The 58,825-nt window shown below is 39.2% G+C and overlaps 2 protein-coding genes and 1 pseudogene across 3 annotated transcripts; 2 read left to right on the top strand and 1 right to left on the bottom strand.

The window, feature by feature from the left end:
• The first annotated feature begins 5,174 nt into the window (after window positions 1-5,174).
• Window positions 5,175-5,517, top strand: LOC101324451 (large ribosomal subunit protein P1 pseudogene; annotated as a pseudogene).
• An 11,374-nt stretch (window positions 5,518-16,891) lies between these two features.
• Window positions 16,892-25,316, top strand: MCTS1 (MCTS1 re-initiation and release factor). 2 transcript variants are annotated; one of them, XM_004326199.3, is made up of 6 exons: window positions 16,892-17,224; window positions 18,419-18,571; window positions 19,103-19,200; window positions 22,193-22,326; window positions 24,276-24,343; window positions 25,107-25,316. In XM_004326199.3, the coding sequence occupies exons 1-6, from the start codon at window positions 17,214-17,216 to the stop codon at window positions 25,186-25,188; spliced, it is 546 nt and encodes a 181-aa protein (XP_004326247.1). In that variant the 5' UTR covers window positions 16,892-17,213; the 3' UTR covers window positions 25,189-25,316. The 2 variants fall into 2 exon arrangements, with proteins under 2 accessions (XP_004326247.1, XP_033705459.1); XM_033849568.2 differs by lacking the exon at window positions 16,892-17,224 and adding an exon at window positions 17,820-17,848.
• A 5,453-nt stretch (window positions 25,317-30,769) lies between these two features.
• C1GALT1C1 (C1GALT1 specific chaperone 1) lies at window positions 30,770-39,860 on the bottom strand. The gene is made up of 2 exons (XM_033849506.2): window positions 39,715-39,860; window positions 30,770-37,631 (listed from the first exon to the last, which is right to left on the bottom strand). The coding sequence occupies exon 2, from the start codon at window positions 37,624-37,626 to the stop codon at window positions 36,670-36,672; it is 957 nt and encodes a 318-aa protein (XP_033705397.1). The 5' UTR covers window positions 37,627-37,631; window positions 39,715-39,860; the 3' UTR covers window positions 30,770-36,669.
• Between the last annotated feature and the right edge of the window lie 18,965 nt (window positions 39,861-58,825).

Below are 58,825 nucleotides of genomic sequence, written 5' to 3'. Positions count from 1 at the left end.
AAAATCTACAACATAAAAGAGAAGAACGGGGCTTCCCTGGTGGCGCAGTGGTTGAGAGTCTGCCTGCCGATGCAGGGGACACGGGTTCGTGCCCCAGTCCGGGAGGATCCCACATGCTGCGGAGCGGCTGGGCCCGTGAGCCATGGCCGCTGAGTCTGCACGTCCGGAGCCTGTGCTCCACGACGGGAGAGGCCACAATGGTGAGAGGCCCGCGTACCGCAGGGAAAAAAAAAAAAAAAGAGAAGAACGAGGGTTGCAATTCAACCAACCAAAGATCAAAAATATTCTAAAAAGTTCCAAAAAGCAAAAGTGAATTTACAGAGCTGGCAACTATATACATAGCATTTACATTGTATTTACAATTATTTACAAAGCATTGACATGTATTAGGTATTATCAGTAATCTAGAGATGATTTCAAATATATGGGAGTTTTTATAATAACTATAAATAGAGTATAACCTTTAAAAAATGTGACTCACTATATTGTACAACTGTAACATATAATATTGTACAACCACCATACTTCAATTTGAGAAAAAGTATACAGGAGTTCATTTATTTTGTTTTGCTTTCTGTTTATTTGTTTTTTTATATTCCACATATGATTAAAATCATACAGTATTTGTATTTCTCGGTCTGACTTATTTCACTTAGCATAATACCCTCAGGGTCCATCCACGTTATTGCAAATGGCAAGATTTCATCTTTTTATGGCTGAATAGTACTCCATTGTAACAAAATAAATGAACATACCAAACCAAACAAAAACATAGGTACAGAGAATAAAGTAGTGGTTACCAGAGGAATGTGGGGAGGATGAAATGGGTGAAGGGGATCAACTGTAAGGTTATGGATGGAAACTGAATTTTTGGTGGTGAGCACGTTGTAGGGTATACAGAAGTAGAAATATAATGTTACACACATGAAACATATAATATAAACCAATATTACCTCAATAAAAATAAATAAATACACCTGAAAATAAAAAAATATAATAATAAACTATATGGGAGGATGTACATAGGTTATTTGCAAGTACTATGCCTTTTTTTTTTTTTTTTCGGTACGCGGGCCTCTCACTGCTGTGGCCTCTCCCGCTGCGGAGCACAGGCTCTGGACACGCAGGCTCAGCGGCCATGGCTCACGGGCCCAGCCGCTCCGCGGCATGTGGGATCCTCCCGGATCGGGACACGAACCCGTGTCCCCTGCATCGGCAGGCGGACTCTCAACCACTGCACCACCAGGGAAGCCTTACTACGCCATTTTATATGAGACTTGAGCATCTGAGGATTTTGGCATCCATGGGGGATCCTGGAACCAATCCTCAGTGGAGACCGAGGGACTACTGTAAATAGAACAATTGTCCCTGAGTGGGGAAAGGGAAGGAGTGAAGTAATACAAGGAACAAAACTCCAATTTTCAGATTCTAATTTTCTGACATATTCAGAACACATTGTAGGTATATTCAGAACCTTTGTGAATTACTCAAGTAGGTATTACAGCAAAATGAAAGAAATGAATCCAAAAAAGAGGACGATGTGGAATATAAGAAATAGTGGTAAGCAAAGAAACAGTAAAACTTTGAGTTGTCCAAATGCTAGCAAAAAACAAACAAACAAAAAACCCCACTATTTGAATCAGACAAAAATAGAATTCAGAGCCAAAAATATTAAAAGAGACAAAAGGGTATTTAATATTGTTAAAAGGTACACTCCGGGCTTCCCTGGTGGCACAGTGGTTGAGGCAATGGGAGAGGCCACAACAGTGAGGGGCCTGCGTACCGCAAAAAAAAAAAAAGGTACACTCCACTAAGAACGTGTGACAATCATGTACCTTTATGCACCTAACAACATGAATTAGTGACAAAGACTGTTAGGATACTAACAGAATACAAATTTACAAATAACCAATCATAGGTGGAGGATCCCCTTTCTTGCTCTCCCTTTCCTCCTTTCCCTCTTCCCTCCTTATCCCCTTTCCTGCTTTCTCCCCTACTTTCCCCCCCAAATATATACTTAGCACCTAATATGTGCCAGGCATTGTATTGGGTACTTTGGGCATAGTAGCAAGCAAAACAGCCTTGGTGCCTGCCACATGAAGCTTTCAGTCTAGTCAGGGAGATAGACATTATTCAAATATTCATTCAAATACATGTAAAATTACAGCCGTGATGAGTGCTCTGTAGGAGAGGTACACAGAGGTGTGAGAGGTCAGGGAAGGTTCCCTGAGCAAGTGAAACCTCCCCAGAGATTTGAAGTTAACTGAGTGAAGAGGAAGAAAAAGTATTTCAAGCAGAGGGAAAAGTCTGTGCAAAGGCCCTGTGGTAGGAGGAAGCCCAGTGCATACAAGGGACAAAAGAGTTGGTTCGGCTGTAGACAATCAGCAAGTGGGGAATTTTATAAGATGAGACTAAAGGAGTAAATATTCAGGGTCTCAGAGGCTATGTTAATTGTGTCCTTATTCTAAGCACAATAAGAATCATTGAAAAGATTAAAAGTGAAAAAGACAATTCTGACTGTAAAAGGTATTGACTGGATAAAAGTCAAAGCAAGGAGCTCAATTAGAAGGCTCTAAGTGGGAATTCTCTGGCAGCCCAGTGGTTAGAACTCCAGGCTCTCAATGCCAAGGGCCGGGGTTCAATCCCTCGTTGGGGAAATAAGAACCCACAAGCCACATGGCGTGGCAAGAAGGCTCTAACTATATGTCAGAAGATATCTTAGAGGTGGTGCAAGCGGTCAACATTGAGAGAGAAGAAGAGAGTTTCAAGAGATTTAACAGGCAAAATTGATAGGACTTCAGGGTGGGTTGCACATGAAGATGACAGAGAGGACATAGCAAAGGTGACTCCTGGTTTCTGGCTTTGCAAAAGGCAAGTGATGGACGATGGTGCCATTCTTGGAGATGGGGAACACTGCAAGAAGACCAGGTTATTGGTTTTGGTTTATAGGGGGAGGGGGAAGAAAAGACTTTGGTTTTGAATATGTTGAATTGGAGGTGTTTTGAGACATGTAAGAGGAGGTGTGTAGTGGGCATAAAAATCTTTGTAGTTCAGAGAAAAACTGGGGACTTCAATTTGTGAGATATATGAACAGAGGGTAATTGAAGCCCCAGATATGGATGTGATTACTTAAAGAGAGATTGTAAAGTGAGAAGAAGGGTTGTAACTGAGTTAAATGTTAAGATTCAGTGGTTGAGTAAAGGAAGGTAAGGAGGTAGAGGGTAGAGAGGTATAAGGAAAGCCAGGAGAGTGATGTGTCAGATAAACCAAAGGAAGGGAGTATTTCAAAAAGAGGCAATGGTTCCCTGAAAGAAGAGCTACTGACAGGTCAAATAAATGAGGATGAAAACATGTCAATTACATTTAGCAACACGAAGGTCATTTTTGACCGTTCTAATTATTCTTTTTTTTTAATTAATTATTTTTGGCTGCATTGGGTCTTCGGGCTTCCTCTAGTTGCGGCGAGTGGGGGCTACTCTTCGTTGCGGTGCGCAGGCTTCTTGTTGTGGTGGCTCCTCTTGTTGAGGAGCACAGGCTCTACGCATGTGGGCTCAGTAGTTGTGGCACACGGGCTTGTGGGTTTTAGAGTGCAGGTTCAGTAGTTGTGGTGCACGGGCTTAGTTGCTCTGCGGCATGTGGGATCTTCCTGGACCAGGGCTCGAACCCACGTCCCCTGCATTGGTAGGCGGATTCTTAACCACTGTGCCACCAGGGAAGTCCCCATTCTAGTTATTCTTTTCTAGTTATTCTTAACACACAATCCCAAAATTTAGTGGCGTAAAACAAAAATGTAATAATAATTATTATTATATCTGATAATTATTTGTGTCAAGAATTTAGACAAGGCACATCAAGCTCATTTTGGCTTCATGATGTCTGGGGCCTCAGCTGGGATGACTTGAATAGCTGAGAACTGGAATATTTGGGGGCGGGCTAGACATCTTTTTCTCCAGACAGCCTCTCTGCGTGGCTAGCTTGGGTCTTCTCACAGAAGGATGGACTCAGGGTAGGCAGACACATTACATGGTGCTTCAAGAGTCCAAGAGTAAGTGTTCCAAGAGGCCTAGGTGGAAGCTGCAAGGCTTCTTTTGTCCTAGCCTTATACATTCCAGAATATCACTTCTGCTGCATTCTTTTGGTTAAAGAAGTCACTAAGACAAGTCCAGATTCAAGGAGAGAAGAATTAGACTCCAGAGAGAGAGGTGCTGAAGAATCAAGAGAGAAACAGGATAATTGATAAGGCAAGGTTTCTGAGAAAATGGAAAAGAATGGAATACCAAGGGCAGGTGGAGAAATGGGTCTCTGAAGGAGGGGTAGTTCTTCTATTGTTAGAAGAATGAGAAAAGTTAAATGGAACGGGATGAAGGTAGACAGTTGTAAGTTGTTTGTTTGGTACCAGGCAGATGAAGGCAATCCCATCTTCCTTTCCATTTTTATGTATAAAGTAGGATGTGATGGTTAGGGGAGGGGTGGCAAAAATTTGAGAAAAGTGGAGAAGGTTTGAAATAGTTCAGAATAACTTAATAAGAGATAAGATTGGGGTTGCTGGCCAGACTTTCAGGCATATTTGAAGTAAAATACTTCTCTAAGAAATCATCAGATCATGTGAATAAGTAAGGATATACAGAAGATCATAACACTACTCAACAAGGTTGAATATATATATGTATATATATATATATACATATATATATAATATATATGAGATTACCCTGTCCAAACATAGATTGTGTTTTCTTTGCAAATACCCATAGAACATTTTCCAAAATGACTCATTTATTAGTCTGCAAAAATGCAGAAATCATAGGAGTAACAGTCTCTGATCACAGTGCAATAACATTACAAATTAGCAACAGAAAGAGCCCCCAAAATCAACACACTTAGAATTTTTTTCTGGTTAAAATCCCTTAGATAACAGCTTTCTTGAGATAGAATTTATATGCTATAAAATTCACCCCTTTAAAGCATACAGTTCAATGATTTTAGTATATTCACAGAGTTGTGCAACCATTTCCACATTCTAATTTTAGAACATTGTCATCACCCCATAAAGAAATCCTGTCCCTTTCCTCAGCTGCCACTTAGGTGTCTAAGGCCGCGTTGGGGTGAGGCCCTCACATCATCGGGCGACTAGAACCACGCCAGGCAGCCCCTGCCTAGCACTCCCCCGCACCATGGCCTCCGTCTTAGAGCTTGCCTGCATCTACTCCATCCTCATCCTGAACGACAATGAGGTGATGGTCATGGAGGATAAAATCAATGCCCTCATTAAAGCAACTGGTGTAAATGTTGAACCTTTCTGGTCAGGCTTGTTTGCAAAGGCTTTGGCCAGTGTCAACATTGGGAGCCTCATCTGCAATGTGGGGGCTGGTGGACCTGCCCCAGCAGCTGGTGGACCTGCACCAGCAGGAAGTCCTGCCCCCTCCACCACTGCTGCCCCAGCTGAGGAAAGTAGAAGTAAAGAAAGAAGAATGTGAAGAGTCTGATGATGACATGGGCTTTGGTCTTTTTGACTAAACCTCTTTAGTAACACGTTCAATAAAGAGCAGAGCTCTTTGCTGACCAAAAAAAAAAAAAAAGAAATCTTGTATTCATTAGCTGACACATCCTATTCCCACCTTTCCCCATACCCTGGCAACCACTAATCTGCTTTCTGTCTCTATGTATTTGCCTATTCTGGACGTTTCATATAAATGGAACTATACAATGTGTGGTCTTTTGTGACTGGCTTCTTTTACTTAGCCTAATATTCTCAAGGCTCATCCATGTAGTAGCATGCATCAGAACTTCATTCCTTTTTATGGCTGAATCATATTCCATTGTATGGGTAAGCCATATTTATTTATTTCACCAGTTGAAGGACATTTCTGTTGTTTCTGCTTTCTGGCTATTATGAATAATGCTGCTATGAACATTCATGTACAAGTTTTTGTGTGGGCATATGTTTTCATTTCTTGGGTAGATACCTAGGAGTGGAATTGCTGGACCATTTGGTAACTCCATATTTAACATTATATGGAACTGTCAAACTGTTTTCCAAAGAGTTTGTACTGTTTTATCTTCCCACAGCAATGTGTGAGGGTTCCAGTGTCTCCACATCCTTGCCAACACACGATATTATTTGTCTTTTTAATTATAGCCATCCTGATAGGGTATTTTTAAAACATTTAACAAACTCTTTTAGGATAGTTTTACATTTACCGAAAATATATAAGAATATTACAGAGAGCTCCTATATACCCTGTACCCAGTTTTTCCTATTGTTAGTATTACTATGGTACATTTATCACAACTAATGAACCAATATCGATACACTATTCATAACTAATGTCCATCTTTTCTTCAGATTTCCTTAGTTTTTACCTAAATGCCCCTTTTTTTCTCCTCCAGGATCCCATCCAGGAGACCACATCATCTTTAGTCATATCTCTTTAGGCTCCTCTTGGCTGTGACCATTTCTTAGACCTCCCTTGTTTTTGACTACCTTGACAGTTCTAAGGAGTCCGGTCAGATATTTTGTAGAATATCCTTCAATTTGAGTTTGTCTGATGCATTTTCCATAGTTATACATCATACCAAGGGTACATGCTATCAACATGATTTATCATTGATGAGGTGAACCTTGACTGCCTGGCTGAGACAGTGTTTGGCTTGTTTCTCTACTGCAACACTACTCTCTTTCTCTCTTTCCAAACTCCACTGTTTATAAGGAAGTCATTATGCACATCCTACACTTAAGGAGTGGGCAGTTATGCTCCACTGGCTTGAGAAAGTATCTACATAAATTATTTGGAATTCTTCTGTACAAGAGATTTGTGTACTCTCCTTTAATTTATTTATTCAATCATTTATTAATATCAGTATGGATTTGTTGATATTTATTTTATATTTTGAATTATAATCCAATGATAATTTTGTTGCTCATATTGTTTCAAATTTGGCCATTGGAAGCTCTTTCAGTTGGCTCCTATATCCCTTTGACATACCTCTATAATTGCAGGCAGTTTATGTTTTTATGTTTGTTCAGTTTTTTATAATTAAAAAAATTTTTATGGTGCTCCCGACTCATTTTATATTTTCCATGCTCCAGTCCTAGAGTCAGCCATTTCTCCATGGAGCCCGGATTCCTTCTATAGGAGAATGGAGGAAAATTTGGTGCTATCTACTAAATGAAATATCCACTTAACCCTCAACTCTGCAATTCTGTTAGGTATGTAGCTTAAAGAAATAATGGCATTTGTTTTGAAAGAGGTATGTGCAAGCAATTTTTTGTGTGTAAGCATTTAAAATGCAGTATTATATGTATTGATAATTCACTTAAATATTTATTGCATGCTTATTATGAGTTCAGCCTATTCTAGGCCTTGGGGATATAGCAGGGAGTCAGATAAAGTCCCTACCTTCTTCTTTTATTTTATTTTTTTTAATAAAATTATTTATTTATTTATTATTTATTTTTGGCTGTGTTGGGTCTTCATTGCTGTATGTGGGCTTTCTCTAGGTGTGGCGAGTGGGGGCTACTCTTTGTTGTGGTGTGTGAGCTTCTCATTGCGGTGGCTTCTCTTGTTGCGGAGCATGGGCTCTAGGCACACGGGCTTCAGTACTTGTGGCTCGCAGGCTCTAGAGCACAGGCTCAGTAGTTATGGTGCACAGGCTTAATTGCTCCGTGGCATGTGGGATCTTCCCAGACCAGGGCTCGAACCCGTGTCCCCTGCATTGGCAAGCAGATTCTTAACCACTGCGCCACCAGGGAAGTCCCAAAGTCCCTACCTTCTTTTTTAAAAAATTTATTTTATTTTAATTTATTTTATTTTTGGCTGCATTGGGTCTTTGTTGCCATGCGTGGGCTTTTCTCTAGTTGCGGCTAGTGGGAGCTACTCTTCATTGTGGTGTGCAGGCTTCTCATTGCGGTGGCTTCTCATGTTGCGGAGCGCGGGCTCTAGGCGTGCAGGTGTCAGTAGTTGTGGCACGTGGGCTCCAGTAGTTGTGGCATGCAGGCTCAATAGTTGTGGCTCACGGGCTCTAGAGCGCAGGCTCAGTAGTTGTGTCCTACAGGCTTAGTTGCTCTGTGGCATGTGAGATCTTCCCGGGCCAGGGATCGAACCCGTGTCCCCTGCATTGGCAGGCGGATTCTTAACCACTGCACCACCAGGGAAGCCCCTACCTTCTTGAAGCTTACTATCTACTGGGGGAAACAGACAATCAACAACAACAAAAATAAATAATTTTAACGTCAGGCAGTCCTGTCACTCAGGGTACTGGCAGAAAAGAGAGGTGCATTCAAACAGAAGGATTGATAAGCATTTAATGAAGGAGTATTTACAAAGTTGTAAACAATAGTAAGTGAAAGGACAAGAAATGATTCAGCAGCCACAGGTGGGAGGGGAATGAGAAGACATTACCATAACTTGGCCCTGAGTCAACCTGGAGAGAAGTATGGCAATAAGAGAGAGTCACCGGACAGGAGCGTCACAGCTGCTGGAAAATCACAGCAGGGAGGGAGCTGGGGAATAAATGCTACAACTCCAGTCTCTCCCACCCTCCTGTCTCTTGAGGGTATCTCTCACAGGCAAAACCAAAGGGGAAACCAGAAGGCAAGGAAGCCTATTATTGCAGATCATAAAGATCTGCTGCAGGGCACAGAGCAGGGTGGAAAGGGGGAGAGTGGATCCGGAGAGGCAAAGTGAGACTATTCAGAGCAGTAGTGATAAGTGCTATGGGGAAAAGTAAAGAAGAGTAAAAGAGAGAGTGTAAAATGGTGCACTATTTTAGATAGTGTTAAGATGAGGTGGCATTTGAATAATGGCGTGAGTGAAGTGAAGGAGGTAGTCATGTGGATATCTAAGAGAAGCACATTCTAGGCAGAGGGCAAAGGTGCCAAGGCCTTGAAGTGTTATTCATACAATGAAATATTATACAACAATCAAGATGAATGAACCACAGCAACATGCAAACATACATGGGTGAATCTTAGAAAAGTAAATATGGAGGGGGAAAACTTAGGTTCCCAAAGAGTACATACAACATACAGCTGTATAAAGTTAAAATACATTATAATAAAAATTATACTTTTAAGAAAGATATATATATATCCATATATGTATGTAGATATGTACATATCTATATATGTATGTGTGTATATATATATGTGTGTGTGCATATATATGTATGACATAAAATTGTATTAAATGGAGCACCACAAAATGATGAACGCAGGATTCAGGATAATGATTCTTTGCCAGGGGGTGGGGGGAGGCAGAGGAATGAGATTAGGGCCATATGGTTAGATTTAGTTATTAGGTTCATGGATACTTATTATGTTATTTAAAAAACTAATTAAAAATGAACCATACTTGTATTAATAAAGAGAATGTGCCATGAATCAAAGATTATGATTAATTTAATTCTATTCATCCAAGAACCAATAAAAAAAATAAGACTCTGAGAAGCAAGGGACCATGCTTGGCATGCTTGTGGAATAGCAGGAAAGCCAATGTGGCTGGAGCAGAGAAAGGGAGAGTAGTAGTAGATGAGGTGGAGGGGTGGATGGGGGCCAGATTGTGTAGAGCCTTCAGGGCAGGATGAGGACCTTGGATCTTATTATAACTGAGATGGGAAGCCACTGGGGGTTTTGCGCAAGGGAGTTACATGATCTGACTTATGTTTTAAAAGGTTCATCCTACCTGCTGTGTAAAAAATAGACTGTAAGGCAGCAGGCATAAGAGTGAAAGCAAGAAGCAAAATAAGTAAGAGACGAGTTTGGTAGTCAAGGTGACAGATGATAGTGAATTTGACTAGAGTCATAGTGTTGGAGGTATGTGAGAAGCGATCAGATTTTGGATATATTTTGAAAGTAAAGGTGATAGTATTTGATGATGGACTAAATGAAGGATGTAAGAGAAAGAGAGGGCTTCAGGGATTTTTGATCCAAGAAAATAGGTGGGTGGGACTCCCATTTATTGAGATGAAGAAGATTGCATGTTGGGGAAAGGGCTGAAATCAAGGATTCTATTTTGGACATGTTTCATTTGCAGTGTCTATTATTCAAGCGGAGATGTCAACTTTGGATAGTTTGAAGTGTAGAGGAGATATCCAGGCTGGAGATTTCAAATTGGAAGTCCATGGTATATAGATGGTATGGAAAGCTATGAACCTGGCTAAGGAGAATCAGGAGAGGTTGGTGTTAAGGAAGTCAAGGTACCAAAGTGTTTCAAGAAGGAGATCATGGTCAACTCAAATACTACTGAGAGTTTGAGTAAAATGAGAACTGAGTATGATTTTTGGTTTTGGCAAGGCGGAGGTCATTATTAACCGAACTGAGTAAAGGGGTGGGGGCGGGTGGTAGATGGCATTTTAAAATACTTATTTATTTATTTATTTTGGCTGCGCCGGGACTTAGTTGCAGCACGCTGGCTTTTCGTTGTGGCATGCGAGATCTTATAAATTTATTTATTTATTTATTTTTGGCTGTGTGGGGTCTTCGTTTCTGTGCGAGGGCTTTCTCTATTTGTGGCAAGCGAGGACCACTCTTCATCGCGGTGCGCGGGCCTCTCACTGTCGCGGCCTCTCTTGTTGCGGAGCACAGGCTCCAGACGCGCAGGCTCAGTAGTTGTGGCTCGCAGGCCCAGTTGCTCTGTGGCATGTGGGATCTTCCCAGACCAGGGCTCGAACCTGTATCCCCTGCATTGGCAGGCAGATTCTCAACCACTGCGCCACCAGGGAAGCCCGTCATGCGGGATCTTTACATGCATGCGGGGATCTAGTTCCCAGACCAGGGATCAAACCTGGGCCCCCTGCATTGGGAGCGTGGAGTCTTACCCACTGGACCACCAGGGAAGTCCTTAGATGGCGTTTTTAAAAGGAGAGACTATGGCAATACCTTACTGAGAAGGTAACATTTGAGCAAAGGTCTGAAGGAGGTGAGGGAATTGGTCATGTGGAGATCTGGGGTAGAGCTTTCCAGGTAGAAGGACCAACCAGTGCAAAGACCCTAAGATGTGGTGTGTTGGAAACTAGCAAGGCAGTCAGTGTGACTGGAGAAGAGTAAGAAAAGGGAAGGAAGAGTAGCAGAAAATGAAATTGAAGAGGTAACAGGAATCTAGACAATTAAAGACCTTGTAAGCTATTGTACAGATATCGGTTTTACTCTAGTTGAGATGGAGAGCTGTTGGAGAGGTATGAGCAGAGAAAAGACTTTACTTTGAATTTCACTTTTAATAGGAAAATCTGGCTTGTGTTGAAAACAGATTGTGGTGCGAGACAGAGGTAAAGGACCAGTTTGGGGGTTATTGAAACAATCCAGGCAGTAGATAATGATGGCTTGAACTAGGATGGTAGCTGTGAAGGTCATGAGAAGTGGTTGAATTTTTGATATATTTTGAAGAATCAATAGGACTTACCAATGACTTGGGGGTGGAGTGTGAGAGGAAGAGGAGTGAAGGAAATTCCTAAGATTTCAGGTCTGAGCACATGAAAGGATGGAGTTGTCAATAACTGACGACTGTGGATAAAATAGGTTTGGGGACAGATGAGTGTATGAGGGGACAGAATGGAGAGAGTCTAGAAGTACAGTTTTAGACATGTGTTTGAGATGCTGGTAGAAGTGGGTAGATGGGGTGGTGGGAGTCTGTGAAAGGTGTTGGGGGTTGAAGGAGAGAAATAGTCATCTAGGGGAGACTGAATGACTTATTCTGAGCTGTCCAATACTTAGCCACTAGCCACATGTGACTACTGAGTACTTGAAATGTGGTTAATATGGCTAAGGAACTGGTTTTTCAAAGTCTATCTAATTTAATTATTTAAATGTAAACATAAGTAGCCACATGTGCTAATGGCTACTGTTTTGGTGAGCACAGATTACAGAATATTTCCATCATTGCAGAGAGTTCTATTGGACAGCACTAGTCTAAGGATATATACTATAATTGCCAGGCAGCATTAAGGGCCCATTTGAGATTAGTGATCATGAATTTAAAATGAAGCTGGTTAGCATGGCTGTGTGTTTTTTGTTTTTTTTTTAATTTATTTATTTTGGTTGCATTGGGTCTTTGTTGCTGCACGGTGTGTGGGCTTCTCACTGCGGTAGCTTCTAGTTGTGGCATGTGGGCTCAGTAGTTGTGGCACACAGGCTTAGTTGCTCTGGGGCATGTGGGATCTTCCCGGACCAGGGCTTGAACCCATGTCCCCTGCATTGGCAGGTGGATTCTTAACCACTGTGCCACCAGGGAAGCCCTGTGTGTGTTTTTTAAAAAAAATTTTAATTGAAGTATAGTTGATTCAGAATGTTGTGTTAGTTTCTGGTGTATAGCAAAGTGACTATATATATATATATATATATATATATATATATATATTCCAGATTCTGGTACTTCATAGCTTGGTAATCTTGGGCAAGCTACTTTACCTCTTTTTTCCTCAGTTTTCTCATCTATAAAATGGAAATAATAATAGTATCTACTTCATAAAGTCACTCTGAGAATTAAATAAGTTAATACATGAAAGCACTCACAACAGTGTCTGACATAGCGTAAGTAGTCAGTAGATGCTAGCTATGATTATGGTCATTATACTTCCATGTTGTTTGAATGTTATACGATGTGGGTGTATTCATGTATTTCCGTTGAAAGAGCTGAGAGGAAGGAGCCAGTAGAGAGGGAGAGGTTGAAGGTATAGGACAGAGGTAATGACAGCTTGAGTAAGGTTACTGAGGACCTGTACATGAAAGGGATCTGGAAGATGGAGGAATTAGACCTAGCTTGGAAGAGGGCTCTCTCTCATTTTAACAGTAGAGGATGGCTCTGAATATATTCCTAGTTTAGTAGTAGTAGGTAGTAGGAAGTTGGTTTCCCATATGGAGACTTCTATCTTATCTTTAAGAGGTGAGTTATTTGGTAGATTGAAGGGGCTGTTGAGGTGTTGGAGTTTTGAGGAAAATGGGCAAACTTTGAAAGAATCACTGGGGAGAATGAGAGAGTGACCTGAAAACATGAAAGGATTTCCCCAGGAATATTGAAGGTCAATTTGAGGCTGGTGACTATGAATTCAGGGTGGTACCTGTTTATTTAACTGTGATTTTTCTCTTGCAGTGCTTAACGACTCTAGGGTGGAGAGGAAAGGCTGTGAACCAGGATCTTCAATGAATGAGTAGAGGACAGCAAAGAGGAAGTCGAGGTGTAACCAGATAGTATGAAACTTGGAGGAAGAAGAATCAGGGTTTTTTTTTTTTTTTTTTTTTTTTTACCTGAGGGTGAAGGAGGAATTGTCTAGAAGTTGTAGTGTGGCTGGAAGAGAGCATCACATCACCTCCTGACTCCCTAGTACATGCAGCGTCTTGGTGTAAATCACTTTCACTTGAAAGGGCTGTAAGGGAAGCTCCAATCTCATGGGAAAGCCAGGAATATCACTGGACATTCAGGGATAAGTTGGAGGATGGGTAGGAGAGTTTGTTAATCATGGAATTGTGTTCCAGGGAGGCATAGCAGAAGCACCTGGAAATTAAGGTAGTAATGAGAGGTCAGGTGGCAGGAGAAGAAGCACAGAGGAATATGGGAATGAGGTTAGAAGAGAGGAATAACAATGACAGCAATAGTAATTTAATAATAACAATACTAATAATTTAACAATGCGTTGCCTGTATTCTCTCATTTAATCCTCATAACAACCTCATAAAGTAGAGCCTTTATTTTGCAGATGAGAAGACAGGCACACGAGTTTAAGTGACTTGCCCAAGGTCACATAATAATAGATTGAACTTGGTGCTTACATATTGCGCGATGACAAAAGAAAATAGGGATGTAAGTGAGGCACAGTGAGTTTGGCTTATCATAAATTTGTCAAGATGGTTACTTCTGACAGTCTTTTGATAAATAGGGGTCTCTCAGCTTTCTCCAAATTTAGCTGTATTTGGGACTAGAGGTTGATGATGCTGTTTGGTTGGTGTTCCTTATATTGCTCTGTATGGAAAGATCCAGGCCGTGGCCAATGCATTTTCTCACCTGTGCTCTGCACAGTGATTGGTGGTGGGGGTAGTGGTGTGATTCTTAGGTATGTCTTGACCTTGTGGGGGATATAAAGTCAGGCTGCAGGTGGCTCTGAAGTATAAGGCTGCGGGGCGGTTTGTGGGAAAAGTGACCTTAATGGAAGACTTCACAGGCTGTAGATTCTGAGAGATGAGAGACCCAGTAGGGGTCTGGCAGTGGCCCAATTCTTTCTTGCAGTGAAAGCACCTCCTCCAGTTGTTCAAAGCTATGGTCCACCTCCTAAAGAAACCATTTTTTACTGGACACTCTGAAGGGTTTTGGTACCATGCTTATTGCTCAAGGAAGCTTATGAAGAAGAAAAGGAGGCCTTACTGTAAACTTCCTTGGGCAGCATTTTAGAGTCTTATGTCAAGATGATCCTATAAAATTGTTTCAAAATTCTAAGACAGCAAATACAATCATTAAATGTTTAATGCTTATTATAGCTAGGTTACTTATTTTAGTAAACTGTATGCTAGACTTGGGTTTTTTGTGTCCTGTGCTGCATGTACATTGATGTCCCTTGTAAAATAAATTGCACAGAACATCTATGCATGAATTCTAGTATAGACAGCATATATATCTAAAACATAAAGGTCCTTTATAACTATTGCATGAATAAATGAAGTTCATTATTTCAATTTTGGAAGAGGTTTATTTTGAGGTATTTCTTCTTTTATGACATATTGTTTGTTGTAGCAGTGATTTATTTGAAGATGAGTTCTGTCAGGAGTAAACACCCAATTATAACCTTGGAAAAATAATCCTGTTTACAACACAAAACCAGAAACACATTAAAAGTGAAAAGTGGGCCCTGCTTATGTATCTGTGTAGATGGGTTATGAATAAAGGTATTCATGTACACATACAGAACTAAATATCTCCCTCGTTAATACTAATGACCTAATTTGGCATTTGTCATAATTCAGATTCAGTTTCTGTGATTATCAGAGTATATGAAAGTGGATTAAAATATGTATGCACATGTAGCTATATATCTAGTCCATGCATGTGGGATTTGTCATAATTTAGAGTATGTATAAATTTTATTTATTTATTTTTTTTGCGGTACGCGGGCCTCTCACTGTTGTGGCCTCTCCCGCTGCGGAGCACAGGTTCTGGACGCGCAGGCTCAGCGGCCATGGCTCACGGGCCCAGCCGCTCCGCGGCATGTGGGATCTTCCCGGACCGGGGCACGAACACATGTGCCCTGCATCGGCAGGTTGACTCTCAACCACTGCGCCACCAGGGAAGCCCTATTTTTATTTTTTAAAACCTTATTATTATTATTTTTGGCCGCCCCACGCGGCATGTGGGGTCGTAGTTCCCCCACCCGAGATCAAGCTGGCACCCTCTGCAGTGGAAGCGTGGAGTCTTAACCACTGGCCCAACAGGGAAGTCCTTATGTATAATTTTTATAGAATTAAAAGTTAGCTCTTATTTCTAGCACTGCAAATACTCAGCATAATACTTTTTAATAAGTCTAAAATTAGTAGGTTCAAGAAATTAGGAAGTTCAAGAAATTAGGAAGTCCATCTAGGTATTATTAATTTTGGAGTTCATCAAGTTAAATTTTATTTACTAGTGGAATACATTGTTATTACTAAGGTGTTATGTTTAGATTGAACACAAAATATTTATTTTCTCCTACCTCCAACCGCTTAATTATAACTGTTTATAGTTGTTATAATATATTTACTGTTACATGGCAGGCTTCCAGGGCGATGTGAGTTGCCAGTAGAGGAAAGTTCTCCTGTTTTGTAAGAAGCCTAACAGTGTAGCACTAACCACAGCTTGGGGTCTGGGCTTCAGTTTTGTATGTTCATAAACGATATTTAAATGTCACAGAGTTGACTGATGCTGGGAATGCGGATTCACGCTAAGGACGTTCTCAAGAGATTGATGTATAAACCATAATGCCAATTTATTAATTTATAAAGACAATTGTTCACGCAGATATGATTTGAAAATAGCAAGTCCTTTCCGGGCAGATCTTCGTGGGAAGCTAAATTATAATCAGAAGATTGTTGCTACCATAGAATCAAGGCAAGGTGAGTTAGCAGTACAATTCAAACACATAATACCATTTGCTGTCATTGCCAAGGCCCATCTCCCCAGTATAGAGTATTTGCTCCCTGGAGAGACTGGTGTATTTGTTTTACAGATCAGTGCACACCCATCCCACAGCCTGGGTAGTGCCTGTTTAGGTTTTGCATTTTTCTATGCTTTCTTTGCTGATCAAAACCCTTGATTTGCTCTTTTTTAAAATCACGTAAGTAAAACGTGTTTCTTTAGCTGTTATCTCTTCAATCGGATTAGTCTAGTATCGATCGGCTACAGGACATTCTATCATTCAGGGAAGGTACCTCTTTATATTTATAATAGCTCAACTTATAGCCATGGGGGTGAGGCAGGGGACAGCAGCCTAGTGAATAATTCTTTGGGGGCACCTCACTGTGGCCAGTGAATATGGTTGCCAGATTAAAATACAGGACGCCCAATTCAATTCAGATAGCACGTACTTTTTTCTTTTTTTAGTATAAGTATGTCCCAAATATTGGATGAGGTATAGTTATACTAAAAAAAGTATTCATTGTTTTTCTGAAATCCAAATGTCCTGTACAGGGCGTCCTATATTTTTATTTGCTAAATTTGGCAAGCCCACGAGTACATAAACATGATGTCAAGAGGCTTGCTTGGCTTCAAGCTGGTCGGTAAGCACCAATCCATTCGGTTGTCTCAGGGAACAAAAACCATTCCCACTAAAAAATAACTGTAGGTAGCAATGAAACACGGAAGAATTTTGACCCTTTGAGGAACCCGTAGTGACGCAACGGCCTTAAATACTGCCTTGATTGATTGCCCCGCCCCCTCCATCTTCTCTTCCTGTTCTTACAATGATTGCTCTATCTCATTTTCCTTCACAAGTCCCGCCTTTTCAGCTACCCGCTCTGGATAGGGATCGGTAAACCAAAAAGGGCCGGCAAAAGAGCCGACGATTTTAAGGAGCGGAAGTAGTCAAATTTCTCTGAGAACCGTAAAGTGCGGCTGGCTGTCTCCCTTTCCGGATAACGACAACAGCTCCGACTGTCAGTTCCGGCCTTCCTCGTGTAAGGGGATCTGCCGGACCCTTGCTAATTCAATTTTTTCCCCATTCCGGGCCCTTCCCTATCGTCGCCCCCTTCACCTTGGATCATGTTCAAGAAGTAAGGACATGCTGTGGCCTCCGTTGGCTACTTACAAAGGGGGTGGGGGTGGGGGTGGGGAAGAGGGCGAGAGCAAAGATTCTCTTTCTCTCTCCCCCGCCCCTGCCATCCTTACTCCCTAAGGTTTTCTATAGTACTATTCTCTCAACTGGCAACTAGCAACACTTCTTTAAGCTTTTCGTCCCTAATCCTCAGTTGGGTTTGGGTCCTCCCACCCTCATTTTCTTTCTCCTTACCTCTCTTTCTCTTTTGCCCCCTTTCCTAGTCCTATCTCCGTTCCTAGGATTCTACCAATCACATCCTTGCACTGTGATTTGGGGACATATCCTCTTTAGCAGAGAGGAGAGCCCTGCACTCACTGCCTTGTGGTTACTAGTTATGAACTGAATAAGGGAAGGCTTGACTTCCTGGGTCATGGGAGTGAAGGAGTCTGGGTGACAGGAAGCTAGCGGACTGTGATACCTATTGCCTAGCTGCCAGATGAACCTTGTCTTGAAAATAGCGTGACTGCCCCATAGGCTATTCAGTGTGAGGAAGACAAAAATTCTTTGGAACCTACCTAGTGGGTTTGCCTTCCAGATTTGGTAGACGCAAAAAGCAAAGGGGGATCATGGGCAAAGGGAGGTGGGTTTTGTGCAGGACATTTTGAGCAAAAATAAATAGGGATGTTAAATACCGTCGTCATCATCACTTAAAAAAGAATCTCAGCAGATTACATAGCCTAGGAGGGGCCGATTTTCACTGTTATATTTGGGTTGGTCTTTTGTATATCAACGCTTGAGGGTATTTTCATTTTGTTTTGTTTTGCTTTTGTTTTTTTACACAGGTTCTGTTATAGGTGGGAATCTGTTTTTTCCTGGGTAGAGTTGAGTAAGATTTTCCAGGAGAGGCATTTGTGTAGCTAATTACAGATTATAATGTGAAATATGCCTCATATCCTTCTCCCCTCGCCCCCCCCCGCCCAGCTAATTGTGACTTTATGACAGTTTATTTTAATATTGTATTAAGACTTTGGTTTTGTGCTGGACACAATAAAAGGGAAATGGTATTTAAAAAAACAATTTATTTCGTAATTATTTTAGACGTCTAAATATTTGCTTGGAAATAGATGACTAATTAAAACAATACCTTTAGCTATTCTGATATGTCTTCTTGGAAATGCCTTTTTTTTTCCTTGCAAAAATCATTTGGCAGATTTGATGAAAAAGAAAATGTGTCCAACTGCATCCAGTTGAAAACCTCAGTTATAAAGGGTATTAAGAACCAATTGTTAGAACAATTTCCAGGTATTGAACCATGGCTTAATCAAATCATGCCTAAGAAAGATCCTGTCAAAATAGTGCGATGGTAAGTCTTTATTTTTTTCTATGTAAAGTTCAGAGAAACTGAATATTGAATGATTAGATTGCACTCATAATAAATGTAATTATCGTCACATTAACTATTTATCTACTCTAAATGAGTAACTCTAAAACTTATCAATATTTGTATTTTCAAGTGTTTTTCTATGTTTGTGAAAATGTGGCTTTCTGTACTGATTGTTTTATTAAAGAGTTAATTAAATGTTTTTATTCAGAGTTGGATTTATTTCAGTTTGTGCTTTAGAGATTTGTTTTATTAATTATCTGAAAAGGAATTTAAAATAATAAAATGTGAAATAAAATTGTAGCAGGTCATATTTTTCCTTTTTCTCTACTGGACTGGTATGAGTTAAAAAAAATGTTTTTTTTGCCCTGGATCTTTATTGAAATTTTTTTTAAAGCTTACTGTATCTCTGTATATGCATGCTTCATATTATACATTATTTAAAGGATGTTTGGCACATTCATTTTTGAAAGAAAATATCTAACTTGGTACTTTGTGACATTTGTCTTACAGCCATGAACATATAGAGATCCTTACAGTAAATGGAGAGTTACTGTTTTTTAGACAAAGAGAAGGGCCTTTTTATCCAACCCTAAGATTACTTCACAAATGTAAGTCTTGTTAGAAAATATGTATTTGGGCATATGGAAAGACACAAAAGGAGTTGAAAGTGACTTCTGGTAGTTAACTTATTAGTACTAGGCTATATGGAATATAAAACTAAAAAGATTTCCCCCCTCCCCATCTTGTGGTAAATCTGAAAAATGCAAATTCTCTCATTATGCATTCCAGAAAGCCCAAGAAAGAGCATTCATTCATTCATTACTTAATTCAAAAACTATTTTTTAAACTTACTCTGTGCCAGGCACTGAGCTAGGTAATGAGAATGTGATAGGAAGCAAAGATAGATATGGTCCCTGTCCCTAGGAAGCTAACAGTCTAGTTGGGAGAATAGACAACAATTAGATAATTACACGAATATATATTCACAAACTGTAATAAGTGCTGTGAGCATTTTCTTTTACATTTGTATCCAGATTTGCCTCATAGAGGTAAGTCTGTATAAGGGAAAGCATGGAATCCCAGTTATTGTTAGTTGAGTGCCAAGGTCAGGTGTTAAGAAACAAAATAATGTTTATTATGTACCCACATTTGCATGTTGTTAGATTGATTACATTACAAAAGAAAACCCAAAGGAAGATGCTATCCCAGTGTACAAGAGTTTTTCAACTGCAAAGTAAAATTTCTGCTTTTCAAGCCAGTATGTGTCTGGCATGTGTGCTTATTTATGGTGAAGCATTGTGTCTGAAGTGTCAAATGTAGAGGAAAAAAATATGTGTGTATAAATAGAAAGAGATAAAGCAAATATAGCAAAGTGCTAATGAACGATTGTTGAAACTAAGTGGATGGTATCCAGGTGCTCATTGAACTATTCTTCCAGTTTTTCTATATGTTAAGCATTTTCACAATAAGTTGGAAGAAAAAGATGTTCCTGTTTAATAATATTTTGCTGGGAACCAACCTTTTAGAACATCTTAAAGTTATTCTTGTGCAAGAAGCAGGATGATATGGTGGTTAAAAGTGTGAACTTGGAGTTAGGCAGGTCTGGGCTCAATTCCCAGTGCATGTCACTTTTGTCAAGTCACTTAAGCTTTGTTTCCTTATCTTTAAAAGTGGAAGCAATTTTATGTTACATCTCCCAGGGTTGTGAGGATTAAATAAGATAGTAACACACATGTAATGCACCTAACACAATGCCTGGAACATAGTAAGTGCTCAATATATAATAGCCATTATTATGATGTAGTAATTGTTCAGTAAATGTCCATCCACTACTACTACTTGTCATCATCCCCATGATCAGGATCATCATTATCATTATTATTAAAGGACAGATATTAATGAGGATGGAGATCTAGAAAACAAATTATGGCTTCTGAGTAGTAAACACATTCATTCAGCTTCCTTTTTTTCAGTAAGATGTTTAATTTGGAGCTGTGTTTAAATTAATTTCTAGTCTTGGTAGGAAAAAGACTTATTTGTTCTCTGACTAGTGGGAGAGCTAGTGGTAAGACATTAAAATGAATACATTTTACCAATTATTGTTATTATTCCTGGAGAGCCCTGAGAGGCCTAAAAAGTTTTTCCCATAGATATTGTTTTAAATCCTTTGGGGATCCTTTAGTTTTTAGGTTATGAATTATTAATAGACACACATACACACACACAAATTTTTTTAAGATTACAGAAGGAGTATGTGTTCATTCTAGAGATTTGTAAAATACGGAAGTAAAATCACTTGTATTCCCATGACCTAGAGGTAACCATGGTTAGTATATCAGTGTACTTCCATCCCATTATTTCCTGTATTGTGTGTGTGTCTGTGTGTTATGTGTAAATGCATATTTTTTTCCTTTTTAAATTGGGCTCTCTGTTAAATAGTTTTTGTTTTTTAATTAATAGACTTTCTTTTTTAGAGCAGTTTTAGATTTACAGAAAAAATGAACAAAGTACAGAGAGTTCCCATATACTTCCTTCCCATCCTTCTTTTCTTATTAATATACTGCATTGCCGTGCTTCAATCGATGAACCAATATTGATACATTATTATAATTAACGAAAGTCCATAGTTTACATTAGGGTTCATTCTTTGTGTTGTACGGTCTGTGGTTTTTGTCGATTGCATATATCATGTATGCACTGTTACAGTATCTTACAGAATAGTTTCACTGCCCTAAAAATTCCCTGTGCTCTACCTATTCATCCTTCCCACCTCCCCGTCTCTTCCAACCCCTAGCAACCACTGGTCTTTCTGGCAGTTTTTTTTTTTTTTTGCGGTAAGCGGGCCTCTCACTGTTGTGGCCTCTCCGGTTGCGGAGCAACAGGCTCCGGACGCGCAGGCTCAGCGGCCATGGCTCACGGGCCCAGCCACTCCGCGGCACGTGGGATCCTCCCGGACCGGGGCACGAACCCGTGTCCCCTGCATCGGCAGGTGGACTCTTCAACCACTGCGCCACCAGGGAAGCCCCATTTCTGGCAGTTTTTATTCTGCTTTTTTCACTTATCATATATTTTGAATATTTCCCAGGGTATTCTCCAAAAACATGGTCCTATTATATAGGTATTATAGACATACTTTAAGTCATTTATCTCTTACTTTATTGCTGGACATTTAGGTTGATTCCAGTTTATTTCTAATATAAATATTAGTGCTATAATGAATATCTTTCTATCTAAATATATTGTACATCTCTCATTTTTTTCTTAGGATAAAGTCCTAGAAGTAGAATTACTGAGTCAGAGTTTGAACCTTTTCGAGGCTGTTGATACATGTTGCCAGGTAGTCCTAAAGAAAGCTTGTACCCGTTTATAAGTCTTCTAGCTGTATATGGGAATGTCAGTTTTCCTACACTCTTGCTAGCACTGGGAAATACTTTTCTTAAAAATATATACCAATTTGATAAGTGAAGGAGGGTGTTTCAGTTTTATTTTGCATGTGTCACAGAATACTGTAATTTGGGGAAATATTTGTTCATGTCCTTTGCCTTTTTCTGTTGAGTCATTAGTCTTACTAATTTATGTAATGCATTTCTTTTCTTCTAGATCCTTTTATCCTGCCACACCAGCAGGTTGATAAAGGAGCCATCAAATTTGTACTCAGTGGAGCAAATATCATGTGTCCAGGCTTAACTTCTCCTGGAGCTAAACTTTACCCTGCTGCAGTAGATACGATTGTTGTATCCTTCCCAGGCTGTAACTGTTGAAAAATGTGTTCATTGTATTCTTGTTATTGCTGAAAGATCTGTCATCCCGGAGAACATTAGATGTACTTTTTTGGAGGTTACTCTTACTGTTGTCTCATGCCTTTCTGGCTACATTTGAAGATGTGGGAAGCAACATTATTTCTTGAGACTAAATTCTGTCCCATCTTAGAGATTAAATGAGAACAAGTAACAAAAGAGTCCCAGCTGCATTTCAGCTCAGTTAGAGACCAGTGTTATCAGACTCAGGACACAGTATAAAACTCTTAATTATTAATAGAGAGGTTGTATATGATATGATTGGATCACTTATTTGGACATCATCTTGCTACTTTTATGTTTGAATTACCCCAGATACCCTGGAGTAAAAGCACTCAAAAGGGAAAAGAACTTAAGCACCAGGTGGAATGTTAGAAGTGAGTAGTGGGAACCATTGGCAATCCCAGTGGTTTTATTTTGAAGTTCCAATGAACTTTTATTCTAAAGTTCATTTTTTTTTCTTTTTTTTTTTTTTTGTGCTACGTGGGCCTCTCACTGTTGTGGCCTCTCCCGTTGAGGAGCACAGGCTCTGGATGCACAGGCTCAGCGGCCATGGCTCACGGGCCCAGCCGCTCAGCGGCATGTGGGATCTTCTCGGACCGGGGCACGAACCCGTGTCCCCTGCATCGGCAGGCGGACTGTCAACCACTGCGCCACCAGGGAAGCCCCCTAAAGTTCATTTTTAAGTTGGTTGTTTGGGCCTCAGAACATGTTTTCTCAAAGAGAAATGATAAAGTCCCAGATAGTCCTTAAGAATCTATTCAACTCATGATGGAGCTGAATAATTCTGCATTATTTCCATTTCTACAGTGCTGTTTCAGCTATATTCCAGATTAGTTTTTTATCACCTAGTCTGGACAGGAGGACATCTTCTCCTCTGTCATAGATGAAGTGGCCATTTGCCTCAGGTTGAGAAAAGGAACCATACTTGGTGGGAATGGGGAAATCACTGGAGCGGAAAGGCCATTAGAGTGGGTTTAAGAGTGTGTCCTGTGCTCAAAAGGAGGGTGTTCTCTCTTGTGGCAGTTATATCTAAGGGGTAGTATAAGTTGTATCAATATATTTATATCTTAGGAACAGCTTGTGTTGATATAGATACTGGTCACATAATAGGTGATCAAATATTTGTGGAACATTGAATGAATGAATGACTTGAAAACCAAGGGAGAAAAGTATTCTGTGAGGACAGGTTACCCTTTTATGTTTATGATTTTTCTGTTTTTAAAGTTTATAGTTCTGGGGTTTCCCCTAAATGGAAAATTTTCCTAGTACTTAGCCTTTACTTTTAAAATAATTTTTATTTTGAAATAATTATAGACTTTGGGAAAGTTGCAAAACTAGTACAGAGAGGGGCTGTGTACCCTTGAACCTTTACTTTTTAAAATATGTACTGCAGTGTTTAACATTCTAGACACTTCAAATGATAACCAAGAACATTCTGGTTGTTCTGGATAGATTGCAACTTACATTGGACTCTTAAAGATTGATTGGGGATATAATTATTGTTTTAATGTATCCTTTATATAAAACCACCATTTAGTGATTAAAGCACTAGAACAATTGATATTTATTTCCATTTTTAATATTTATATGCAAGAAATTTTGTCTCCTTTTTTGCATGACTTCTTTTTCTTCTTTTGTTGGCATTGGGTTATGGTATTATTAACATTTGACTTAAAAACAGAGAATGATTATTAGATTCATTCATTTAGCATGTATTGAGTATTTGCAATCTGCCCATAAATTTTGCTAGGTCCCTGCCCTCAAGGAGTTAATGGACTAGGCGAAGGTGCAAGTTGGGTTCACAGTGGCTTAAGTAGTAATGTGACACCCCCTCTCCAAGGCATTTTGATAGATAAATAGTTTTCTTAGCTGTGTGTTTTCAGGCAATCATGGCAGAAGGAAAACAGCATGCTCTGTGTGTTGGAGTCATGAAGATGTCTGCAGAAGATATGTAAGTCTCCTGTTAGGCCTCCTTAGCTTTTAAGATATAGGTAACCTATGCAGGAAGAATCAGAATTACAGGTGAAATTTGCTCTCGTTCATACCATATCTTATAAATATTTAAGCACAGAAGCCTCATTTCTGATTTTTCCTAACACTTAGGAAGCCATTGAAACCTATTTTGTCTCTGGGATTGCATTCTTCCTTTAGCATTCTGAAAAGAACCTGTGTGCCAACACAGCTGTATTATATGTATGTGTGTGGTATTTTAGGAATTTTTTTTATTTAGTATGATTTAGATTAGGTGTGGGGAAAGATATTTTACTGCTAGTTTTTAAAAACGGTGACATAATTTAGTACCACACAGTATTTATCTTATATTTTAAAATGGTGGTATAAAATATTAAGGAAATATTAAAGATATATTACCAAAATATAGTCAATATACTTAAAAACGTTGGAACTCATGACCAAAATATTCCTATTAATTTTGTTTCAGGGTTAATTATAACACTTTGATGTTCTCCTGGTTTGGTGACATCATTACTCTGTTTCTGTGGACCCACTAGTTAGATCACTAGAATCGCTTTAAGACATGAACTGCAGCAGAGTAATGTAGTTTAATGTAGATGATAATGTTAGTGTAATATAAATAAATTCCCTACATGTGGCTCAATAATTTCAAGATAGCAATGCACCCTGAATTATATTTACCATGAGTAAGCCTATAAAAATACTTAACAATATGTTTATGTGCTTTATTCCTTCTGCAGTGAGAAAGTCAACAAAGGAATTGGCATTGAAAATATCCATTATTTAAATGATGGGCTGTGGCATATGAAGACATATAAATGAGCCTCAGAAGGAATGCACTTGGGCTAAAAATGGATATTGTGTTGTATCTGTGTTTGTGTCTATGTGTGACAACATGAAGACAATACCTCTGTGGTTATGCTGAATAAATTCAACAGATGCTAAAATTCTGTTAGCTTCAAAAATTATTTTATTTTTTCTTAAACTCAAGTTAAATTTGGGTTACAAACTTGGACATTAAAAGGTGTCTGGTAAGTAACCAAACTCAGACAACTTAATGTCCTTTCTCAGGCTAATGATGTAAGATGAAGGGCAAGATTTGGTAAATGAACTTGCTAGTATATGGCTGACCCCCCCAGAGAATCTGACTACTTAATGGGGCTGGAAGCTAGACTGGGATTTTTATCCCATTACCCCAGGGCACCTAGAAGTTCCCCTTCTCTTTTGTATGTGTTTTTTGTTTGCTGTTGCTGTTTTTAAACTTTTCATTATGGAAAATTTTGAGCGTATAGAAAAGTATGGGTAGCATAGTATAATGGACCTTTTCTGTATCCATCACCCAGCTTCAATTCGTGGCCAATATTATTTCATCTCTATCTCACTCCTTCCCACCCCACTCTCTGATTATTTTGAAGCAAATCTCAGATATATCATTTTATCCAGTTTCTTTAATATGTCTTTGAAATATGTATTTTTTAAAAAAACCCATAATATCATTATCACACCTAAAAATTTTAGCTATTTCTTTTTAAAAATATATATATTCATTTTTTATTTTTGGCTGCATCGGGTCTTAGTTGTGGCACACGGGATCTTCGTTGTGGCACGTGGGCTTCTCTCTAGTTGTGGCTTGCGTGCTCAGTAGTTGCGGCATGCGGGCTTAGTTGCTCCGCAGCATGTGGTATCTTAGTTCCCGACCAGGGATCGAACCCATGTTCTGCATTGGAAGGCAGATTCTTAACCACTGGACCACCAGGGAAGTCTCAGCTATTTCTTAATAAGGTTAAATATCTGAACTGTGTTCAATTATGTGACAGATGGACCCAATTGTTTCTCTTTTTATTTTTTTAACCATTGGTTTGCTTGAAATTGGTATCCGACAAGGTCCATATATTGCATTTGGTTGTTATTTGTCTGTTTTAATCTCTAAGTTCCCCGTCCGTTTTCCCTTTAAATTAATTATGTAAGAAATCTAGTTGTTTTGTCATATAGCGTTTCTTCCCACATTCTGGATTTTGTTGATTGTATCACTGTAAAGTAATTTAACTTGTTTTTGTACTCCCTGTATAGCCTGTAAACAGATCGGCTTGATCAGATTCCAGTTCAATTTATTTAATGCCCTCTCTTGAATCATACTACACAGATGCCCAGAACTTCCAGATTTGAGTCCCCACTGTATTCCCCAAAGAATGCATATCTCCTATCATAAGTGGCATATGAAGACCATGGACCTACTTCAGTGAGAACAGTAAGCTGTTTTGAGAATTAAACAACAGTTATGAATTTATACAGTGATAACAGGTCTTTCTTCCTAATAACATTGCTGTTATATTGGGTTGGCCAAAAAGTTTGTTTGGAAAAAAGTTTGTTGTTCAGAAAAACCCGAACGAACTTTTTGGCCAACCCAATACTGTGTTTCAGCCATCTTCATTTGGTTGTTTACAAATATATGACATGTGATTTTATTTTTCAGATGGATACAGACATTTACAAGATTGTGGTGACCTGTGTTACGGTTATAAGTTGGTGAGAAAGGTGAGGGTGGATAGTAAAAAGAGAGACACCATTTGGCTGGCTGTTGCAGCTGGGCCTCCCAAGATATAACATGGGTGAAGGGTATAGATCCAGGGTCTGACTCAGATTGAGAAACTATTTTCCAGTAACAAAACCTATAAGACTTGGAGATTCCCACGTTAGAATGTAAATGTATTAATTTATAGTGGTAAGTCTGCTTAGGGTAAACAATTAGTAAACAGGAAGTTTCTTGGTGAAGATGGATAAGAGTAAAGGAAGGTTGATAATTTGGGGGAGTATTTCATCTGGGCCAGGGTAAGGCTTGGAGAATTTTTCCTGCTTCATCATTAATTAGAATGCTTATGTCTGCCAAAATCTTTCTTTCCTAGCCTGTAGAGGTGCCCTGATAACTTTTCTTCCTATATCCTTTTTTAGTTCTATGTAGAATATTTTTCTTTGTTATGACAGTTATATTCTACAGCTTACTATATTTTTATATTTTATTATTTATTCCTGGTGGATAAAAGTGTAAATAATCTCGTCAGTAGCACAATTATAAATGATCTTTCAGGGTAGGTTTCTTCAACAGATAGTCTCATTTTATGCTGATTTACTAGTTTCAAATTCAGATGTTTCCCCATTTGGGGGAGAGGCAGCCTATTCGAGGTCTATAGCTCCTTATATGCTTAAAAAGAAAATAAGTCATTTATGTCAAAACCAAACTTAGAACCTTATTTTTGGTACTAAGATAATGTTAATTGACCAAGATTGCCTATGGAGTGTTAGCAATGAAAAACAAAGCACACACATATATTAGAGAAGTTTTAATTGTGTGGTTTCAGAAATAATTTATCCATGTTTCTAACCACTGTTATGGTGGGTGTGGGGAACACTTTTAAAATATTCAACATCATCTGTGCTTGTTTTCCTACTATGTTCAGGTACATTGACTTTGTTGCCTTGGTAATATGGACTAAATATGTATATTTCCTGCTCCCCCTGTGTCTGAGGCCTCAGGTTATAGAGTTAATCCGGGGTGTCACTCCATAGGTTGGAGCCCAGTCTGTTTCTAAACATTAGGTCATGCAAGGAAGCCAATTCAAAGAGGTTTAACTATCAGCCTCTTTATGCACTATGCTTAAAGGCAACTTAGTTTTCCCATATTCCTGAGAGTAGGAATACAGGGAGAGCCTGTTTTTCTCACAGGCAATGTGTCTTCAGTTCATTTTTAGTTAGGGTGTCAAGCTTGACACATTTTGTGTCAAGCCAACCTACAACCTAGTCATTTTTGTGCATCTGACACACTTTTCCTCAGCCGAGGTCAGTTCAACTCAATGGACATTTATTGAATATCCACTAGGTTCTAGGCATGTGGCACAAAGATGAATAATAGACAAGTGGCCCTTATCCTTAAGGAGCTTCCAGTCTAGTGAGTAAATTTACGTTTAAAAAAATCTGGGTAATGGTGACAGCCCAATAGCAACTTATAAAGCCAGTAGGAAGTTACTAATACATTTCCAATTTCAGTCATTAAAATTTGCAAATTATACATGAACCAGATATAAAAATATTCCTAGATTATATCCAATGTGAGGTTAAAAAAAATCCAGATGTCTTGGAGTTGCAACAATTCAGCATTCCAACTCAGATTGTTGTCCCATTGTGTGGTAATATAAAGGCCTGATAAACCCTCTTCTAGCAGACTATTATAGTGGTTTGGTGGTGTTCTGTTGGCAGCTGCATTTTTCCTTTTTTTAATGTTCTGGACCCAAAACAAGCAGCTGGATTTATCCAAAGGACAGCTATGAACATTTCTAATTTGAGGGATTTGATAATCCCCAAACATAAAGTCATATGGCATTTGTCAAATAATGATTATATCCAGCCAAGTTCCCCCTGCATGTAGAAATCCACTACCGAGGATACAATATTTCTAAGCATAGTACTTCAGAAGATACAAGAATGGCAAATGACTAAATTTATAGATGTATTTCATTATAGTAAATATTTCACTCTTTTGTTCATGAGAATATTAATAATGTAGCAATTATATATTAATGGGAATATGAAATGAATGTATGCCCAAACAAAATGTAGTAAATATTTAACTTTGTTTATCTAGGTTCCCTAATTTATTTTTAAATTTATTTATTTATTTTGGCTACGTTGGGTCTTCGTTGCTGTGCGTGGGTTTTCTCTAGTTGCGGCGAGCAGGGGCTACTCTTCATTGCAGTGCGTGGGCTTCTCATTGCGGTGGCTTCTCTTGTTGCGGAGCACGGGCTCTAGAGTGCAGGCTCAGTAGTTGTGGCGCACGGGCTTAGCTGCTCCGTGGCATGTGAGATCTTCCCGGACAAGGAATTGAACCTGTGTCCCCAGCATTGGCAGGCGGATTCTTAACCACTGCGCCACCAGGGAAGTCCCTTCATACCAATGTTTTAACAAATTTTTAGTTTTTCATGATCTGAAAGATTTGGTTTGTACTTGTTAGTCTGGACACTGTTCTCATCAGTTCTAATGCTGCCCCATTCAGAATTCATTTTTTAAAGCCAAAATTCACTGTTCACTTAAACATCTGGATTAAATTGGGCAGGGTGAGGAGGATGGGAGGAGAGTCCTTTTTGCCCTGTAGGCTCTGGACAGCTTTCTTAGAGAGCTAACTTATCCAGGATTAGGAAAAAGAATGCTTTTGTGAGACTGAGATCTTTCTAAAGTTTGCTTGTGTAAACATTTTGGATTTAAGCAAGTTCAACCTGGGAATTCCTTGGTGGTCCAGTGGTTAGGACTCCGTGCTTCCATTGCAGGGGGCACGGGTTCGATCCCTGGTCGGAGAACTAAGATCCTGCAAAAAGTTCGACCTGAATTGTATCTGAATATAGAGTAGAAACAGCTTCATTTGGTGGGATAACAGCAGTCTCTAACCCATCAAATTAATCTCTATCTCCTAAATCGCTTTCAAAAATGCACATGACTGGAAGATATTTTTCACTGGCAATCCTTTATTGTTTTAAAAAAAGTAGGGGTTAAAATACAGTAAAAACTTGGAAACTTACACTGCACTTATTTTGTGCTTTACAAGATAAAAATTTTATATTTTGTAAAATGTTTTGAAAGGAGTCCACAAAGTAATTCTGCTTTCTGGCTCCCAAATGCAGAGGTCTGAAAGAAGGCACACGGCCTCGTGAGCTTCTGGGTGTTGTCAAATCCAATTCTCTCTCAAGTACCGAATGCCCAGATGCATTTACTGGGGATGCAAGAGTGTCACTTAAGCAGTGGTTTTTGTCAATATAAATAGAAGCATCTTGATTAAAGTGTGAGGAGATAGAAACCATACTGATTTGGGCCATTTTGGCTCCAATAATGTCTAATTTACTGTGAAGGGGGAATATGTTCTAAGTTAATGTTCTTAAAAGCAACTTCCAAATTTCTCCTTAAAAAATATTTACTTTATTAAAAAGCTGCTTGAGGAAGAGCTGTTTTATTGCATGGCACAGATTCAATGTACAGATGTTATCTTAGAAATATTAATTAAGGAGTTCCCTTGTGACTTTGAATATTCAATACCAGCTGTTATTCACATCAATATTTTAATATTTTACCAGAAAGATACTTAATAAAAGGATTGATACATATTTAACTGTGTAAAGTGCTAGTTAAACTTGTTCAAATGGGTCAGAGGGAAAGGGAAATAAATAACATTCCTATACGCACAAGCTCTACTTATATATCTTGCTTAATCTTTATGACTATTCCATGAGGTAGATTTTAATTCTCATTTGATAAGTGAGGAAGCTAAGGCTCCAGAAGGGTTATATAACTTTCCTGAAGATACACTGCTAATAAATGGCAGAGTTGGGATTTGAACCTAAGTGTCCCTGATTGCAAAGACTGATTTTTTTTATTTTTACATTATCATATATTTTTTATTTTAAAAAATCTAATATTTTAATATTAAAATAAAATTTAAACACAGCATCCTTTTCTCACCATTAAAAGTAGGATAATTCTAGACAATTTTTCTGAAATCTATAAATGTGCTTATACAAATGCATTAAAAGCTAAGTATCTCAACATCTGTAAGGCCTTTAGCAAATAAGTATCAACCTTCAGGAAGATGAGAGGCCACCTGAAAATGCACCAAAATTTCAAAATTAAGCTTTTAATTTATTGATAATAAAGCTAAGTATCACTGATATGCAAGTAAACAGTTTTTAGAACAAGCTGGAATTTTTCTAAAATTTAACCATGGTTGAATAAAATAGCAAGAACTAAAAAAAAAAATGTCATGAAGAACCTAGGGGTAAGACACGAATAAAGACACAGACCTACTAGAGCATGGACTTGAGGATATGGGGAGGGGGAAGGGTAAGCTGTGACAAAGTGAGAGAGTGGCATGGACATATATACACTACCAAATGTAAAATAGATAGCTGTGGGAAGCAGCCGCGTAGCACAGGGAGATCAGCTCAGGGAGATCAGCTCGGTGCTTTGTGACCACCTAGAGGGGTGGGATAGGGAGGGTGGGAGGGAGGGAGACGCAAGGTGGAAGAGATATGGGAACATATGTATATGTATAACTGATTCACTTTGTTATAAAGCAGAAACTAACACACCATTGTAAAGCAATTATACTCCAATAAAGATGTAAAAAAAAATAGCAAGAACTTCAGGCAAGATGGTATGTAAATATGAAAAAATACATAAAACACTTGGAATTAATTCAGAACTTGTAAAAATACTTGAGTGGTAAAGTGTTAAAACAGTCAAGAGAAATATTCTTTGACAAAGAGATTACATGCTAGAAGAGACATTTTCTACCTTCCATTCATACTTCACGTATAAAGAATTTACACTCAGAATTTGCTTAAACCTCCCTACCTCCCTCCCGCAATGCCTATTTTGCAGAAAATCTCCCCTCACGTTTCATAAAATGTTAATCTTGGCCCACAGTTGCATCACCATCTTTGTTTATGGGCTATTGGAGAGAAGTGTAAGTTAGCCAAGCCTCTATTCCACAGTGGGAAAATATGGGTAGGATTAGAATGCAGTAAGACTGGGTTGCTTGCAGTGTGCTTCTGAGGAATGTTCTGTTTCCCTCTTCATTAGCAGGGTATTCTGGGAGAATCTTTTGAAATTGAACTTAGTCCTGAGGTCGGAACTTTTTCTGTCACCTTCAGGCTAGGTGATTTGTGACCATTTAAAGGTTATACCATTTAGAAGCCTTTCCTGGATTTTTAAAGAAAAGGATACAAGGGGGAGGGTTGGTTAAGTGGGGGAGATGAGGGTAGAGTGTAAGTGCAAAGGCAGAACTAGCAGCTGCTTTGTGACTATCAATACATCCAAAAGATAGGTTGGGAAAAGGATTAGTGAATATTAAAATTGACAGGAGCAATTTGGTTCAATTATAATCTAAGGAAAAAGGCTGAGGGGTCTAATCAATATTTTACTCCAGATCTAATGAGTTAATTTTGAGAAGGAGGATCCAATGACTTAATTTTGAGAAGGAAGATCCAGTGATGGAACTCATGCAAAGAGATGGCCTGGGGCCTGCTAAAAGTCAGGTTGCAATTTCCGTAGCCTTCAAGACAACCAGAAAAATAAACAGGCCTTTTAGAAGAAACTTCAAGTTTTCTCCCATTCACATGACAGCCCCGGGGTGGGGTGTTGTCTCACACTTCTGGAATTGGTTAGATCTGTGCTGTTACTGTAAAATACACACTGGATTTTGAAGACTTAATAAAAAAAAGAATGTAAACTATCTCATTTTTTCTGTTGATTACATGTTGAAATGACAATATTTTGGATATATTGGGTTAAGTAAAATATAATACTAAAAGTAATTTCACCTCTGTCTTTTTTAATGTGGCTACTAGAAAATTTTAAACTACACATGCGGCTCCCATTATATTTCTGTTGGATGGCATTGGGATGGAGAACAGGCAGTATTCCCTGAAGCTTCCTTCCGGAGGTGAATACCTTAGAGTGGCAAATATGGAAAAGAAGATTCTCAGTGCCAGTATTTAAAGTCTTCCATTGGGGGGTGGGATAAGTTGGGAGATTGGGATGGACATATACACACTACTATATATAAAATAGATAACTAATAAAGATCTACTGTATAGCACAGGAAACTCTACTCAATACTCTGTAATGGCCTATATGGGAAAAGAATCTTAAAAAGAGTGGATATATGTATATGTATAAGTGATTCGCTTCGCCGTACACCTGAAACACAACATTGTAATCAACTACACTCCAGTAAAAATTAATTAAAAAATAAAGTCTTCATCAAGTTAGGACCACTTTTCCCCTTTTCCCCTCAGATGGTATGGGGTTGGTGTTTTGACTGTTAGAACATCCCCATTTATTCAGCACTTTGAGTACCTTTGTGGATGTCTCTTATCAGTCACTCATTAGAAGCATTTCTTACTTTTTTCCAAACACAAGCCTGTCCCATAATTAATGGCATCCGTCCTCACTCCCATCCATCCATCCATTCATTGAAAATCTGAGGCTTATTTTTAGGCCCTGCTCTTCCTGCCAGGGCTTTCACTAAATTGCCAAAGCAATGGCAAAACCAATGTGGCCATTCTTGCATGGAATCAGTGAAAACTATCAAAGAAATGGGAATTATGTGGGTTAAGAGAAATAACACTTATCAAATTGAGGACTTTTAAGGCAAAGAGGACCACCATATTCTAATAGTAAACAATGGCTTGTTTTATTGCTCGTGCAAAGCTTACATGAAATGATTATTTGACTCCCTGTATGAATCATGTGTTTGGGCTCTTTTTGCTTTCCACAAAATACCAGGTCTAGTGTTAAGCTCATAGATACCCAATATATACAAGGAGTAGTATAGTATATAGATTCCACACTAATAAAAGTGGACTTTCCTTTCTATTATGCTAGAGACCCCAGACATACACCATTATTTCATACTTTCTAAATAAGTCATTTCCCCCATTACCCTTTGAATACTTTATAGTATTTTATCTTTGATGATACTGGAATTGAGTGATTATTTTTTCATTAGACTTTGGGGGACTCCTTGGTGGGAAGGTTGGCAAAACCTTCCCTGAATTTCTTTGAATGCCAAAAGAAAGTTAAACTTTTACAAACAGGCTCTTCACATAAACACTCAGACATGCATTGAATGCATCAATCCAAGTCAGCTAGCACTAAAAGGAACACAATACTTTAACTGAGTGGAAAATTAGTGGTACACCATTACTAAACTCTGTGCTTTCAGTAACTTTTCTAATACAGGTGTTCCCTGAATCTGGGCATTATAAATCAGATTTGATACACAAGCAGTATTTTAGCTACATTAAAAAAAAAGCCAAGGGGTCTAATCTATATTTTGCTCCAAATCCAATGTTTTGAGAAAGAAGGTCTAGCGATTGAACTTGTGCAAGGAGATGGCCTGGGGCCTGCTGAAAGTCAGGTTGCAGTTTCCCTGCATTCAAGAAAACCAGAAAGATAAATATAACTTTTAGAAGAAACTTGAAGTTTTCTCTCATTCACATCTCAGCCAGTGGGCCTCACACTTCCAGAACTGGTTAGACCTGTGTTGTCCAATATAGTAGGCATTACCCAGCCATATGTAAAATATATTTACAATCATGATCAATTCCCATTAGACCTCCACTCTTCCCGACTCTCTTCCCAATAACAGAGTGGAGTTAGGGTTATAGTTTTTGGCTGTTGAATGCATGATGATCAAATCTGTAACCATGACTTCTGTAGCACAATTTTCTGTGTTACTGATTCCAAATTTATCTACAAGACTAGGTACAAATAAGTTCAAGGAGACAGCATATTATTTAAGACAACTAACATTTTATAAAGGAATACTCATGTATAAAAATACAATCAAGGGCTTCCCTGGTGGCGCAGTGGTTGAGAGTCCGCCTGCCGATGCAGGGGACACGGGTTCGTGCCCCGCTCCGGGAAGATCCCACATGCCGCGGAACGGCTGGGCCCGTGAGCCATGGCCACTGAGCCTGCGCGTCCAGAGCCTGTGCTCTGCAGCGGGAGAGGCCACAACAGTGAGAGGCCCGTGTACCGCAAAAAAAAAAAAAAAAAAAAAATACAATCAAGAGCATCAATTTGGTTTAAAAAGCAATTGTTACTTTAGTACCCACTAGGAAATCAAACAATGGAATGCATTTTCTGATATATTTATTACAACTATACCTTGATACACTAATGTAATTGAAGGCGATAAATATAGTAGAAAAAGTTTTAAGATACTGGTGTTGGGGGCAATGTGACACTTGTAAACTGGGTGTCACACTCAGTGAGATACTGTTTATCATTGCACTCACACTGAATATGATTTGGTTTGTAGTAATTACATCTGAGACCACATATTTTGGTGCTTGATAAAAGGGTTTTATTATTTTTCAAAATTAATAACCTTTCATTTTAATCAAGAGCCCCAGTGAGGAAAATCTATAAATTAAAACAAAGGGTTTTACACACTACTCTGATGATCAATAATTTGAAGCCCGAGGCCCTCTTGAGGAAATTCTTTCTGGCTTGCAAAAGCTGTAGGAGACCATTAACATCATGAAGCCAGTTATAAGAAAAATTAACCTCTAAAATGTCATGGTTTCACACCCTATGGGGGCTTATGGATCTGACTTAATATGGCATGTGCAGGCCTGATTTTAGGACAAGTCAGCTCCAAGTGTTTCACACATTTATAAACACAGAAGCTGTTGTATCCACCATCCATAAAGCTTTTGGGTAGCCACCGAAATCAGGCAAATGGCAGAGTAATCCAAGGTGAATGGTGAGGTTAAGACCTCCACACCAAAAACTGTTGGATATGGTGCAATCATGAACATGGGAAAAATCTAAAAATTTGAACAGGTAAACAAAAGCCAGGACAGACTCAATTCAAGTAAGTGAAACTGCCAGACTTCCGAAAGGAGTTCTTCAAAGAAGACTTCCACAGAACTCGTTTGCTCTGCAGGAGTAAATAAATCTCAACTGATATATTTTTATCCAAGCCACAGCTGAGAGCTTGATTAACTGGGAAACAATACAGTTAAATGACATTACATTCTTTACAGTCACCACTCCAACTTCAATATCTGCATAGAGAAGTACAGAGGGTTACACTGAAATTGTGTATGCTGAGGGAGGCCACTAAATTAGCTCCCAGGAAAATTATTAACCTTTATAATTAATTTTCACTTTTTCTCTCAGGGATAGATTTCAACTTTCACTTTAACAGTGGTTGGGAACATTCCCTTTATTGCTTGGTTGTGCATTTTGAGAAAGCAAATCCATGGCACTTGCGAAGGCTTAGAACATAAACCAACGTTAGAAGTAACAGAAACACACAGCTAAAAGTTTTACTTTAATCACAAATTCACAACTAGAGATTTCATTTGCGTATCTTAGAAAGCTAAAAAGACATGTTAAATTTTTTAACCAATCAGCAAAAACATGTGCCACACAGATTTTTAATGTTCATAATTTAGAATTTATCACATAATATATTATTTATAAATATATTCTTTATTTGTAAAATTATTATTATTAAAACATTTCTTTCCAACACAGTTGAAATTCTCATGTGTGTTTTAAGGAAAAAAACCCTACCCTATTTTAAAAAAACCCTATTACTAAACTTCAATGTGTGAATAAACCAGTGCCACCAAACTGAAAACGAAAAAAAAAAGAAAAGAAACATACTGCTGTGTTGGATATGCAGTTGTTACTACAAATAACACCACATGTCCTACACGGTGATCATATACATGCTCTTATTTCTTCTCAGTCATTATCAGAACCATTTGGAGGTAGGAAAACCAATGCATCATTGAAAATATGCCCAAATGCCCTAAGACGGTATACCCCGTACATCATTACATGCATCTGATTAGGCGTCAGTCCATTAAAAGTAACAGCCATATCTGAACAACATCCTTCTACTACCTGGTTGGGGTGATTAGTCATTGCCTCTTTAATAAAAAGCCCAACAGACTTGGTGTTAAATACATCTTTTCCTTCAGCATCTTCTGCATTTTCTGCAAATACTCCAGCGTATTTCAGGCAGACTGCTAGCTGCTTATCTTCAGATATCTTCCAAATCATCCCTCCCTGTTCAGGACACTTTTCAGGAATACTGAGAAGGCTGTTAAGTCTTTTCATTGATTCTACACTTAAGACAATTCCTCCTTCCATACTCACATACTCGAGGTCTCCAGATTTTATAGTGTGGCCTAGATAGAAAGGTTGTGATGGATCCTTTTTTAACAAAAAGTACTTTAAGTTTTCAATAATAGCAAACGTAGTGGGGCGTGCAAGGAAGAACCAGTTGTATTGGTCTCTATATTTATCAAAGGCGTATTTGTAAGCTTTTCTCATCATTAACCACATGTCATTTGTTTCCATGTTAATTGACTCAAACACTTTAACATTTTCAGAACTGAAGAACTCTGCTTTGTCACAGTGTTTGGTCCAAGTCTCCTTCACTGCAGCCCAGAGACTCACATCTTTGGGTTTGACAAGGATGATACAGTATACTCGAAAGCTCTTACTGAGCTCCATGCGTTCATCCTCTGAAATTTTCAAGATATCTTCTTTATTAGGAGCTTGTAGGTGATGATGCTCATGGTGGTGCATTCTATTTCCATGACCAATCCTAATGTGTCCTAGCATAGTGATCAAGGCACAGAAAATGCTTCCAAGCATTACACCCTTCAAAAATGAACTGCTTTCAGAAAGCATTTTTCCTATAAAGAAGAAAAAGATCCTTAGGATACTTAATAGAAAAGGAGTCTAGTGATTTGATTTGATATTCCCCCTATACTTACATTTTGCTCTTAATGTTAAAAAAAAAAAAGGCTCCCAAGCTTGAAATCGAGTCAGTGCAAGTAGCACAAGAGAGTCTTAAGAATTTTTTGCTTCCAATGATACCTGATTACTGTTCAGAACAAAGTGGAACTTTGCAGCAACACCTTGCTGCCATAGAATTTTCTGGGAGGCTATTTTTGCACTTCATCTATAGGGATTTAATTAACCAAGTACTAAACCAAAGCACTAACTCCAGAAACTGATATTACAGAGGTTGTCTGTCCATCATTCTCTTTAAAGGAATTTCATTTCACAAGCTTGCATTATATTATTTAAATACCTCTGTGGATATAAATGGACTTTTACAACAAAACCTTAAATTGAACAGATAAAACCACATACAATTGGTAAATCACCAATGGTATCTGTGCTGGCCTCTGTTCTCAACCTAGTGCTTTATTTAACTGATGGCTGCTGTCCTTAGGTGTTTTGAGTACATCTTGGAATTGATACCATATATGTTAATATTTACCCTTTTGTTCCTAAGACTAAATGGTTTCCAATACAGTATCTCAACTAACTGATGTATAATAATAAAAGCCCATAATGAAAATAGCTAAATTATTTGGATGAGAACTGAGTCAATATAGGCATATCTGGGGACTATTAATGAACATTTTTATTTCCTCCAAAGGCATTTTCTTATTCTTTGGGGAAGTAAAAAGGGAAAAGTCTACACTTTTATTTCAATTAGAAATTAAAAGAAAACCCAACATTAAATACAACTGTTGAGATTTTCCCAATCTCCCTTCTATCTCCACAAGGAATGTTCTACTGAGCTACTTAGATTTTCCCTTTGTTTCTTAAAGTTGAAAGTGGCCTTAGAAGCTATCTAATGTCACTTTTCTCATTTTACAGATAGGGAAACAGAGGGTCCACAGAGGTTAGGTAACTGACCCAAAGTCACAGTCAGCAATAGAACTGAACTAGAAATCAGATATCCTGGCATCAGTTTAATGGTTTTTCTATTACAGAATAAAGATTTCAACAGTGCTTCCACCCATATTATTGAGAATTTAATAAAAAGTTACTGAATAACCTTGTTTTCCTACAAATGTAAAAACATGTAGGATCTGTTAACCATAATTGATATTTTGCATCCAGCATCACCGTACTGCTACAAGGAAACCATCCCTTGGTTTTCTTCTAGAGGAAATGGACTTTGACCTCCATTACCTTAGAAGGACAACGTGTGGAACAACTTGACAGATGTAATTCCTAAGGAGGGGTGGGAAGTCGGGTGGGAAAGAGGCAGGACAGGTTTCCTGTGTCACTCACAGAACTTGGTCAACAAACACAGCTCTAATAAGGAAAAGAAAATTCACAGGAAACAAGCTCTGCTTGTTTTAGAATTGTCAGATGCACTCCAAAATGAATTATTTTATATAGGATTTTGGCATTTCATATTACACAATTTTCAATATGTCTGGCCATTATATAATAATTCACTAGTGTCTCTTAGATTGACAATGGTATATGTATGTCAGAATTCTTCCTGATGGGGATACTACTTATGAATCATTTGCACAAATTTTTCTAAGGAGTAGCATCTAGAGATGCACATGATAGGATATTTGGTGCAGAGGCAAGGGAAACTTAAAACCGCACACAAGCACAAGCGAGGCAGAAACGACCGGAGTGGTTTTTGAGATGAATCCTTTTAGATGAAGGCGGTTGGGGCGGAGTATGGAAAAAGGAAGAGAATGAAATGGAGAACAAAAGTGAGGGAGAGACATGGTCATCTCAACACCCCAAGGAGGGGCCGAGGGAGCGCCTCTAGGAAGCAGGCGCTCTAACTAGCCCCTTCACTGTTCCTCACACTGCACCTGCCCGGACACACCGCGTGGAGTACGCTGGGAGTGGGCCAGGGCCCAAGCCTTCCCCGGAGAGGGGCGGGGTCAGGCCGCTCCGGGGGCTGCTCCGCGAGCAGCTCCAGGTGCGAGCCGATGCCCCAGCACTCACCCGCGTCTAGAGCGGCTCAGGGGCGGTAAAGCGCAGCCGCGCACGGCTTTCCTCTCACGTTCGCGCGCCACTCGGATACGTTCCTGGTCGGGCTGCTCTACATGCAGGCGGTTTCTTCTCGTTGGTTTCGCTAAAGGTGGTGAGGGCCCGGAAGTAGACGCCACAACGGCGCGGGCAGCGGGGCGGGGCAAAGGAGCCCTAGGCCAGGCGGAGCCGCCCGCCCGCGCCGACGTCGGAAGGGCCCGCGCGCACGCAGCGCGCCCTTTCTCCCCGCCCCGTGCCGAGTTCAGAGAAGCGCGTCCTGCTGGCGTGACCCGCACGCTCACCCGTACCCAATGGGACGCCCAGAGAGGCGTGCGTGCGTACGACCTGCTGACACGTCCCACCGCTTCATTTTCCGGTTGTGGAAACTGCGAGAGCGAGGTAGTGTTTCACCTGACTGAGATCGTGTCAGGTCTCTCAATGGTTTCTCTGACAAGCACCTGAGGCACTGCACCCTCCCATTGACAAGAGGGCGCTCCACCCAGTACTGGGCTGGGATTAAATGCAGGCCAATAGTCGTTGAATTATGAGGGCAAGGATCACTAAGGTTGTTGGAACGGCATCTGAAGCCTCACTGTCCGGCTTCCAATCCTGTCTTCACCGCGTCCTTTGGTATGCTGGGAAAGTTACTTTACCTCGCTATGCCTCAGTTTCCTCCTTTGTAAAGTACAGAAAGTATCACGGTAGTGCTATCATGGAAGATTAAATGAGATAGTGCCTTTGACTCCATTAGCAAAAGGCCAAGCATGCAGTAAGCATTCGTTAACTGTTAGCTGTTATATCACTCACCCCTGTATCACTAGCACTTAACCTAGTGCCGCACGCAGGGGACAGTACATAGTTTTGGAATTAATGAATGTTAGAGCAACAGATGAACCAGGACCAGAAAGGATAAGGAACTTTCTAAAGGCCACACAGTAATTAATGGCAGAGGTGGGACTAGAATTCAGCTCTAATTATAAGTGTAGAGCTCTCTTTCTGCTAAACATGTGCTCTGTCCTTTAAAATTCATTTTTTTTTTTGTGGCAGAAAGGGTTTTTTGCTAAAAAGCACGAAGTCTTACAAATTTTTAAAATGTACTGTCACCAGTTTCCATCTAAATAACTTTGAGTGGTGATTTACTCAGGCCTGAGTTCCTAAAGACACGTACATTTGAGTATTGGCAATGACCCAGTTTAAGTAGACTGAAGGTTTCAAGAAGCACTGAAACAATGAACAAATAGATTTTATAAAGGCAATTACTGTCCTGGCAGCACTACCCTAAATTCTGGAGATATAGTGGTGAACAAAATTAGCCCCCTGCCTTCAAGGAGCTCTCAGTCTAGCAGGGAAGAAAGACATTAAACAATTCATTACAAATACATGGTTGTATGTTCTCCAAAGGAATACAAAAATGAATTCTAGAACTGGAAAAGAACTTATGACTGCAGAGTATCTCCACTATATTTTCTTAAATAACATATATTGTCTATTGTCACATATATATAAATATATGTGTGTATATATATATATATATAGAGAGAGAGTTAAGTGAAACAAGTTGCAGAATAATGTGTATAGTATGATTATACTTTGGTGAAAACAAACAGAATTTTACATATGTTTGATCTGTTTGTATGAGCAAGGGGAGTTGTGGAAGGCTGCTCAGCAGGCTATTAATATTGATCACATCAGGAGGTCGACGTGTGATGATTAGCTTTGTGTTTATACATCCTCCTATTGCCTTGTTTCACTGGTTATAACAAGCATTTGTTATTTTTGAATTTGAAGAACAGCAAATAAAAAGATCTTTAAAATTAGAGGGACAAAAAGAATAAGAGGAAAAGATACCAATAAAAATACCTTTTAAAGAGTGCGGACAGCCAGTCTCTCCTTGCAAAAAGGGACCAAGGAAAGACAGAAATGGCACTCAGAATTCAGAGACAGTGGCAAGGAGTCAGTTTAAGATGCTGCTTCCTTCTAGTACAGGAAGGAATACCAAACTGGAAGTACTGATACAAGATGCTCTGAAACAGAATAAACCATGGAATTTTCAACACCAAAAGTGCTGTCAATGAGAGATTGTCTAAGAACCCAGTTCTCTACTTAAATCAGAGCTTAAACATACTTTGCATTTGAAGTGAGGTTAGTGAGATGGTTGATTTGTAGTTAGGTGATTCATTTTTAAAATGCCATTCCACATCGTAGCCCTAATTTTAAAAATACATGCAATTAGTTTCTGCTAAAATTAAAAATATTTATAAATATTCTTTGGCCCAGCTAACCCATTTCTTGTAATCTCTCCCCCAGAAATTAAAGCACCAGAATGTAAGGCTAAATGTATAAGGTCAAATGCATTGTTGTTGATAATAGTGGGAAATATCCATCAATAAGAGAATGGTTGAATTAATTACGGTGCATCCATATAGTGTAACATTAAGCATAAAATAAACAGCTTATCTCACCTGCACTAAACACTTCAGTAAACACACTAACCTGCTCCTTGTGTGTGGGGGGCTGAGGGTTGCTTTTGAATTTGGTTGCCTTCATGTACCCAGCAGCTAAGGCAAGATTGCATTAAAAACTGACAACACTGCATTTTTGGTAAAGTCCTCCTGCCAAGTGCATGCATTATTCAGCATGAGAAGTCATTAATTTTTAGTAATTGGCGATCACTTGCATTTGAACATTCAAATTTTCGAAATCTGTCCAAAGGCCTTTGGGAAATTAACATGACTTTTTACAACAGTTCAGTGGAATAATAAATATTGAAGAAAATCTAAGATGGATTGTTTTCTGCATAACATCTTTTTGAAGGGTTAAAAATGTCTTCTGTGTTTACCAAAATTAATAGCTATAATATATGAACCTCTTCTGCCCAGAATTTCACAACTGTTCATCTTTAATAAACAAATTCCCTTGTCTGAGCAAATTCATTATTGGTTCCATTTGAGTATAGTTTGGTCCCTAAATGAATCTCATTTGTGTTTTCAGGCATATTCATGCTTGCAATCTCATTTTAAAATGTTTTTCCATTTGATGACCATCTGGAAGCTTTCCTTTTTTAAAATTAAACCCATTTGCCTGCCAACAAATATGTATTAAGTGTTTACAGTAGGTCAGGCTCTGTTTTAGGTATTGTTTTTTTCAAAAGCCTTTTTTTATTATGGGGAACTTCAAACATATACCGAAATAGAAAAGTATAATGAAATCACGTGTACTTTTTAAGGAAGCTTCAACATCCTCAATTCAAAGCCAATCTTATTACATCTATACTCTTTCCACTTCCCTCCTTTCCATATTATTGTGAAGCACTTCTGGCACATGTCATTTCATCCATAAACATTTCAAAATGTATAAGAGATAAGGGCTTCTTAAAAAAACCCACAATACCACTAGAAAATTAAAAAATGAATAATTCCTTAATATACTTATGGAATTACTTGACAGTGATCAAATTACCAATAATATCACAAGTGTCGTGGTATTTTAATAATCTGAAGCAGAATCTAAATAGTCTACACATAGTGATGGAGTTTTGTGTCTTTTAAGTCTCTTTAGTCTATAGGTTTCTCTTTCTCTCTCGCTCTTGACATTTCTTTGTTAAAGAAGTCTGGTTGTTTGTCTTGTACATTTACCCAGTCTGGTGCAGATAGCCTTATTCTGGTTCCTTTAATGTGTTTCTCTGCCGTTTGTGTTCCTTATAAATGGGTAGTTGGATCTAAAGTAGGGTTGCCAGATTTAGCAAATAGAAATACAGAGTTCCCAGTTAAAATTGAATTTCAGATAAACAATGAATACTTTTTTAGTATAACTGTGTCCCAAATTTAGTGTATGGGACATACTAAATATTGCATGGGACATGCTTACACTAAAAATATTATTTGTTGTTTATCTGAAATTCAGTTTTAACTGGGCATCCTGAAATTCATCTGGCAACCATAACCCTAATCTAAAAGCTTTGTTTGATTCAGGTTCAATTTTTTGCGGGGGAGGGAGGGGGTGCAAAATTACCTCATAGGTGGTGGCATGTGCTTCCTTCAGGAACATTATGTCTGGTTGTCTTTTTTTTATGTTTTATTTATTTTGTTTTGTTTATTTTTGGCTGCATTGGGTCTTTGTTGCTGTGCACGGGCTTCTAGTTGCGGCGAGTAGGGGCTGCTCTTCGTTTTAGTGCATGGGCTGTAGGTGCGCAGGCTTCAGTAGTTGTGGCACGCAGGCTCAGTAGTTGTGGCTCATGGGCTCTAGAGCACAGGCTCAGTAGTTGTGGCACATGGGCTTAGTTGCTCCGCGGCATGTGGGATCTTCTGGACCAGGGCTCGAACCCGTGTCCCCTGCATTGGCAGGTGGAGTCTTAACCACTGTGCCACCAGGGAAGCCCTGTCTGGTTGTCTTTGTGATGGTAGCTGCCATTGATGCCTAGATCCATAATTCATTAGGGTTGCAATATGGTGGTCTTCTAATTTTCCAAGGCATATTTTTAAGAGGAAGTTTGGTGTAGTGATTAAGAAGTCAGGCTCTGGCATAGGAAAGACTTGGCTTAAGCTCTGGCTCAGCTACTTTCCTAGTTGTGTGACCTAGGGCAAGTTAGGTCACTTCTCTCAGCCTTAGCTTCCTCATCTGTAAAACAAGGTTAATAGTAGTACCTATCTCATAAGATTTTTTTTTGAGGATCAAATGAGTTAAGGTATGTGGAGGATTTAGAACGGTGTCTAGCACACAATAGATGCTCCTAAGAGCCGGCTATTATATCTAATGAGACTCTTGAAGAATCATGGCCTTTCAAATTCAGGATTTCCTAATATTAAAAACTTTAAATCCTCCACTCAGCAGTTATATTTTCACATAATTAATAAAAATAACAATAAGGATGTATTGAACGAACAGCCTCTCCTATTTGTCCAGTGCTTTGCAGTTAACAAAGGCCTTCTTCACATGATTCCACTCTCATTTGATCCTCATAGCAGCCTGTTAATCAGGACTGGTCTTATCTGTTTTTAAATCTGAAGAATCTTGGACTTAGGGAGGTGACTTGCTCAACTTGTAACACAGCTAGAAAGTCACACAGTAGAGTAGGGACTGAGTCCTAGTACAAGGCTCTTTTGCGGGAAAACATTGAGTGAGGAAAATTGTGTGGTCCTCCCTCTGTGCAACACTTTCATTTCTTGGTTCCGGGGACAACACTATCTTGTTTTCTTTTTCAACTTTTCAGCTTCTTGTTTCTTTCCCAGACTAATCCCTCCTCGTCCCCATCCTCAGTCTCTTTCTTCTCTTCAAAATGTAGTTTTTCCCCAGGGTTCTATCCTTGGGCCATTTTTATTGTTATATTCTTCCCCTTTAATACATACTCAATAGCTTCATCTATTCAAATAGCTTCAACGATTCTCTTTGGGAAGATGATTTCCACATCTATATTTCTGGCCTCTACCTCTTGAATTTTGGACCCAAAATTTCAGTTGCCTGCTTGATATCTCCATATGGCTGTTTCAGACAGAATCTTACATTCAATGGGACTGTTTATCTGGATCCTGGTTTTAACCAATCAACTATATAAATCAAACAAACAAGGGGCCGATTGAGGAAGTTTGAATAATTACTGATGACATTAAGTATTTGATGACATTAAAGGCTTAATGTTACCTTTTTAGGTGAGATAATTATATGTGGCTATGTTAGGAATATCTTTCAGAAATACATACTGAAGTGTTTATGGATAATATCATATGATGTCCGGGATTTACTTCAAAATAATCCCGTTGGGGAGAGAAGGAATAGGTAAGGGTATTGATTGGCTGTGAGTTGATAATTGTTGAGTTAGGTAGTGGGTATATGGGACTTCAATATCCTATTCTCTCTTTTCGTCTATGTTTTGAAATTTGCATAACAAAAAATTTTAAAAGCTTAAATAGGCCCCAAACTGAATTGATTAACCTTGTCTAAATCCATCTCCTGACAATCATTTCCTCTTATCTTCCCAGTCACTTATTATGAAAACCAAAGCTCTTGGTTTCTTCCTTCTCCCTGACCTCTACACCCAATCAATTGCTAAGTCGGGCCGAGCCTCACTTCACAGTGAATCCTGCTTCTGTCCTCTCTTTCCCATTCAAACTGCCACCACTCTCTTAAGTCCCTAATTACTTCTTGCCTGCACTAGTTTAATAGCATTCATAAATTTCTCTCCATTTCCAGTCCCTCCTCACTTGGTATATGTGAAGCATCTAGCATAGTGCTTGGTACTTAGTCCCTTCTCCATTTCTCCTCAATAGTGAATTCCTCTTCCTTCCTGCTGCCTGCTTAACCCTCTGATGACATCTCCCTTCCCTGAGACTGCTGCTCACTCCCTTTCAGAATTGCTTTCTTCCCCATCCCTCCTGGATCCTGCACCCTCACTGCTGCCTCCAATGCACCCAGCTGCTATGCTTTGTGGAGGAAGCACGTGTCTGAATAAAGAATGATTTCTCAGTTCCAAAGTTAGAGCGGGGTTTTTCATAGCTGTAGGTGAGTGGAGTCTTTATATACAGACGAAACAGGCATACTAAGTGTGAGTAAAAGAGAAGCAAGTTTTAAAGCTGCCTCTTGTCCCCTCAACTCATTGGAGAAGAAGAGGCACGATCTTTAGTCCAGAGGGATCAGCTTCTAGATCCAGGCAGGCTAGGGTAAATGCCAATGGCAAAGAAGGAGCTGGATGGATATTATTCCAGCAAGCTGGGGACTTCTTGACGAAATACCTCTTGCCTAGTCTGGTTAAGGGAGGAAGAGCAAGAACTGCCTCCGGTGGGTCTCATAGAGGCAGCATCAGCAGTATGGATTGGGCGAAGGTCCTGTTGCTCAGGGCTGTCCCAGAGAAATAGAACCCTTACTTTTGGTGGCCTGCCTAGGTGTAGTTCTGTTTTGGAGAGCAGCCAGGCATTCAGGAGCTGGGCTGGCCAAGCACAAAAAAACCCCTATCCTTTAAAAAAAATTCTGTAAATCAATCACATTCTTGCATTTTAAGCATAACACTTGCAACTAAAACCAAACTGCTGTATTATAATCAAGATGCATCTGCCTATTTTATATTTAAGGCCCACAGGCTTCAACTAATTTAGGGGACCATCTGGTGAGAAAGAGAGAAAGTCTTATTACAAAGTGGTATTTGTTTGCATGCTCAAGCCTCAGAAAGGATTGTCCTGGGGATCCCAACCAATTTCCAGTGCTCCTGACTTAGAAAGGCATGGCTCTGGAGTCAAATAGATCAGATTCAGTTCCTCCTGCAACATTAACAAACTGGTGTCTTGAGCCATAGGACTTCTGAGGTTTGAGTTTCCTCAGTTTCCTCATATGTAAAATGGGAATTAGATTATACCTGAAGTTGCTGGGAAGATAAAGGAGATAAAGTCTCCCAGAGGGAGCCTAGAAACATTACTTCCTTTCCCTTGATCCATAACTTAATCTTCCATCTTATTCCCTCTGAGCCTTGCTCTTCTTGCCTACTTTGTGTAATATCCACTTTCACATGGATAGACGTGGGCATACTTTTACACTGAGCTTTGAACAAAAGTTCTGAAAAATAAGCTTTATTCCAATGCTGTTATTTGTTCACTTCTACAAAAGTTAAAGAATTGAAATGGAATTGCCCTGGGATGCAGTGGTCAGAGGGCAATTTTGCCTCTTCTGCAGTATGCTAAGCAAATCTATTCTCAAAGTCCTCCTGTCCTACATTTAAGTAGTTGAAAGGATTAGACCAGTTAGCTGGGACAAGTGCCAGTTGCAGCTCAGGGGCAGGAGGAGAGGGAGTTAGAAAGCAGGTTGGTTAGAGATGGAAATGGGGATGCTCTTTGATTTTAACTAGATAACTGCTACTTAGGTGACAGCTTTATTTCAAGTGAGAATATGAATTTGGCTGTATTCCTAGTTAGAATCTAATGCTCAAAATTTCCTCTAAATCGAGAAACAAAATTTAAAAGTGATGATTGAGATAGGCAAATGTAATTGCTGAAGCTGAGTAGTAGCTACCTGGAACTTCATTGCACTATTTTCTATACTTTTGTGTGTGTTTGAAAATATCCATAATTAGAAGTTTTTTGTTTATGTGACAGTTATGGAACAATGGAGGTCACTCAAAAACTGGGGAGTTTGATGTCATGTCAGTAAAGCTAGTAGAGGATATTTGAACCAAAAGAACTCCTTAGAGGAAATGTGGTGATTTCTATAATTCTAATCTCGCTAAGTGGGTTTATTTGAAGGATTAAACAGCATGCAGATATGACATTTGATGGATATAATATAAATTGACCTCCAAAAGTTTTTGACAAGATCTTACGACCACTGTTTTTTAGGTTTTTGTTTGTTTGTTTTGGGGCCATGCCACACTTGCAGGATCTTAGTTCCCCAACCAGGGATTGAACCCGGGCCCACAGTAGTGAAAGTGCAGAGTCCTAACCACTGGACCACCAGGGAATTCCCATGACCACTGTTTGTAAGGGAATTGAGTCACTATAGGACCTTGACCCTCTTTCCTCTCAGTAGATATCACCTTAGAAATAAGAAACAGACGTAGAGTTAAAGGAGGTTAAGGACATTATTTTGACATTTTGAAAATACGATTTCTTAGGGATTGGTGGGGAGGCTAGTTTAAAAAAAAATCTTTATAAAAGATCCAAAGGAAGGAATGCACAGTGAAATCTCCAGGTGGAGAATTACATAAAACTTCCTGACAATAAAAAGCTTAGTTGATGGGAATAAACTATAAGGAAATCTCATGAATATGGGCGTGGGTATATTCACTGATAGCTATGAAGATTGGCTTTAGTTGTTGCTCTGAGTTGTTGCTAAACTACTTAGGGATATTATGAAAACCTTGCTTGGCAAGGCTCTAGGCACGAAGGCTCATTATAGAATGACTTAACAATAATTCACATATGTAAATGTACACATATGCATTTGATGCTAGAGTAGTGGCTGGGATTGATTGTGGATCACAGGAGAACAGATTTTTCTCCTCCTAGAATTGGCATGTTGGAACGTAGGTACTCTATTATGGACACCTGCAATCCATCCTGTCAGGGGCTGGGAGAGAGAGCGTAAAACTAAAATCTAGTAGGGAAGAAAAAATAATCTGCCCTCAGAGGCTTTCCATTCCCTTCAGGGAGAGGATTGATGGTCTTGCTGACAGTGGAAAAAATAGGTGAAAAGCCTCCTTGTTGAGAGGTATCACCCTTCTACTTGAAGGAACAAAAATGAGAGTAGCAAGTTCTCACGTGGTGGTTGTAGAACAGCACATTTCCGGATGAGAGTTGAAGAGGCAAGCTATACTCCTGACAGGACCAGCAATGTAATTTGTAGGGCTCAGTGCAAAATGAAAATGTGGGGCCCCTTGTTCATGAATTACTCAGAATTTCAAAATAGTGACAGCAGAATATTAAACCAAACATGGGCTCTTCTAAGCATGGGACCCTGTGTGATAGCACAGGTTGTATGCTCATCAAGCTGACCTTACTCCTGGGCAGCAGGAATAGTGATAACAAAGACATAATAGAAAGGTATAAAGCAGAAAATCAAGATCATCTAAAACTCCCACCATGTAGAAACAACCCTTGTTATTTTGGTGTACATATCCAAGAGATGTTTCTGTATACATATACATATATAGACACATATTCATACAGTTTTTTATGCTATAGAAATTGTATGTTAAAAAGGAGATAAGGGGGCTTCCCTGGTGGCACAGTGGTTAAGAATCCGCCTGCCAATGCAGGAGACATGGGTTCGAGCTCCGGTCCAGGAAGATCCCATATGCCGTGGAGCAACTAAGCCCGTGCGCCACAACTACTGAGCCTGTGCTCTAGAGCCCGCGAGCCACAACTACTGAGCCCACGTGCCACAACTACTGAAGCCCACACTCCTAGAGCCTGTGCTCCGTAACAAGAGAAGCCACCGGAATGAGAAACCCACGCACCTCAACGAAGAGTAGCCCCCACTCGCTGCAACCAGAGAAAGCCCATGTGCAGCAACGAAGACCCAACACAGCCAAAAATAAACAAATAAATTAATAAATTTATTTTTAAAAAAAGGAGATAAGGCCCAAAATGGAGTCACTTGTGCTAAGCCCATGTCACCAAATGGAGACTTAATACATAGGAAATCGAATTACAGTTTCAGCCTCTCCTAGGAATGTAATCTTAACCAGTCAGTCTGGAATTTCCTGGTTAGCACTAAAGAGGTAATCTCCTTGATGGACCCCTCCTGTCCCCCAGAGGAAGGTAACCTTGCTTGAAACAACCAGCTCTTTGTTAGAATAAGTTCCTTGTTCTGCCTCCTTCTACCTGTAAAAGTCTTCCATTTTGTACAGCTCCTCAGAGCATTTTCCTATTTGGTAGACGGTATGCTGCCCAATTCATGAATTGTTTAATAAAGCCAATAAGATATTTAAAATTTACTCAGTTGAACTTTGTTCTTTAACAGATTTGGTGGCAGCAGTGGGACTGAAGGAGACTTCTGATGGCTTCAGGGACAATGAGAAACACAGGAGTGATACCTTGTGAACCCCTTGAGTTCTCTTTCTTGCCATTTCCGAGGGCCGTGGGTAAGTTCCTCTTGGTTCTGAGCTCCACTCTCTTTGCCTTGAGCTTCCAATCTAATTGGCTTTCTGCAGTTCCACATTGGGACCTTCTGGTAGTTAGACCACAATCCCCTATTTGACTGGAAAACCCCAGCCCTTAGTTTAGTCCCCAGATTCCACGTTGGGAACTGCTGGCGATTCTGTCAATAGTTCCCCATTTGTTTAGAATCCCAGTCTGTAGTCCCCACTTGCTGGGTCTGCTGGTTCAGTCCTTTCCCGAGTCCCAGGTTCCACATTGGGAATTGCTGGTGGTGTGTACAGGGCCTTCTCTTGTCCAGGCCACAGTAACATCTCTTGGTTACTGCTGGTGTGTTAAGGTGCACATGTTTGTCTTGTTTTGTGTAGATAAGGGCTATTGCTAATGGGATTCTTGGAAGCCAAAAGTCGCAAAATTGGTGGGCATGGGTCAAGTACTTAAAAACTGATGGAGCACTCACCACCTAACTCTAAGATTCCTGTGTTAGGATAAGTTGATCACCAACCTCAAGAAAATTTCCATGCAATGAGGTATGCTGTAAAACACCACACAATCCCCAATGCAGCAGCACAACCCTCTTAGGTATTACAGTAGTCCCACCATATCTGCAGTTTCACCTTCCATAGTTTCTGTTACCCCTAGTCAACCATGGTCTGAAAGTATTTTTTTTTTTTTTTTTTTTTTTTTGTGGTACGCGGGCCTCTCACTGCCGCGGCCTCCCCCGTTGCGGAGCACAGGCTCCGGACGCGCAGGCTCAGCGGCCGTGGCTCACGGGCCCAGCCGCTCCGCGGCATGTGGGATCCTCCCGGACCGGGGCACGAACCCGTGTCCCCCGCATCGGCAGGCGGACTCCCAACCACTGCACCACCAGGGAAGCCCGTCTGAAAGTATTAAATGGAAAATTCTAGAATTAAACAATTCATAAATTTTAAATTGCACACAATTCTGAGTAGCTTGATGAAACCTTGAGCCCTCCAGCTCCATCCTGCCCAGGATCCCCAACCAGTGACATTGTCCGCTCCTGACATCCAGCCATCAACATCATCATGGCTCGATGATCTAGGATCACCCAAAGCAGATGATCCTTCTGACATATCATAAGAAAGTCAATAGTAGCCTAACGCTACATCACAATGCCTACGTCATTCACCTCATTTCATGTCATCACATAGGCATTTATCATTTCACATCATCACAAGAAGGGTGAGTATAGTACAATAAAATATTTTGTGACAGAGACCACATTCACATAATTTTTATTACAGTATATTGTTATAATTCTTCTATTTTGTTATTAGTTATTATTGTAACTCTCTTACTGTGCCTAATTTATAAATTAAACTTTACAATATGTATGTATGTTCGTATAGGAAAAAATATATATAGGGTTTGGTACTATCCTTAGTTTCAGGCATCCACTAGGGGTCTTTCTTGGAATGTTTCCCCTGTGATTAAGGACAGACTACTGTAGTTTGGCTCCAAGAGACCAAAAAGGCTTAGCTAAAAGAAATGGGATCCTTAAATTCCAAAGAGTTGAATGCACCACCTTTTGGCACACCTGCTTATTTTATGTGTAAGAACTATGGTCCCGGAAGCTATAAATATCTACAAAAATGGCAGAATCTTGCTAAAAAAAATCCTAGAATTACAATGGCCATTATGGGGAATGTTCCAACTAGACAAGATCGTTCAGTTAAGAGGTTCACTAAAAAGCAAAGGTTCCCAAATCAAACAAACAGAATGGGATACCTATTTTAATTGATATGTAGAAGCTTCCAAAAGGCTTCTAGATTCCAAAATAGCTTCAGTGAAAATTTTGTTGTAAAAGGCTAATGGAAAATCAAAGACACAAAAGGTATCTAAAACAACACCAAGGCCTCCTGAATTACACCCTCCTAGGGGTCCATCATCAAAATGCTGTCCTAGAGATTGATATCTATTGTAATCAACTAGGATACTGGAAAAGAGATCCTCAAAGGTCCTATGCAAATTCTTCACATCAGCTTGAATGCCCCCAAATCTACCTTCTAAGGAGGGGCCAGAGTTGATGAGACTCTGAGGGATTTTTCTAGTAAACTGCTACTTTATTCCCTTAAGCAGCCAAGGGGAAACTAAAGTTAAAATCAATCAAAAACTTTACCAAATTCTGGTAGATACCAGAGCTTACACTCTCTACTTTAAACCCCACTCAGAGCTTGCAGATGGGATCCTGGGAAAACTGGCAGAAGCTGGCTAAGGGTAATAATTCTTGCTACAGTTGGCTCTCCCAGATCTCTGTCTGTTGTATCCTGTAGAGAAAGGAAAATAAAATACGTTTGCACCCTCTTTGGGGGCGCCTCTTTAGTCCAAGGAATTGTTCAATACTGCCAGAAATATTTACTGTTTTTCCCGGATGAAACCTGACAAGATATTTGAAAGGATTTTTTTTTTTTTTAAAGTAGCTCTGTGGTCAGAAGTTGGCCAAATTGAAGCTGATATTCAAAGCCTATTGGGAACTTTTTTTTTTTTTTTTTTTTGTGGTACGCGGGCCTCTCACTGTTGTGGCCTCTCCCGCTGCGGAGCACAGGCTCCGGACGCGCAGGCTCAGCAGCCATGGCTCACGGGCCCAGCCACTCCACGGCACGTGGGATCTTTCCGGACCGGGGCACGAACACGTGTCCCCTGCATTGGCAGGCGGACTCTCAACCACTGCGCCACCAGGGAAGCCCTGGGAACTTTTTTAAAGGCCTTCTCCCCCAAGCTAAAATGAAAACTATACACCCAGAGGGAAAGAAAAACCTTCTGAAGCCTTTGTGGAAGGATTTACTAAAACATTCCAAAGACAAATATTTCTAAATCCAGAACATAGAAATATTTTGGTTTTCATCTTAGTTGGGAATCTTCTCCCTGATACAGAAAAGCAGATTGAAGATAATGTGGTTGGATGAGTGGAACAACCTATGATGCCATTTAAGTTGCAACCCAATTTCTTGAGAAATTAAAAGCAACTGTCCTTATCTTACAGATCTTTGCAAAACCAGAAATGTGGCTCCAGAAAAAATGCAAAGTCCACCTATCTTTTTTACCTATCCCAAAACCTCCCCTACTTATCTCAGAAAGCTTGTAAGTATTGTAAAAATTCTGGTCTTTAAAGAACAAAAGTCCTTCTTGGAGGAACTTGCATTCTTTCCCTGAGCCTTTGAGAAGTAAATGTTTTACCTAGTCTTTCTCTGGGAACTCTTATCTAGACCATTGCCAATTCCTGAGAATGAAAGAAAAAAGTGGGGGGAAGGCTTTTAAAAAATACAAACTGCTATAAAAGCTCTCTTGCCCCAAATCTGGTCTACAGCTTCTATAAGGTTACTTGTTAAGGACAAATACAAATCTTCAGTGTCTTCTCCACAAATATTAGAAGAAGATTTAGCCATAGCCATTGGAGCAGGTATACTTATTTCAACTGTTCTTTTATAAGCTAGTGAGTTTTATATTATCATATCTGTCTCATGGTTAAAATTTTAGGACAAGAACTATAAAGTCTCAACTATAAAGTTTGCATCTGTATGTTTATGTGTGTCTCTATATATGTTGTAGATGTGTGGTATTTTTTTTTTACCTCCAGATGGTATTGCCAAAATTAATTTGTAAAAGAGTTCTGTTTAATTGGCTTAAAGAAAATGAATGCCTATATGAATTAAGTATTTATAAAATTCTCAAAAAATATAATAGAAACTAACCCAAATGCTTTTCAGGTTCGTGTGATCTAGGAAAATATTTGGTATTAAAGCTAATTTAAATCTGTTGGTTTAATTAAAATAGACATGTCTTTAGAGTTATCAACATTGAATATAATGCAGACATACAACTTTTATTCTACCTAGGTTTATTAGTCAAATAAGTTCATGATATCTCTGTTATAAAACTTGTCAGTAAGAAACATAACTTGGTATGATGAAGTAATCTAAGCATAATTGTTGAAAACAAGTGAATTAAATAGATGTAAGTGAGATAAGAGTTTTTAGGTGAACTTTTTAGCAATAATTATATCTTACAGTATATCTGCTTAAGCAGTTTCCCCAAATCTTTTTGGTAACCTGAAACCTTAAAGTTTTGCTAAGTTAAATTAAATGATAGTCATTAAATATCTAGATAATTTCCAAATAAGATGAAATACTGAAACACTAATTACTGAATGTAGGTTTATCCACTTTTGGTTTTGTTTTACAGAGCAGCTAAAGATATTTGGGTTTATTAGTAAACATGTTTTGTGCCACACTGAAAAAAAATCACTATGAAAAAGCATATGTTTCTAGAAAATATAAAATGTTTATAAATTTGCCACAAAATGCTAATGTATAAAATAGTTCACAATTGTTTACTTATTTATTTTCAGTAGAAATTAAAGTTTTTAAGGGTTAAAAGTTATATGTAATTAAAACTACTAGAAATAATAAGGGAAAGTTTCCGTATGCAAGGAAAGTAGGATGTATGTTTTCAGTAAAAGAAGGTATGAGGAATGGAAATGCATTTTTGTTGAGGGAAAGGGAAGTAATTTTGTCCTAAGGCTGGTTATTTCAGAATGGAAAAGAAGGAAAACATAGGACAAAATCTAAATGTAAAAAAAGAAAGTTTTAAAAGGTTTATGGGAAAGGAATCTTGGGAAATAATTTTATGCATGGTTAAGCTGGCTAATATTAAAATGAACTTATTTGAGTGAAAAATGAGTTTTAATATCAAAAGTAGCTGGTGCAATACTAGAATTTGGTTTTCTCTCTGTTAAAAGGACAAAGATTTTGTGCACTATTGATCTGCTCTTGTAAGAGATTGTAAATGGTTTTTCTTTCTTTTAAGTAATTTGCCTAGAAGATAAAGATTTTGTGTCTTATCAAAATAATTTCCTGTTTCGGGCTTCCCTGGTGGCACAGTGGCACAGTGGTTGAGGGTCCGCCTGCCGATGCAGGGGACGTGGGTTCGTACCCCAGTCCGGGAGGATCCCACATGCTGTGGAGCGGCTGGGCCCGTGGGCCATGGCCGCTGAGCCTGCGCATCCAGAGCCTGTGCTCCGCAACTGGAGAGGCCACAACAGTGAGAGGCCCGCGTACCGCAAAAAATAATAATAATAATTTCCTGTTTCACATTGTCTTTATCAAGTCTTTGATTACTTAAGAAAATTGAGTCTTCTCTATTAAAAGAGCTAAGGTATTTTGTTTGTTTGTTTGTTTACAAGTATTTAATTTTCTGTATTTGCCTGTGAAGTCTAATTGTCACTATGGCTAAATAGATAATTAAGTATTGTTTCAGTGACCTATGATCCTATTTGACCAAATATTTTTAAAGCCTTTTGATATTTTTGAAAACTACCCCCCCCACCAAAAAAAAATCAAATTCTAAATGAAGTCTTTTTGACCTGGAAGTAACTTTGAGATTTTTCCAGAAGCCCCTGGAAAATCACAACAGAATTACTCTCCTTAGAAAAAGAGAGATGTTAAACTTATTAGGCATATTTGATATGCTAAATTACATGGGAAGCATTGTCAAATAAGTAGTACTAAGCCTTCTTTATGTTGTATTTGTATAGATATATGTGATCCAGAAATTGTATGAAATTCCTGGGAATTTGAAGTGTCCTGGTATGTTATCAGTAATAATTCCAGTTATTATCTTAAAATGTTGTATGTCACAGAAATAACCAAATTTCTTCATCAATTCCATTGTAATTAATTCTCATCAGATCTTTAACAATGAGCATTTTTTAAGTCCTTTTACAGACAGTTACTCTTTTACTCTGATACTTTTGTAAAAATGTTCCTGCAAAGTACTTCCATCTTCAAGGAGATTCATGGAATGAACTTTGACAAGTACAGGTTTCTGATAACTTTAATATCATAAAGCTGAACTCAGTGAGAATTTCCAGAGCTAATGGAAAAATTGGATTCAAGCAGAACAAGTATTAATTACATGGGTCTGAATGAACTGAGGAGGATGATTATAATTTTTAATGACTTTTTGGTTGAAACATTGCTGGTTCCTTAATGTTTTGTTTTTCCAGATTTAAGGAAACTTTTTCTCTTAAGCTAGCTATGACATGCAGCAATTTGGTAAAGTATACCTTTGTAAGCAAAGATGAAACATGTACTTTTTCTCCCTACCCAATCCCTCCATAATTTAGAAACTCTTGAGTATTCTTTTCATGGCAATATAGTTAGTTTTTTTTTTTTTTTTTTTTTTTTTTGCGGTACGTGGGCCTCCCACTGTTGTGGCCTCTCCCGTTGCGGAGCACAGGCTCCGGACGTGCAGGCTCAGCAACCATGGGCCACGGGCCCAGCCACTCCGCGGCATGCGGGATCTTCCCGGACCGGGGCACGAACCTGCGCCCCCTGCATCAGCAGGCGGACCCTCAACCACTGCACCACCAGGGAAGCCCTAATTAGTTATTTGAATAAGTTCAATAAGGATTTGTTTGTTCTCCTTGTAACAGAACACAATTAGAAACACTGGCTATATTACAATACCAAGGCTTTGACAGGAAAGTCATATTTGAGAGAGACATGCATAGACTCAGATATGACCAGACAGCTTTAAGGTACTAAGGTTGACTTCATGGAGCCAATAAAGCCTCTCAGAAACATCGACCTGGTACTTTGCTTACTGGATTCCCGGCAGCCTTACCAGGTAAGTAAGGAAGGTCACTTCCTGGCAGGCTTAGAAAGCTCAGGATATTTTGGGGATCTGAAGAAGAGAGGAATTCACACAACTATAGGCAAAATCTTGGCTAGGCTTCCTGTCCTCAGAGGCTTTTAAGAGTTCAAGCTGAGATTTCTTATGAAAAGTTCCAGCAAAGCTGTCTTAAAAAGAACTTATATGGTCAATCACTATTCTTGCTGCACTTATGTAAATAACAAGGCCAGTTTTAATGCAAACAAATTAGTTTTACTGTGATTATCTTGGTAAAAAAATGGGGGTGATTGTAGAGAGAAAAATTATGTTTGCACCTTTGTAGATACTAGATTTTAGTCCTGTTAACTGTCTTTGAAATTTTGTTATATACCTGTAAACTGGACTGGATCCTCAATTCTTTTAGTTTCCTCAAATATCTGGCTATAACTCTCCAAACTAACGTTTCCAATTTTCTCCCACCCTTCTGATTTGGAATCACTAAGAATAAAGGCTGCTGTTAAATTTTCTTGGAAGGGACTATACCAGGTCTTCCTCATTTATCCAGATGGCAGCCAAACTTCAGGGACTTGAACCTTGGGTACACATCTCACAGCTAAAGCAGGCTGCACCCGACAACTGGTCCTGTGTAGACACTGGAGACTCCAAATCAGAGGAAGAGAAGTAGCTAACATTGATGTAGACTGCCAAGATGCCAGATCAAGACTTCATACTTTAGCTAAACATGAAACTCTCTCTCCTTCTCTTTCTTTCCTTTACTCTTCCAGGCCATTGCTAATAGAGTTAACCTTTCAGACTGCTGGATTTGTCATCAAAAATGCCTATCTGTGTTGCCAGAAGACCCCCTGGTCCTCCCTGTGACCAATTTCTCTTCTATTCCCAATTGACGCCCCCCCCGCCCCCACCAGGAGTCACTTAGAGTCTGACTTTCATGGCCAGAACATCCTGTGCCTTCTTTGACTTTTCTTCAATTATAACTGTACTTGCCCAGTTAGATACAAATACCTGTATAAATCATAGTACATATGCACCCCCATGTTCTTATGATTATCTAAATCAGATCTTCCCCCAATCATGAAAAGCTCTCACCAGCAGCACTCATCTTTGCAAGGAATTAGAACAACTTTTCATTTCAGGCTTAGAGGTTTACTTTCCAATTGTGCTGAAAACCTAACTGACCCCTGGCTTGAATGGACAAATGCAACAATCCATTAACAATACCACCTTGGTGGGAATGGTTTGTGCCCTGACAGGATTTATCTTTGTCTGTGGTGTTTGTCATTCTCCTTGAGCCCATGAATGCCTAGATGGCTGGTGCATAACTGAGCAATCAATACCTCTTAGGTTATCTAACTGTGCCCCTAGCTGTCCACAATCAAACTGAGACACCTCATTGGTCAACTCCCCTGAATTTACATCATCCAGTTAGAAAAGACCTCCCAGGAGGTGTTCATGATTCAGGATTCACTTCCTTTGGCAGGTCCCTACTTCCCTGGTTAGGAGTGAATACAAGTAAGGCTATGATCAGGAACCTCTCCTTAACCCTCGAAAATACTACAGAATCTACTGCAAAAGCCATAGCTGCCCAACAAAAATCCTTACACTCTCTGATCAAGATTGCTCTTGATAAAAAGATAACCCTTGATTATCTTTTAGCTGAGCAAGGAGTTGTTTGTGCTGTGGCCAGCACCATTTGCTGCACCTGGATTAGTACTGCTGAAGTTGAAACTCAGCTGTATAAGATCACTGAATAAGTCACTGGCTTAAGAAAGTAACTCCTTCAACGGGTTCTTTCTTTGATGTAGTTGATTGGTTTGGGTCTTGGGGACCATGACTCCAAAGTGCACTCCAGACTTTGGGAA

The sequence above is a fragment of the Tursiops truncatus genome, chromosome X, assembly GCF_011762595.2.
Source record: "Tursiops truncatus isolate mTurTru1 chromosome X, mTurTru1.mat.Y, whole genome shotgun sequence".
NCBI classification, from domain to species: Eukaryota; Metazoa; Chordata; class Mammalia; order Artiodactyla; family Delphinidae; genus Tursiops; species Tursiops truncatus.
Note: the sequence above shows the minus strand (reverse complement) of the source record. Positions and strands in the feature narration are given on the sequence as shown.

Coding starts and splice junctions, on each gene's coding strand:
- MCTS1 (XM_033849568.2), top strand. Junction 22,327..24,275: donor CTGCAGTAGATACGATTGTT/GTATCCTTCCCA, acceptor GTGTGTTTTCAG/GCAATCATGGCAGAAGGAAA. Junction 24,344..25,106: donor AAGATGTCTGCAGAAGATAT/GTAAGTCTCCTG, acceptor TTCCTTCTGCAG/TGAGAAAGTCAACAAAGGAA.
- C1GALT1C1 (XM_033849506.2), bottom strand. CDS start 37,626: ATGCTTTCTGAAAGCAGTTCATTTTTGAAGGGTGTAATGCTTGGAAGC.